The sequence below is a fragment of the Ammospiza nelsoni genome, chromosome Z (genome assembly GCF_027579445.1).
Source record: "Ammospiza nelsoni isolate bAmmNel1 chromosome Z, bAmmNel1.pri, whole genome shotgun sequence".
In the NCBI taxonomy this organism is placed as follows: Eukaryota; Metazoa; Chordata; class Aves; order Passeriformes; family Passerellidae; genus Ammospiza; species Ammospiza nelsoni.
The window spans coordinates 72,065,745-72,124,169 of NC_080669.1; the positions used below are offsets into that span (position 1 = coordinate 72,065,745).

The 58,425-nt window shown below is 39.2% G+C and overlaps 1 protein-coding gene across 1 annotated transcript; it reads left to right on the forward strand.

Moving 5' to 3' along the window:
• The first annotated feature begins 5,936 nt into the window (after window positions 1–5,936).
• Window positions 5,937–56,517, forward strand: CEMIP2 (cell migration inducing hyaluronidase 2). The gene is made up of 24 exons (XM_059492781.1): window positions 5,937–6,029; window positions 19,125–19,461; window positions 23,782–23,922; window positions 24,469–25,030; window positions 28,164–28,333; window positions 29,567–29,755; window positions 32,384–32,553; window positions 34,992–35,201; window positions 35,607–35,812; window positions 36,376–36,445; window positions 39,102–39,230; window positions 40,845–40,933; window positions 42,789–42,920; window positions 43,405–43,440; window positions 44,152–44,307; window positions 46,935–47,112; window positions 47,586–47,801; window positions 48,472–48,683; window positions 49,209–49,394; window positions 50,528–50,747; window positions 51,326–51,424; window positions 52,523–52,671; window positions 53,390–53,496; window positions 54,186–56,517. Exons 2-24 carry the CDS (start codon window positions 19,137–19,139, stop codon window positions 54,380–54,382), a joined length of 4,149 nt encoding a protein of 1,382 aa, XP_059348764.1. The 5' UTR covers window positions 5,937–6,029; window positions 19,125–19,136; the 3' UTR covers window positions 54,383–56,517.
• The last annotated feature ends 1,908 nt before the right edge of the window (window positions 56,518–58,425 follow it).

The following is a 58,425-nucleotide window of genomic DNA, read 5'->3' on the forward strand; positions in this document are numbered from 1 at the left end:
ACAGGTTTTTGGGAAATCCAAAGCGAAGTTTATGTACACAATTACAGGCTCTAAAGACTTACTGTTCAGAAATACTACCAAGGAAACATCAATGCAATATTCAATGGTGACCACAAAGCAATAAGATTTTAGATATGATTAAGGGACAAAAATACAATTAAAAGAAAGCACTTTTTTTAAATCTAAGGTACCCATATTCTGGAGGATACTGCAATTCTCCTTCTGTCTTCTTTAAATAAACGGGCAGCAAAATTGGCAAAAGAAAAATAAAGATGCTGAAATATAAAACAGTTTCCATGAAAGGGACGGAAAAAGATGTTCTGTTAATACATATATTATTATCTCAATGAGCATGAGAGAATTTGATGGCATGTGAAAAGGATGGAAAAGGTAAATAAGGAATAACTTTCTTTCAATGTAAGAACTATGGGGTATCATATAAGATAAGTGGAACCTCTGAAAGAGATATTTCTTGTTACAAGATAAACTTCTTGTAACTCATATGCCCCCTGTAGTTACTACAGAGCTCCTTGTCACAGTACATCATAGATGTTAGGACTTTATATTGTTCAGAAGGCAACAGATTCTTTAATAGAAGCAGGTAAAAAGCAGCATATCAACAGTGACACAGAGCTGCAAATCACTTGAAGAAGGGGAAGTAGTCTATCAAGTTTTACTTATCTTTTAAAAATATATTCTTGCAATGTCTTGTCAACAGCTGTTGGAAAGAAGATACTTTGCTAGATGAATGTCTGCTTTAGTGTAGAGTCCTATTCTAACATTAATTTATGGTTTTTGTAAACAAACAGACTGGCAATACCAGTCATGATCATTGTGCTTTCACCTCAGTCTCTTGTTTAAAGAATTGATTTTTAAAAGTAGCATGATTTTTAGGATTATTGAATGTCTCAACCTAAACCAAATGTTTAAGGATCATATTCTGCAGGATTGCAAATGCATCTCAGCGAATCAAAGTATTCATTTCTCTTGGGCAAAAAAATACTTATTGTTTTTACATTTGGCTGTCATTCATATTACACACTTCAGTTCCTGGAGCTATTTTGTAAAAAAAATCAAAAGGTCAGGATGATATCCTATGCACAGAATCCAATAGATAACTTTTCCTGTAACAGTGATTCACATTTGTATTTGTCCTATCAAAAAGGAAAAAGGTTCAGTCTGTCATTTGGTGACACACGGTTGGCAGAAAACTGAAAATTTACTGGAAACAATCCCCTCTGACTTTATATACGTGCATTATTACTTGTTACAAAACAAAGTAAGCATAAGTGCTTTATTCTACAATGTTACTTAAACACGTGTCAAATGTGCTCCTGATGAATTTCACAGAAGTTTTTATAAAAGAATGACATTTTGAGGACTATGGTGTAAATGTGAATAAACAAGCCCAAAGCTTTGTATGAAGATTTACATTAGCAAATCACCATGTGCAAGAAATGTATCTTGTTGTGTTTGATGGAGAGTTCTGTTTTGAAATTGGTTTTAATGCCACGGAAAACAATGTTATCTTAGGGTCCTAATGTTGTACTTTGCCTTTAATATTTTCAATTACACGTTGTTCCTACATACATATGTTTCTTCTGGGACAAAATGAGGTACCAGCGAATACAAGTTTTTAGAACTTTCCATATCTGGTTTTGGCACCAATTTAGAAGCATTACAACTTAATTATTTTCCAAATGTTTAAATGCTTTTAAAGTAAGTAATATTCCTGAGCATTTCACCTTGTGAAAATATTTATCTTTCTCCTCAATCAGATATATAATAAATAACTATAACAGCAGAACACTTAAATGCATTTCTCTACAGTGGAAGTCAGACTCTCTGTCTCCCTCAAAAATTAAAAGAACCCAATTATGTCATGTTTCTGGCTTACTAGTACATGAATGCAAATCAGAAATCTGTGCTTTAAGCTCTGCTCTTCTTGTACAATTCACAGAGTTTTAACCAACATCCTTCTCTTAAGATAAAAACAAAATAAAAAATCCAGGACTTAAATTTATCACATAGAAACATTATGTGCACAATTTAAAAGCAATTACACCAAGCATATGGGATAAAAAGCAAACGGTCACAAATATTTCAAATAGTCTCAGCCAAAGTCTAGCAGGCAATTTGTAGGAAATTATGCAGTTAACAATTTTTAGTTTGCTTTATGAATTACAGAATGCCTCATAATTAAAAATTTCTGACAGATCTTAAAAAGTCTGTAGGCTGTGGCTCGTCTCATGAGCACAGCACTCCAAACACAACTCTCATGGATCTGACTTAGCCATTGTTTATGTTTATTGACCAAAAAAGCAACTAGAACCAGCAGTCCTTATGGCTGTGTTTCTGGTCACTCATTTGCCAGTCAATTTCCATCAATATTTACCTTAAATGCAAGGCAAATTTACTGCTGCACTTAGCTTGTAAAATTGACATAAATGTCAACCCAATTCACATCAAAATAAATATTGAAGTGACTTGGAAGGTGGACACCTGCTGTGAGAAACTTTCCCAAGGAAAAATGTTTTAAATATGGAAGACAATCACAATCAAATGTTTTTAATAATGTTGGACTAAAATCTAAACACAACAAGTATCTGTGTTTCTTAGTGTGAATGAATGAATGAATGAATTGATTTGGTAGGGAATTGTGACTTTTATTCTGATGATATTTAAAATTGGTGCAATACGGCTTTGTTGCATTTTGTCTTTCATCAAACTGCACTTAGAAGTGTAAAATGCAAAATACAGCTTTCTGGTACTCATATTGGCTTTGTGATTTTGTTGTTTTCTTCTTTTCTCCTTTTGTCTCAGTTATGTGCTCCTCTTCCTGTGTTCCATCTACGTATATCTGCTTCTCCCTCCCGTTCTTATGTGTTCTTAGTACTTATTCTCAACTATTCTTTTAAAACCCTGATGTATTAATTCTCCTTTCACCCTTGAGTGCAACCTATAATACTCCATTACACAAGTTTTTAAAGTATTTTGCTGATTCACTATCAACATTTGATTACTGAGGAGGAAATCTAAATTCACTAAAAACATATCAGGTTTTGTTGTTGGTTTTCAACAGTTTTTCATCTTTATATGACCCAGAATCTTAAAATTCTGACAAGTTTCTCCACAGTAAAAATTTTGGAAACATACAAAGTGACAGATGAGAATGACAGGTAGGATCTACCAGAACTCAGCTATAGGTCACACTGTTTTGTAAACCTGCAAAAAGTAAATCAGTTTCATATGGGTTGTCTTGACATACAGAAAAAAACCCACATTGGCTCTTCAGTGAGCAGGGGAAGATGATGCACTAAATCTGCTTCTGACTAAATTTGCTTTAAAATTACCTCTACATTCCCCTAATATTCATTTTGCACTCTTGTCTTCTCCCTTAAACTGTTGTTATATTTTATTAACTACTGTTACCTTTGGTTGAAGCACAGTATTTCAAAGTAAGATCAAGTTTTTACTAAGAGCAAACCTTCCCCCAGCCCTAGGCAGTGTTTGCATTATTTTAATAACTTTTATTTTGCCACAAGTGCTAAACTCACTGAAAGTTAATTAAAAATCTGTGTAGTTTATGATAATCTAAAACATGGCTACTATATGGAAAAGGTATTACTGCAGAGTACCTGGAACATATGCCAGAAAGGCTTAGGTCAGGACAGAAATAGGTACATTTGCTCTCTTATCTAAATAGAAAACCAGCAATATTTTCTAAGGGTCTGCATGGGAATTGAGAGAATAGGACATAATTTTAACTGGTAACTGCCTATACTTACTCCTACCTGTTGCTTCCTAACTTGCTCCTTCCTCTCCCCTAGTACCTCTTTTTATTCAGAAGGACAAAAGCTGCTTGCTTCTTGCTTATTTTAAAATCATCAGACCATAGTGATGGCATCCATCATCTCTTTCAAGTCCATCTTTTGTCATTTTCAAAGTTTGGTTTGTACACTTTACCAACTATTTGTCTGCTGAAACCCAAAGCGGCATGAAGAAGCAAGTGATATGAAATGGAGATGCACTAATGCTTTAGTGCACCATTTGGGTTTGATGGAGAGATTTCAAATACTCAGGAAATTTCAAAGTCCAACATTTTACATACTTACAGGGTTTAGGGATTGTTTTATTCCAATGTATCCATCATTTAAAAGCATTATTGTTGTTTGGTGATAATTCCATTCTGTAAGAGATCTGCAGCTGCATGAAAGGAGGTCATAGTGAGATGCGTGTCAGTCTTTTCTCCTGGATAACAAGTGGCAGGATGAGAGGAAATGGTCTCAAGTTGCACCAGAGGAGGTTTAGGCTAAATTTTTGGATTTTCTTTTTCACAGAAAGGGTTGTAAAGTGTGTTGGAGGCACTATCTTTGGAAGTGTTCAAAAAACTGTGGACATGGTGCTTGAGGATATGGTTTAATGGTGAACATGCTTGTGGTGCTAGGTTGACAGTTGGACTTTATGATCTTAAAGGTCTTTTCCAGCCTTATTTTTTCTATGGTCCTATGATCTAGTGCTTTTATAGCTCAAAGGTGTTTGTGGCCTGCCTGAGACTGAAAAAGAATATATTATGTGGGTTGTCTAAAATACACATACGTGTGCACTCCTACACACACACTTAATGCAATATATCTAGTTGCAGACTATTCAAGTATGTAGAAATGTTTTACATTATGCCCCTATATAGTAGTACTGGCAAAAACATCTGTACTTGGGTATAACTAAAACAACCTTTTTTCAGGCTTCTGGCTGAGAATGTTGATCACAGTCTGTATTTCTTCTTTCTTTAGATAAATATATAAGAAAAATAAATAATTTCTGTTCCTGGACTAATATCTTTCTAGTAGATAAGCAGTGCTTACATTCAGTTTAATTTCAGCCAAAGTAATAGGTAAATGTAAGTATTCAGTTTGCATATGTTTGTTGAAAAGAGGCAAAGTTTTACAATTACACGTGTTAGAACGATTGTGCTCCTGGCCTAACAAAGGAAGAATAGAAGTAGAGACACACTGCAAAAGCCAAGATGAAATTGTCTTATTCATACACCTACAAGCTTTCCTCTCTGTGGTTTAGTGACAAAGGCAAGTTAGGAACTGTCTCAACCTGTTTTGCGTCTATACAGGCAAATCTCTGTCTTGAGTCAATTACTGCTGTAACTCCTAGGCCTGAAGCTCAAACTGTGCAGCAGAGCTGCAGTCACAGTCTCCTCCTGAGCTAGTGCAGCTGCTCCTTCCACCGTGCTCCCTGCCCAAGGACAGCTGCTATCCAGTGGTGTGATGGTTTGCACTAAAACTGCTCAGCACCCTGCAGCCCTGGGGTGAAACATTGCAAGCAATGGGTCTGACTGTCATCTCCAAGATTTCAGATTAATGAAGCTGATTTGCAGTCTGTTATTTAGGCGCTAGATGTCTCCATGTGCTATAAGTACACCACACCACGCAGGCTATGCTTACTGTGCTTTAAACAAAGAGGAAATCGCTAGAGGCAAAGTTAGCAGGGCAGTGTTCATAGACATACAAATGAGTTATCACTTTGACTTCATTTGTTTGGAATATTCCCAAGGAAATAACTATGTTGGGAAATGCTTGTGTTTCCCGAAGCATTTCATTGACCCATCTGGAATCCGATCAGGGAATGCTTTTTTCTTTTTTTTTTTTTTCTTCCACTGCCTCATCAGTAATGAGTGTGGCCCAACCTTGCAGCACGGAAATGGTGGGAGGTCCCAAACTTAAGAGAAGCCCGTTGTCAGACTTGCATCAAAGCTGACAGCCTGAGGTGCCCTGAGGCTTCACAGTCCCTCTTGAATGTCTATACCAATTGATGCTCTTTGCTGGGTAACAGCTTCAGGCAGGGGTTCCCTGAAATTCAGAACATTTTGGGCTTTAGTTTGATTTTACTTAAAAAACATTAGAACCCGAAACAAAATTAAACCAAACCAAACCAAAACAAAAAAGCAAATCAGAAAGCGGCATCAGGTTCTCCAGTCGGCTCTTTCCCCTGGTCAGACTACCCGGACTACAACGGCCGTAAGTAACTCTGTTCAGCCCGCACGTACCGACCGCCGCCGCGTGTCTCTGCTCTCTGCTACTGCCGCCTCTCATGCGCTCCGGGTGTCCCTCCATCCCTCCCCTCTGGAGACAGCACAGTGTCTCTTCCCCCGCTGTCGCCTTGCTCTCGTTCCTCGCGCACATTCCACACCGCCCAGGCAGCACCTGCGCGTTTATAACTGTGGAATTACTATTATTACAAGTATTATTATCATTATGATTAGTAGTAGTACTACTGCTGTTGTTACTATTACTTTAACACGGACATCGGCATCTAACGGTGCATCCAGTATTTGAACTGAAAATCAGCACTTTTCCACTCTGCCCAGAGGAGAGCCGTAGGTCAGGGCACGGATGCAAAGTACCCTCCTGCCCGCCAGGCCCGGGTGCTGCAGGAGGCGGCGCCTGGGTGCCCCGGCAGCAGCGAGGCCGGAGGGATGCAGTCCCGCAGGAAGGAAGCGCCAGGCCCGGGCCGGGCAGCGCGGCGCCCGCGGAGCGCAGCGCGGAGGTGCGGCCGGGCCGGGCCGGGCCGGGCCGGGCGAGGGGCGGGCGGGCGGCGGGGGCGGCCCCGCTCCTCCCCCGGCGCGGGGGCGGCGGGAGCGCGGGAGGCGGGGCAGCGGCGGCGGGGCTCGGCCGCCTCCGCTCGGGGCCCGCGATCTGGGTCGCCCCGCGGGGCTTGCGGCCGCTGCCAATTGCGTAAGGGCGGCAGCCGAGGCGGGGAGCGGCGGGGTTGGCGAGCAGCCGGCGGCCTCCCGCCGTGTCCGGGGCGGGGAGCGCTATGCCGCCGCCCTGAGCGCGCCGCCGCCGCCCCGAGCGCGCCGCCGCGCCGGGCCCAGGTGAGAGCGCGCCCGGCCCGGCCGGGGCCAGCGCGGTGCCGGGCCGTGCCGGGCCGGCTGGGGTGTGGGCCGAGCCGCCGCGCCGGAGCGGCCGGGCTCCGCCGCACTGGCCTCTTTTGTTCCCGGGGCCGGCGGGAGGGGAGGGAAGGAGGGAGCAGAGGGAGGGACGGAGGGAGCGGGGGCGGCAGCAGCAGCGGCAGCCGGCGGCGGGGCGGGGAGGGCCGGCGGCGGCGGGCGCGGCCGCCCTGAGGGGCCGCCCTGAGGGCCCGCGCGGGCCCGGCAGGTGTGCGCCCGGCGGGGCCGCGGCAGGTGCGGCGGCGGGGCCGCGCTCACGGAGCCGCGGCTTTGTTGGCGCGCCCGGTCCGGTGCTGCCGCGATCGCGGTGGAGAGCGACCGGGCTCGGGTCCGCATCGCGGCGTGACTCGCTGGGACTTGTCACAGGCATCGCCGAGAGCTTGGGCTGTCGTGGAATGCCGTCCTTGTGACTGATAACCAACAGCTGCTTCATTTGCCCAGAGGCACGGAAGAAGCAGTTGGAGCTGTACATCATCGCAGCCCCTCTGAGAAAGGAGGGTGTGCAGCGATTAATGCACTGCATTTGTGCTACATCACAACTACATGAGGGCTGTGTGCTGAAGATTATGCCCTTGCTGCTACTGAAGTGTGCATTTAGTGATATGGTTTCCTTGAATGGGAAGAGATTTTATATTTTTGAGTGGTTCTAAAAGCAGAATAGCAGACAAAGACAATGTAATATGGAGGATAAAGTAGTACTTGGTACTTTTTTGTGGCATTAGTCTGTTTTCATGAATCACAGAGAAAGATTTGCAGTGGCTTAGCTACTGATGTGAAATGGCCCATGGTAGCAGTAAGGAGAGGGAGGTTCATCTTTGTTCTTAGGAGTCTGCTGCTCTTCGAGGTGCTTTGTCTACATGAATCTTGAACACTGCCTGCACAAATGTGAAGTCTTTTGCCAGATCAAGTTTGTCGGGCCTGCTCCTCCTGCACACTCTCTACTAATAAAACATTCAGCAGATTATGTCAGGGACTTGAGCTAGGCAGGGAGGCCAGAGAAATAAGTTATATGTAAAGCATGAGAAATACCCCCAAACACAAAGGGATTCAGGAAGAAGAAAGCAAGTGTGGAGGGGAAAAGGACAAAGACAAGGGGTCTTGTGGGGTCCATGCTAAGATGAGTGTCTTCTGGAGTTCAGTGTCTGGTCTCAGCAGGAGCTGTGGTAGTGTGTGCTGTTTTGAGATGGGGATATATGTTTTCCAGTGGCACACTATGGGTTTTTTAATTACAGATATTAGAACATTTCTCCACAGTATTTTTGGGGAAAGTGGTGTTAAGGATTGGCTGAAGGCTTTTAGACAGTTTGTCTGACTTGTTGCTAGTTGATAGAAACACTAACTAGTAGAAGATGATGGCCCCTGTGTGTAAAAACCATTGATTACTGAAGGGCCTATGAAATCCTCTGAACATTTCTTAGCTTTTACAGGTCCTGTAACTGGAAGTTGCCTTTTGGTGGTACAGTTCACTTTTTTTCCAAGTTCAGAGACCAGGGGACCAAAAAAAGGTTGTTTTTACTTTAAGCATGAATATGAAATTAGATAGAACACAACTTGTGGGGCTACTTTGGTTATTTTACAGCTTTTCTTTCTTTTTTTTTTTTTTTTTTTTTTTTTAGTTTGAGTTGATAAATATTTGAATAATTTGTACTTCAGTGGAAGTTAAGTAATGACAGGGGGCAGTGGGATAGGTGCTTTTCAGTCTTATTTAAATACTTCAAAACAACATTCTTACCACCAAGGCTGTGAAGAAATGTCTGCCTGCCTTGGACAGTTGGACTAGAAATGCTATTTAGTTGTGGATAACTTTAATTACAAAGGACAGTCATTAACTTCCTTTATTATATGTCCAGTGTGTTTCAGAAGTTTCATTAAACAGTTTTAGCAGACTGTTTTTGTATATTTTGAGGTAACTCCAGTTTCTTGCTGTGGAAGTCTTGTTTGCAGAAAATGAGCAGTGACTCAGTTTTGTTTATCTTACCTGTTGAATAGGACGGAGCTGTTTGTTTCTGTACCCGTGGGACGGCTCTGGCTACTCTCTGTGCCAGGATTGGAGCTCCATCTCCTCTTGATTCTGCCTTGTACTGGAGCTGGGGGAGCCGGGGAGGAGAGGGCCCCTGGTCCGCATTGTGTGCTGGAGGCTGATGCTGTAAGGGACACCTCTGCTGCCTCTGCCCTGCAGCTGAAGGAGCTCCTTGGCTGACGGGCCACATCGTGCGTGACTTCAGGGAAAGTTGTCCCGCAGTGTTTGTGAGGAACTGTTCTTTACCTTCTGTGTGCACGCGCCAGTGATTTAAAGGCTTCAGACAGAAGTTAGTGGGAAAATTGCCACCTAGTAAATTTTGCTTTCTGTATATTAAAAAATTAAATCATAGGAATATAATCTGAAGTGTATCAGTAAGGTTCATGCTTTGCATTAGTAAGGCTGTTCCATAGAATCACCTACAGTATGCATCAAAACATGATTAAAAGTCTGTGTTGTAAATTGCAGTTTCTTGTTTGAAGTCAAATTGTGATTAGATTGATACATTCTCAGCTTATTTTTACGAAAAGGGATTTCACTGTCGATTTAATTGAGATAGTTTTGGCAAGACAAATGGGAATGAATTATTTGTAGATGTGGGTGTAGAAATCCACAGAAATATTTCGTGGAATAGTAATACTGAGAAATTGGAAAGGAGTAGAAAAATTGAGCAAAGATCTGAAGGAGAAAAGTGGTGTATTTCCCAATATGGAAAGAAAATACCGAAGGCATTAAAGAATGCATACTTTAGAACTTGTAACTGATTTTATTGCTTTGTTGTGAAGTAGGTTAATGGGAGGGATGTGCTAGTAGCTCTTCTATCTTTTTGGCACATGGGATTAAGAAGAACAAGTAAAAAGGAGTAGTGCAGTCATACAAGATGACTAGCTATACCTGGCAGGATGTTACAGTACTTGGCAGTAGGGTGTGGAGTTCTTGGAGTTTCCTAGAATGGAATTCACTGTAGGTAAGCCAAAATATGAGTGTAGCCACCAGCTCAGTAGAATGCATAACTAATGGTGGATTACTGGGCTTTGTTTTGATCTTTGAAGATTGAGATTTTGCTGTTTTGAGATATCCCAGATATGCTGTTTGTGTTTTTTACAAAAGAAGAATTATAGCATGTTTTTTCTTTTACAAAATTCTACAAAGGCATCATATTGTGTAAGTTAAGTCATTGTTCCTTTTTCACCGGGTTCTCAACTCGTGTAGTTCTGAGATTTCTGAGATACTTTAGAGCCATGGATTATTTTGCCATTCAGATACACAGTCAAGTTACTCTTCTTAGTTCATCAGTAGAAACTCTTTTCACAAGACTTTGTGCCCTCATGCCTTAGCTGGTATGTGCTGTGCCCTTCTGCTACATTGCCACAACTCCTACAGCAAAATGAAAACTGTACTGTATTTCAGCTACTGTGTATCAATCAGTGTGGCATATTGATGTAAGCGATCAGGTAAAGGTGTATTTTGTGTTGCTGATCTCAGCAGGCAGTTGCAGTGGCTGAGTTGAGGGGGATTTGGTCCTTAGAGGAGGAGAGGTGATTTTGGAAGAGTGAAGGTGAAAGACAGGTAAATGAGGTCTTAAAGTGTAGTAGAGGAATGACCACATCACATCAGGACAAGTGTCCATCCAGGCAATTACCCAGGGTCTGACAGTGGTGAGTAATAGTCATCTGGTGAAGCTCCTGCATTGTGATGCTACTGCTTCCAGCTTGTGTTTCAAGGACTTCCTAAACTCAGGGCAGTGTTATTTATGCAATACTCCTCAACTGAATTATCTTCTGCAACCTTGTTATTCCCTGAAGCTGTGTAAATGCTTGATGTCCAAAGCATATAGTACTGAGAAAGGTTCAAAGACTTCTGTGTCAGCTTTTTTTTTTCTTCCTGGGAAGAGGCATGAAAAGCTTTTTGCATTCTACCAGCTACTTCTGATTCTATGGACCTAGTGACATATAGCCTCTCTCTTAATCATCCATCACCAGTATGAAGAGTTCGTTGGGGATTCAAAGAGTTTTTACTGGATGTGGTTTGCAGCTCTTAATTATTTTTTAATGCAGACTCATTTAACTTGGCTTATACAAAGGCAAGACAAAAGAATGTGTGTGTGAGACTCCAACAATTCAGTTTTTCAAGCAGCATTTTTTTTTGTGGTTGATGTACAGTTAAAGTCTGCTGAGGCAGTCCTTCAGGTATGCAGAATGAGGGGTGACATTTCATTTACTGAAGCTTGAGTTGGGCTGAAGAAAAAATTCTAAGAACTTAACAGCTTTGCCAAAGAAAGAAATCCACATGCTGATATGGAAGAGAGTGTGTTATTATGCTGATTCTTGTTTTAAATACAACTTAAAGCTGACAACCTTTGATTAAGCGATTATGTGAGTACATGCAGGAATGCTTTGCATATGTCAGTTTACTGAAGCTAAATATCGAATCTGATTCTTTTCCCCACTGCATGTTATAGTCTGTACTTTCATATATGCTTTTAATGTATTTATAGGAGCTTTTCTAATTTACTAATAGATATCTAATCTTACTGTCCTTCTCTTTGGAGTATGGTTGTAGGCCCAGTGATTCAAGGTAGTGCCAGAAATCAACTTCACCTCTCTGAAGTGTATTACCATTACATAAAAACTTTTCTGCTTTGAAGTCCTAGGCTGCAGTTGTTAGATTGGGATTTGTGTTTTTCTAGAGACTGCAGAAATCTGTATACCACTTCTTATTGTCCGTATGAGAAGTAGTTTAAATGCTTTTCCCTGATTTTTATTTGGATTTTTCCCTACCGTCTTATTCAGGTTCCCTTAGGTGAGTGTGGCAAATCCATCACTTTCATGTGAAAGTTGTTGACTTAAATGTAGCTATTTATTTACCTAGAAGTAGACTTGTACTCAGATGCATCACTGAGCTGAGGCCAAAGCGTTCTCTAAACTAACCCTCACAATGTCCCTGTGAGGCTGGTGACCACTTTTTTGCTCATGTTACAGGCTTGGTGCCCAAGTAATCTGTGACTCATGCAGCAAGCTAATGACAGTGACTAAAATGCAAGTTTCCACTCTTGATCTCTTACACAAATTATTAAACATTTCATTTCTGAAAGTGGAGTAGTAAAAATGATTCCATTCATTTTGCCTATGTTGGCACATGCCATGTTTCCTAGTGTGCTCTTGGATGTGCTGTATTTAAGTTGTCGATAATTCATTTCTTTCTACATGGTTTCCTCCAGCAGAATACGCTATTTTTTAAACAGTGAATGAAAAACAGAATAGACTTCCACCAATTTATAATTTACAAAGATAAACTATGTCAAAAAGAAACAAAGGGCAGGAAAGTAGAACTCACTGGAAATGTCAGATACTGTTTTAGAAACGCTGACTACAGTTTTCTGTGGCTGCTGGCTTGTGTTTCTTTGTTTCAATGGGCAAAATCTGAAGCTACTACAGTTCTACTTGAGCAGACTGAAAATTGCAGTGTCTGCTGGTCAATTCAGAATTCTTGAAAGCTTACCTACATGTATGGTGTCTAGGAACTGGAAAAAACATATCCCTTCAGCTTCTATGGTAAGATGCATATCTGCAGCTTTACAAAAATCCCCAGGTTTTGTACATAAACTTTCTGCAAGATCAGATACTTCATCTGCTGCATCAAATGCTCTGTAAGTGAAGCAGCTGAGTGCTGTAGAGCCTGTTCACACAAACTGTATCTCAAGGACAAAAGCCCAGTTGTCTTTGGAGCAGGGAACCATTTGATTTTACAAATACCCTCTGGTCTTTGTCTCATCCTTAATGGTGATCTGCCAAACACCTGCACAAGAGGATAGCAATGAAATTCATGGCTCTCCTGTATGCTGTCAGCTGTGGATGTGGGAGTGGTTTTACTTAACCATAATTTCGTACTTCTTCTCACAGACAAGTTCTATTCCAGAGTGTTTATTTACTTATTTCCCTTGGAATGCAATCTTTCACCATACTCTGCCCCTCGCCTCATTATCCTTATGAATCCATAGATAATAGCTTAATTGTTTTGCCTATCACCGAAACATATGTAGTCCAACTTTCCCTACTTGTATATAAGTTTGAAATTTCTTCTGAACTGGAGAGAGGCTTGTGTTCTCCAAGATTTCATTAGACTAGCTGACAAAGGTTATTTCTATCTATAATCCTTCTCTTATACTGTAAATATAATGTGTGGTTTCACTTCTGTTTCTTGATGCGTGGTACTAAAGTGGTTCTGTGATTCTGTACTTTGAAAGAATTGGTTTAAGAAATACAGACTTTGCAATTTTACATGTTTTCTACATGCCAAGTAAATCACTAAAGATTATTAATTGCTACACAGGAAATTCAGAGCTTATCTTCTAAGTTTTGTAGCTTTTGTCATTCTTGTATTTCTATTTCTTGCTGGTTTATGCTCTAATTTACTTCTGAAAATGTGGAGCATGGGAGAAAACTTGTTGGAGGCATGCAGAAAACATGTATGTGTGTAGATGTCAGTAAAGTTTCTAAAGATTTTCTTTGTAACCCAGTTGAGATTTTTCAGACTGTTCTAAATATTGTGATTTCCAACAGTTACTTAACTTAGCAGTGCATTTTACTGTGCACATATTCTTTCCAGCTTTTGTACATGGGTGGAAAAGTAGGTTCCTTCCAATTTGCTGTCTGTTGTCTTAGTGAATAGGTGTCATTTCAGAATAAGGCAGAAGGAGAAAATGTGAAACCAGGAAAGAAGGCATGTGGGCACCCTGTCTAGAATTGTTCTTACTGGTGAGGTGGTTTGTTGACCTGAGGACCTCCAAGACACTTGAAATTTGCATTTCTCTTATGGTTGACCAGCTTGAAGGTCTACAAAGGTGTGCATGTCATGCTTTAGGAGCTTGCCTGACGTCACATTCTGTTCAGTGATTGTTTCTAATTAGGAGCTTTTAAATACTGATTTCGTGTCCCTTTTCCTTTTCATGGGTTTCTCACTGCCCTTTGGTTTTATACCAGACAAGTGCCTCTATCACGAAGCAGTAATAACTTTTGCGCGGTACAGAATCATTAGGTTGGAACAGACCTTCAAGACCATTAAGTCCAACCCATGCCCTAACACACCTCAGCTAAGCCGCGACACCAACGGCTACATCCAGTCTTTTTTTAAACACATCCAGCAATGGTGACTCCATCACCTCCATGGGCACACCATTCCAGTATTTTAACACTTTTTCTGTAAAAAGCTTTTTCTTATAACCAACTTGTATTTCCCTTGGTGCAGTTTAAGACTGTGTCCTCTTGTTCTGTCAGTTGCTGCCTGGAGAAAGAGACCGACCCCCACCTGACTGCAGCCACGTTTCAGGAAGGTGTAGAGTGTGATAAGAGTGAGTCTCCTTTATAGTAGATAGAGATATCCTTTAGATAGAGAGCCAGTCTCCTTTTCTCCAGGCTGAACACCCCCAGCTCTCTCAGTTGTTCCTCACAGGGTTTGTGTTCCAGGCCCCTCACCAGCCCCGTTTCCCTCCTCTGGACGCGCTCAAGCGTCTCAATGTCCTTCCCAAACTGAGGGCCCAGAACTGGACACAGCAGCCAAGGTGTGCCCTCACCAGTGCCAGTACAGGGGCAGAATGACCTCCCTGCTCCTGCTGGCCACACCGTTCCTGACACAGGCCAGGATGCCATGGGCCTTCTTGGCCACCTGGGCACCTGCTGGCTCATGTTCAGCCGACTGTCAACCAGCACCCCCAGGTCCCTTTCTGCCTGGCCTCTGTCCAGCCACACTGTCCCCAGACTGTAGCATTGCAAGAAATTGTGGCAGAAATGTAGGACCTGGCACTTGGACTTATTAAACTTCATTTTATTGGACTCTGCCCACCCATCCAGTCATTCCAGGTGTCTCTACAGAGCCCTCCTACCTTCCAACAGATCGACACATGCACTAAGCTTAATGTTTGCAAATTTACTACTGTGTTGCATGGGGAAATATTTTTTTGTGTATGTGTTTTCCTCCACCCTTTGCTCAGTCTTTTCCTTAGCAGTAATTGTATACTCTGAGACTAGACAGTGTGGTAATAGGTCAGCACTAGAGCTGGTGTAGTTTGATGGCCCAGATCAACAGAAGTGTGTAATTTCTTCTGTTTTTTTTTTTTTTATTTTATTTTTAAGACCTATGATCCTTAAAATGTGCTTAAAGAGAGTCATGAATTATGAGGTAAGCAACCATTCTGTACAACATTTTCAGATGGTGCAGGTGTGGGAGTTTATTAGCATGTTTGACATATTTTATTACACTTAGCATTTGACAACACAGAAGTGTAAAATATCTTGGGTTTTTCCCCACTTTTTGGGTGGTGTCATGTGACATTTTGAATTATCTGGTAAAATAAGCCAATTTCTTTCCAGGAAACCAGCCCAAAATGAGTAATGGATAAGCACGCTGCTTGCTTCTGAGCGCTCAGGCATGTCTCAGGAGGTTCATATGTTATGCCCTGGCTGTACAGTGTATATGTTTCCAGTTTCTGACTGTGTGGAACAATGTGGGCTTGTATGAGAGTGTGGTAGTGGCACAAGTTAAAAGTGGTGAAGGAATACTTGAGGAGACAGGAGATGTTGCAGATGTTCAGTGGCTCACTGCTGTCTGCAAGCTGGGGTTTGCTGTCCACATCTGTTTGCTCAGTTGCTCTGTTGACATATCCAGACTTGCAGGTAATCACTTGGAAGCTGTGCAAAATAAACCTTTTTTTATTTTTTTTTTCCTAATTTAAGGTAATTTAAGCTGGCTTGGCTGATGTGAGCAGTATGAGAAGTAATTGTTTGCTTGCTCATGCTGTAGGAAGGAGTGCATGAGCAGAAATCTGGATTGCGCGGAGTTGCACTACTCTTGCAAAAGAGCGATATGCAAATAGTGCAGTCATCCAGCAGATGGGTGGCAATGAAATATCTAAGATCCTCCAGCTGAGTCTGTGCAGGGAAGCTTCCCTCTTACTGATGGGCTTGATGCACATGCCTAAGTGTGGCTCTGACTAAAAGCTCTGTTGAATAATGGATTTAAAATCTTGCATAATACTTTGTTGAAAGCTGACGTGCAAAAAATTTGGGAGTAGTGAGAAAGCAGCATTTTTAAATGGCATGACAAATAACACATTTTTACAGATAGAGCTCTGTACAAATGTTAGCTATTTGGTTGTATGTGGTGTGAGAACTTAACTGTTATTGAAAGCACTCTGAAGCAAGCTGCAAAGTAAAATTTGTGGCACCATTCTGTGTACCACAATACAATTGCAAAAGTGAGAGATGTTTTTGTCTGGGACTGGCCATCAGGAAGAGATGCCCAGATCATGAGTTCCTTTACGAGACCATGGCATAGGCACAGGTCAAAGGGAAACATGGGAAAATTCAGGTGCATAGGAATTTTCAATGTGGTATTTAAATAGTTCAGCAGTTTGGGTATTTTGTCCTGCATTTCACTCTGTAAATGCATTTGCAGAGTAAAATTTGTGCTGTATTTGTGACACACAAACTGTATTCGTGCAGCGAAATAATTGCGTTATTCTCTGCTGCATAACTGGCCATACATACAATTACTCTACTTGCTTTTATGTAGTGCTCTCTGAAGTATTCCACAGAGTGGAAATAAACAAGCCAATATTTTGAATCAGATTATCAGTCTGTCTTTCAAAAAAGCTAGTAGCTGCTCTACAGGATAGAAGACATCCTTTTTCAGCTAGACAATTTCAAATAACGCATGAAGAGGGAAGGAAGCATTGCAATGGTTACTCCTGTTGTAATGGAAAACTGTATGGCGAGTTTAGAATGTACTGAGTATCTCCTTACTGGCTTAGTGTAATTATTTTTATTTAGTAATGGTTAAGACAGCAATTCTACCATCTCTTTCCCACCCATCCTTGGGGTGACCCATGTTTTCACTTGAGTGGGACAGTTGAAAACCTTCTACAGTTGCCAAAGTGAGGGCTGCTAACAAAGCAGAATGCTTTGTACAACACAAAATGTGTTTGAAATATGACACGAGTGTTTCCAATGGCTGCTGTTATGAATGTTTTTTGTTTGGTTTTTTTTTTTTTTTTTTTGTTATTTCTTTAGAGGTCTGGCAGTACTTTAGGAGAGCTTGGTGGGAAGAATTGTGGGAAAATTATTTTGTAAAACTGTTTCAATTCTTGCATAGCCAGTCTGGATTTGGTTGCTATAGCTGAGTAGTTTAAAAACTTTTTAACTGTTGATATTACACTATAATGAACACTGTAATAATTTTGTCAGTGTCACAGAAAAATGTTCTAACTGAAAAATTAGCCAAATTTAATAGTTGGGGTTTCAAACCTTAAAAAAAAAAAAGAAAATCTCAATGTTGGATCAGATTTCTTAAAATGCTTAATTAAGAAGCTAATCCAGCATTTGTTTATCTAGATATAAATACTGTCTTTGAACTAGCAGAAAAGCTCCATCTCTACCCAGCTTTTAATACCACATCTAAAACACAGAGATTACTTTCATTTCTGAGATGTGATAAATTGAGTAAAAGCATATGAGGGTAAAACAAACTGTTCCACAGTGCACATGGCTGGTTAGGCAGTTAAGTGTGAGAGCAGAGGATTTGGTTTGTCAAAGAACAGAAAGGAGAATGCTGAAAATCAATTTGTTATAAGGAACAGGTGCAAGAAGCACTTCTGGAGGACTTGGAATAATTTTTGCACTCTGGGATAGCTACTCCAGTTAATGTTTCTGTGCCTTCATTGTCATTGTGCATACATCTGGAGATGCATTGTCTCCCATGAAAGGGTAATCTAGCATGTTCTATAAGTAACAGCTCTTTTTCCTGGAAACAGTGAACTATCAGATTTTGCAGCATGTGGAACAAAAGGCTCCTTTGCTGCGTCTCAGCATAAGATTACAGTTGTCACATTTCTCCTTCATCAGCGTGCCTGACAATTCAGAGTATGGCTCAGACTTCCCTTTGTTAATGGAACAGAAAGAGGATCTTTATACTCTTCCATAATTAGTTTTTATTTTTCGTACACTTTGCTGTTTAATGCACATGACCTATGCCTAAATCCCCTTCAGGATTTAGTTTCAAAAGTTAGGTTTCAGTTAACTGAAACTTGAACATCCTTCTCAAAAATTTCATCTATAAGAAGTGTTAATCATAATGAAGATTAAAAAAAATTATGCCAGCTTTGTGAATACCCTGTGCAACACTGTTGACTGGAAAACCAGAGAAAACAATCAAATGCAGGTTTGTCTCTTAAACTAGAGTGGTGAGTTAGAGCTGCTGCTGAGGATGGGCCAGGCAGGGATGGCACTGATATGCTTTCTTCTTGGTATGCTTCAGAAGAAAAATGGACAATACTAGTAACTGAAATAAAAGCAGCACTCACTTCTGGGCAATAGGTACAGAGATCTGGAGCAGGCATGTTGCTTCCAGGCTTTGTGTCCAGGTATCTCAGCAGAAAAAAATCACAAGGTTTCCTGAATAAGATGTAGGTGACTTATAGAACAATTCCTGATGTACCTTTACTGTCAATTGAATCTTGCTGTGAGTAAATCAAGAGCTTTCTGGCTCTATGCACCTCAGCTTATTAAAAATGTTGACTAAGTTGTATCAGCATGACTAGAAATAAAAAAGTATTTGGTATTTTAATATAAACAGCTTTTAGAGCTTCCAGTGTAGAAGGCAGGCTTATCTTTTTAAGCTTCTTTTCTGTAAGGGAAAGTGAGGAGTTTTTTCAGCTTCTGTGTACAGAAAAAAATATATTTAGACATTCTTTGCATAACTGTGGGGAAGCAGGGGTTGCTAGCTTTCTCATTGTTCATCTGATTTCTTAATCTCATAACACAAGTTAACTGTGAAAATACACAGTGAAAAATACCCACTGGAACTATGAAGAAATGGTCTGTGTTCCCACAAATACTGGGTTCCCACACCACATGCTTTTGAATTTGTGTTGAAGACACATATGTTGTTCCATGCGCTTATACCATGGCAAGTGACCAGTAGCGACTGAGTAACAGATACTTGGTAAATATTCACAGCTTCAGTGGCTGTTCTTGACACAGGTGGCTTAAATTTGCCTTTTGCTGTTGTTTCTTTTTTTATTTCCTGCATTTTGCTCTGTATTCTGAAAGCCTGTCTCCTTATTTTTTCCCCTCTGTGTGTGTGTTCCAGTGACTTTATAACATGCAAGGCACTGATACCAGGGGGAGCTCCCCTGCATTCCTCCGTCCTCAGAACGGGAGCAGTCACAGGTCTTCAGGGTACGTCCCGGGGAGAATTGCCCCTCTCCGTCCCCCGCCGCCTTCACAGAGCCATGCTGCAGCAGAATTTACCTCGGCGAGACAGGAAGCCCAGACAAGACTCCCGTCCTTGCCAGTGGAGCAGCACCGCCGACAGGCAGAAGCCAACAGACACAAAAATACTCTTATTTGTTCTGCCGTTTCTAGCCTTTCACTTTTTGTTGCACTGGGCATTTTTTTGGGAATAGCTTCAAAGTATGCTCCAGATGGTAAGTTCATTAAGAAAATCATCCTAGAAGTTTGCTACTTGTGAACATAACCCAATAATTTAGCGTCAGGATTATTGTTGAAAGATAATAGGACACTCACTGTGATTTTTAAGATCAGAGGAGGCGGAGATTGGGGGCAAAGATCAGCTCCTTTTTTATTATCAGTGTTGTTTTTATTACATATGGTTTAATTTACTTACATGAAACAGAAAGGCATAGCAGTAAATAAAGATTAGTTGTGAGGGGAGAAAGAGGCATGAATGTTTTATAAGCATAGTTATTTTTATCTGCAGAAGCTGTCTCATCTGTTCATGAATTGTAGACAAAACTGAATCCTGTCTGTTTCAGCAGTAACTAAGGAAGATAGTAAAGAAGTGTTGAAGTCAAATAATTTAAAAGTCTTTGAGAACCTATGCTAATAGTATGTGTTTGTTTTGTTTGTGTGCAAATTGGGCAGGGAGCTTTTTTCATATATTAGCCCTGATTTTTTGTTTTCAGCTCATCTTAGAAAACTGGGCAACTCTTTTGGAATTTGGAGAATCTCTGAAATGTGTCAGTGGTTTTAAGGCATCAGCAGGTCATGTGGCCACAAAGTGTACATCCCTCTAGTCAATTACTCCTAGCAGATGGTATGAAGTGTAGTTGCTAAATATTGGTAGTACAGTTTGGAGTGTGGGTTGTTTTGGTGACTTTGTTTGGAAGTCAGAAGCTTTATAGAAGCTAAACAAGATTTTGAATTGAAATTGTTGGCTACTGTAATAACAGACTTCATAGTGGCTTTTTACATAGTAATCAAAAAGATGCTGTTTCCAAAGTCAGTGCAACACAGGCTGAACAAATCAGATAACCAACTGAAGGTTTCAGATGACAGTACAAAATAAATGCACATATCCAACTGAAATGCTCTTTTTGGTGGCTTGCTGAGATACCTCCTTGGGTGAAGTTGCTGAATTTTCCTAATAAATTATAAAGGAAAATAACAAAACCTTAGGGACTAGTAAGTGGAGGATCATTCCTCTGTTATGATACATACTGCTGGTAATGGGTACATATGCAGTAAGTACTTTCCTTGCAGACAGATTCCAGAGGAGACTGGAGAGTGACTTACTAGTTAACACTATGAAGTACTTTGGAGTGCGGCCAGGCTCTTCTCGGTGCTGTTGTGCAGTAAGACAAGAGTTAATAAGAAGCTTCACCTTAATATGAGGAGGAATTTTACTGTGTGGGTGACCGTGCGCTGGAGCACATTGCCCAGAGAGGCTGTGGAGTATCACTGGAGCTACTCCACAACTGTCTGGACACGATTCCGTGCAATGTGCTGTAGGATGACCCTGCTTAAGCTGGGAGGCTGGACCAGATGACCCACTGTGGTCCGTTCCAGCCCTATTTATTCTGTGATACTGTGAAACCCTGACATGAGAGAAACTCCTACAGGGACTAAGGAAAGCCTGGCTGATGTTTTAATCTTGCAGTATGGATGTCGCAGAAACTCCCCAGAAGTTCCCCAGCAGGTTGAAATGTTAATGTGCATAAACATAATAACTCCGACCCAAGCACGTGTGGTACTGCAGTGATCAACACCAGTTCCACTTAGGTGTGCTTTCCTCCAGGACTAGTTGGAAATCCATATTGTCAGAACTTTTAATGGCTGTTTAAAAGGCAGTGGAAGGAATGTGACACTTTGTAGTAAACGCATGTAAATTCTAAACCTCCACCGTACTTTCCCCGAAGGGAGGATGCTGCTTGTCAGCATTTCTGTTCTTGCTTATCAGCTGGTTTCTGTTTCCGCCATGCCTCTGTATTCCTGACTTATCTAAGGAGTCCTGAACACTGGAGATCAATGGAAATGCAATTTCCTTCCCCATTTCCCCAGGCATCTGATGCAAGGTTAAGCTGGGGAGACACGGAAAAGTTCTTCACTCTTCCAGCTCTCAGCTGGACCTTGCCTAGAGTAAACAGGATCCTCAGAAAACGTAGCTGCCAAAGTCTTATAAACTTCTGCTGAGCATAATGTAACACTCAAGAGGCCTTAAGAGTTCTAGACATCGTGTCTAAACAAGTAGAAAGTAACTATTTAGTTGTATCTTGAGAACTGTTCCCTGCTTGTCTTTTTCTCCTGTCAAATTTCTCTCCATGAAAGGTTCTAGCGTTGAACCTTTTTTTTGGTCAGGATGCTTTCTTGTGGGGTGGGGATGGTGTACTTTCCTCCACTACTTGCAGAAATTCTACTTTGCCCCTCAGCTCCGATAGAAGCTACTAAACCTGAAGGAATGCTGACCCATTTTTACAGAAATGTTTTGAAGCAGAGGGTTGACTTGAAAAATTTTCAACATGAGTGCCTAAATTTGGCAAGGTCATCACTACCTAACAGTTTCTGGTCTGTACTTCTGTTTTTATTTTTACTTTAAAGGCAGTTACTGTTATCTGTAAAATCTACTTCATAATTCTGGTGATAACATATGGTGAAGTTCTAAATATTTGATGTTTTCATGTGACCCACCAGAACTGCTAAGGGAGAATTTCAAAATACTTTTGCTAAACATCTGATCTGCTTGCCAAAAAGTTGACCCACTGTGCCCCAAAAGCATGTTTACTTTACAAGAGTGCCTGGTTCTGATTCTGATAGCTTTCTTGCTGGATTGTAATGTACAATAGATTTTAAAATACTTTCTTTTTTTTAGGCACTGTTTTATACATCTTCTTTCTGATTCAGCAGGAAAATATATGCTCACTAGATCTTTTCTTCTGTGAATCACACTAAGCAGAAGTCATCAGGTTGCTGACTCATGGTTTCCTCAGACTGCCCTTTGCTACCAGCCAGGAAATAAGTCTTTCTTCACAGTGCTTGTGTGTGTGTTGTCTGGGGAAAGGGGATTAGGGACTCTGCATGAGTCAGGCAATAGACTTGCCTTTATCTGGTGAATGCTCAGCAGTCTTGCTGATTGCAGCTCTCCTGGCTTTTCAGTTTTCCTTCATGTTGAATTACATTTTGTAAAAGCTGTCTTCATGGGATCCTCCCAAAAGATTTTATTTTGTTTTTATTTTCATAATACTACTTGTCTGCCTTCTGCCATTTCTGCAGTTTGCTAATTTTTCCCCCACTGGTAGTCAAATTGAGTTTTATGTGGCTTTCCTGAGTTGGGAGGGATTTGTAATGTGGACAGTTAATACCAAACGAAAAACATTTTTGTTAGCAAAACTAAGGCTGACTTGTATTAAACTTGTGGATAGGTTTTGGTTTCTTTAGTTATTGCAAGAATGGACTATTTGTGATAGCTTTTTGCCTCTGAAGTAGCACTTCAGAAGTGTGGGTGTATTTCCTCAGAAGACAGGATGTGAAAAGGCTATTTTGGCTGTTAACCTCAGTTTGCCTGCTAACATCTTTATTTTGGCAACTTTTTTATTGTCTTTTGCACAGGAAAAATATATTTAAATTTTTTAATTTTCATTTTTAATTTTGATAAGATAATCCAAGGAATCTACTTTCCAGTTTTTGTAGTGTGTCTGTGCTTCCACATTGCTCAGATGCTTAATTTGTTAAAGAGGTGCATGGTATAAATACTACATTGCTGTAACTTTGTCTGAAATCATACAAGCCTGTCACTGCTTGCTGTTGTCTCTTCTTCCCTGGCCTTGTAGCTCAGTTTATAGCCTGTGTAGTGCCACGGCTTTCAGCAAGGACTGCGTGTGTCTTTGCTCTTGTTTGTAGCCTGATATTAAAGCTGACTTCCTAAGGGGTACAGATGTGTAAGTTAGATCCAAATGTCTCATGTACCAGGAAACTGCTCTAGCTAGTTAGGTTTTATACTAAATATCTTCAGGGAGTCTTGTCCCTCCTGCAAACTTCCACTGAGAGAATGATTGGAATCCTTAAAAGTAAGAAGGGATCAGCCTTTCTGACAGGATTGAGACCTTGAGGAGGTGGGATATTTAGATGCTCTATAACCATGTTAGCCTAGTTAGCTGGCCTAAGGCTTTCAGTGCTCAGTGATTGCTCTCTGTCTGACTGCATTCTGCTTATCTCTTCTTATCTACTACAGGTGACCTAGCAAATAAGAGAAAAATCGGATGGGGTTCCAAAGTATCTGTGGTCAATGCTAGTTTAATTCAGTAGAGAATGCTTTCCTACTCCTGATACTTTGGCTGTTTTTCAGGTGTCCTTTTGGCTATTCAAATGCAATGACTGCAGTGTCAAAACCATAGAAGGATGTGGGAGTCCTTTGTGGGTGACTGACCCTTTCTTACTTCTGTTCATCCTAATGCTGCCTTGATTGATGTGATGATGATTGTTTTTTAAAATGCTTTCACATTGTATTGCAGAGAACTGTCCTGATCAGAATCCTCGCCTTAAAAACTGGAGCCCTGGAAAAGATCCTGAAAAACAAGTTATTATCAAAAAAGGGGATTTGTTTCGTCTGAACACAGATGCTACAGTACACTCTATAGTTATACAAGATGGAGGTATGAAATAGCGAGATGCACACCTTGCTTCAGTGTCCTGCATGTTTTTTACTTCTGTGATGGCACAAAAATATGTTGAAACTTTTATCTTGCAGCTTATTGACCAGCTCCCAAGCTTTTTTTACTTTTTGGCCTGCTGCCAGGTTGGGTATATCATTCAAAAGATGAATTCTCTATGATGATACTCTAGTATCTTTTCAGGGTAGCATTGATGTAGTTTTCTGTGCTATATAGGAAACCAAGGTTGTTTAGTAGCCTATGTGGTGCTCAATCTGTTTGTCCTCCAATGGTAACTATTGTATATTAGTATTCCTACCAAACAGACAGAAAAGATGAGGAATAAACCAGCAAATGCTTAGAAAGATGAATCACAATTGGTAGCAGTTACTTTCTCACATACTCTTAAATAAATGTAAGAGCATAACAGCTTAATTCATGGGTGTGAAAATAAATCTGTAATTTTTCTGTTGTTCTTTCTGCAAAATGTGGTTATTTGAGTCTCTCTGAATTTTGCTTTGATGTACAGAAATATTTTTTTTCCTTTAGGTTTACTTGTTTTTGGTGATGATAAAGAAGGTTCTAAAAATATTACCTTGAGAACTCGATTTATCCTGATAAAGGATGGTGGAATGCTTCATGTTGGAGCAGAGAAATGCCGCTATAAATCCAAAGCAACTATTATTTTGTATGGGAAGTCAAACGAAGGTGCTGATGTGCCAGAATTTGGCAAAAAGTTTATTGGCGTGGGCCCTGAGGGAACGCTGGAGTTGCACGGGCACCAGAAGGTATCATGGACTCTTCTGTCAAAGACTATATATTTCTCAGGGCTGGCCTATGGTCATTATACATTTAAAAAGAATTTTTCCCGAGGACTAAATGTTAGAGTGATCGATCAGGATACAGCGGAGGTTTTGGAAGTGCTGAAGTTTGATACTCATGAATTTGCAGAGGAAAGCTTAAAGCTCCAGAACTTGCTGAAAAATGGGCATCCTGGTCGCATTATTGCTATTGCTGTAGGAGATTCAGCTGCTAAAAATCTTTTGGAGGAAACCAGAGTGACTATTCAGAATCTTCTGGGAAGTAGGTTTGTCAGAGGATTAAGTTACAGGTAAGTAATTTATTTTCCCCTTTGTGTTGATTAAAGATGACATGCAGATTCTGCTGTGGGGGATTTGTTAAACTTTGATAGTTCATAAAGTTTTCAGAGAGTTCTTGGTGTTGTACATAGAGCTGCGGTAATAGCATTCAGTTAGCAGTACAGTGCAGAGACTGGTGTCTGTGTGACATACTTTTTTACTTACTCAAAATTACTTGCTTTCACTGTTCTTTATAGAAATTAAACTAAGACATAGGTAACAGTTGCTAGGTGAAGCTTTTAATTGTATGACATTGGAAGAGCAATGAGTGCAACTAAAGGATCTCTAAGGTTCCTTCCAATCCAAACTGTTATTTCTAAGGAATATTAATCCCAGGTGTCAACATCTTATTCATACTCCTGCACTGTTGAAATAAAAGTATGTTACCTCTCCGTAGAGTTCTCACGGGAGCTGACCTGTCAAATTATTTTATGACTGAAATGCAGTTACAAGGTATTTCTATGTCTTTTGACCATTCCTTTCAATTGGCTGGGATTTGGATGGTGAGACAGTAGAAAAAGTATAACAGGAGTTATTAAAGCAAGAAACTTACACTGCTCCTCATTGCTCTTCATTTTGTTGTTGCAAATGGCTTTTTGCAGTGCATGTTCTGAATTTGGCTTTGTGCCACAGAGGGTTGTCCACTCTGCTCTGGGCAGCACAAAGCAATGTGCCCTCATGGCCAGGAAGGTCCTGGCTAGTTTCAGCAATAGTGTGGCCAGCAGGGCCATGGCAGTGCTGTACTGGGCACTGGTGAAGCCACCCCTTGAGTCCTGTGTCCATTTCTGGGCCTCTTACTACAATAAAGACTGATGTGCTGGAGTGTGTCCAGAGAAGGGCAATGGAGCTGGGGAAGAGTCTAGAGTGTAGTAAGTCATATGAAGGGCTGCTGAGGGAGCTGAGAATGTTTAGCCTGAACTGAAGAAGGTTCAGAGGGACCTTATTGCTCTCTACAAGCCTGGTGGGAGTCAGCATCTTCTAGGCAACCAGTGACAGAACAAGAGGATGTAACCTCAAGCTACATCAGGAGAGTTTTACAGTTTAACATAGGAGGAATTTCTTAAGGGAAGGGGTTATTAAGCATTGGAACAGACTGTCCAGGGAGATGGTGGAATCATCATCCCTGGAAGTGTTCAGGAAATGACTGGATGTGGTACTTGGTACCATGGTCTAGTTGACAAGGTGGCCATCAGTGAAAGGCTAGACCTGATGATCTTAGAGGTATTTTCCAGCCTAATGAATCTGTGATTCTGAGTTAACAATACAAGTGCAAAGTATACCCAGTGTGTTGTTGTTCTATTGGGATGGTGTTGTGTAACCTCTTATTGTCCAGTGTTTTCCAGGAAATTGGTAATTTGGTTTTTCCGTTCTATTCTTATCCCTTGCTATCCCTTGACATCTGGATTCCAGTTAGTTTCCTCCCTGTGCTTTGGCAGAGGCGTGTCAGTCAGGATGGCATGTTCTGACCTCAGTTCCCATCAGGATTACATTTGTGTCACAGGCTGTGTAAGCGCAGGGGTGTGGAATGGAATGCTCTTGCCTCTGAAGCAGTTTGGCCAAAAGTGTCAGGACCTGGATGTTCTATAGTAGAATACCAGTTCCTGAAAGCAGCAAAGCCTGTGTGGCTTCACATTGCTCAGGCTATGGTGCAGCCAGCCCAGCGTGTCCTGAGAGGTGTATGTTTCTGGGATTTGTCTCTGCCCATGACCTCCACACAGTTTGTCTGAAATGAGGAACTGCGTCACGTAATTGGGAAAAAGCATCCTTTTTTGCCTTTCTGCTGAATTGATCCTTGTCTGCTTTCCTTAGTTGGTAAAAGCTCTGTAAGCACATAAAACTGTTTTGTTCTGCAGTGGAAGATAGGCAAGAAGCTGTCCCTGATGGGTTGTTCAGGAAAAGCAGGTCATTTTCTTAAACCTCTAATGGTAGTGAAAAAGATACCAGCATGGGGGTGAATACTCCTTTACAGCTGTCTCCCCTTCTACTTCTTCCTGCAACATGTAGAATGCAAAGCATGCATCAAAAAAACTTTATTTTAAATGTCGGTGTGTGAAATGTTCAGCTTGTTTGCTGCTGCTACTAAAAAGCTGGCCCAGTATGTACTTCTGTAAACATGTATGTATATGTATTTCTGTGAGCATGTTAATGCTAAAGTATTGTTTGGCTTTTTGATTCCAATCAACAAAAACATCAAGAAGGGTTAAAATAAAGGCAACTGGATTGAAGGTGGGTTTAATATCTGCCTTTTAATTAATCATTAGCAACAGACTGCAGTCCAGCTGGCTGACACTGTTTTCACTTGGGGTGAATGATTCAACTTTAATGATGCAAAATTGTCTGGCTTTTTTATAGATGATCTCTACTGCTTCCTTTGCACACATGGTTATGGCATTACAGAGCAGTAAAGGACAGCAAAATAAACTTGTTTTTTTGAACTTGGTGGCAGCTATCTGTGGTGTGTGGTTTGCTTTCAATTTCCAAACGCTCACACATGAGTGGTATATTGTATGAAAGTTGTGTAACAGCACGCACTTCCTTTTCTGGGTCTGAGCACCCTGAAAGATTCAAAAGCTGTTGCCTGTCCGGCATGGGGGTGAGCACCAGTGGCTGTGGTGGTGCTGGCTGTGTCCATCCCTTCTGGCCTGAGGAACCTGTGGTCCCCTGGAGTCCTGACTGCTCCTTTGGGGTGTTGCTGGCAGATGGCAGGAACATTGGCACAGACTCCTGCTCCTCCTGGGCTCTGCTAAAGCTGTTTGCGAGTAGGATCCTGTGTGACTTTTGTCACACATCTCTAGCAATTTGCTTTTGGAAAAATGTGTATCTTGTTGAATGTTTTACAAGAAATGTATATGAAAGCTGTCTCCAGTAAGAGCTCTTGTCTGCCAATTTGTGTGTAGGACTCCCAGTTATTTTAAACTTTTTTTTTTTCACTGCTGTTATGTCTGGCCATTTCCTTCTACATTTTGAAGTTACATTTTAAAATTAATTTGGAAGAGCGAGCAAAAGGGGTTTTTTTTATGACTTCTGTTCTCCTTGTCTTTCCTGGTTTTGTAAAGAGTTTTTAAAGGGCCATTATATTTAAACATTTACTTTTGATTTTCACAGGCAAGCCTGGGCTTTAGTTGGTGTCATAGGTGGTGGAAATTCTTCCTGTAATGAATCAGTGAGAAACTATGAAAACCACAGCACTGGTGGGAAAGCTCTTGCTCAGAGAGAGTTTTTCACAGTGGATGGTCAGAAGTTTGTTGTGAGAGCTTACAGCGAATGGAATGATGGTAGGAAAGTGTTTTGTGAAATTCTACATTTGAGGGAAAAAGAAAAAATACTTCATATGCTATTTTTTCACTGAAACTTCTGGTTGTAATTTAAATTTTTGAATGCTCCTATAAGTAGTTTTTTCTTGCTATGGATGAAATAGGAGGATACAGTTCTTCAGTACTACCTGTTTCTCACTCTGTTTGTATACAATATGTGAGCAGCATAATATCGAGTCTTAAATTCAAGTATATTTAGATGAAGATAGGAGTCTAATAAGTTTTGACACTTCTAAAATTTATTTTCCTAATCTGGCAGATCATGTAGATTTTAAGCTTCTGAGATGTTGATTATGGTACAAAAAAAGAAAAAGAAAAACACAACCCAAACTTTAGAAGCCGAAAGAAAGTCTTTATTCTTGTTACGATTTTTGGTTGCTCCTAGAGTGCTGAACTTCAGGCAGTTGTTCAGGTACAAAGTTGAATCTGTGGTATAAAAAGCTAGAAGACCTACCGCTTGCTTGCTTTTATCCTTTTTTTTTAAATTTAAAATATCTTAGATCTGAGTTTTTATGGATAATAATCCCTGTCTGTTTTCCTCAAAAAATTTTTATGGTAGTTATAAATTTATTTGTTAGGCAGTTGAGCTATTCGGTACTCCTTTAGTGTTCTTGATAGCCCCATGAAAATGTAAAGACTTACATTTAAAAAAAAAATCTACCAAAATACGTCTTTTACTTACTGGTGCTGTAGAGTTAGATTCAAGAGTTAGCAAAAGTGGCTGAATTTATGCAAATTCATCATGAGCCAGTGAAATTCTGTGTGTGCTACTTTGTCTGCCAAACTGTTCTATTAGTTGTACTTAAAAAAGAAAGTCCTGTACTTTGTTTTCCATGTCCTTGATTACATCTGTATAGTTTAAAACGGCAAAAAAATGTCACTTGAAACAAGCAGAGGTAGCTGGACCTACAAATTATTGCCATAAGATACTAGGGTTTTTTGAAGAAAATAAAAATCATAGTTTATTCCAGTCACCATTAGTTTCTGTGTTTTCCCTTTGTTTTGTTTGAGATTCAATAAGTAAGCAGGCTGTAAAGACATCTCACACTGGCATGTTTGAGGGCAGAGCAGTACTTTAGAGGGCTTTGGGGCCTGCAAAATCTCTTATATATTTTGTTAGTATCTTCTTGGGAATTGTTTAATATAAAGGTGAGTATAATCTTTGTTTCCTTTTCTTTTATTTTTTTTAACTAGGTGTCCCAATATCAGGCTTCCAGGTGGAAGCGGTGGGTGGAGTAATACTGAACCTTCTGGATGATGTTAGTAGTTGGGAGCCTGGAGACAAGATTGTGGTTGCGAGCACAGACTATTCTATGTATCAGACAGAGGAATTCACCCTCCTTCCCTGCGCGGAGTGCACCAAGCATCAGGTTAAAGTCAAAGGTATGAGAGCAGTCACCACCTGAAGGTCTGTGTGAAGTATGTATTTGCTGCTGGACAGGCTCTTGCAGTGTCAGCCGTAAAGAGCAGCCTTTTCTCGAATCGCTGTATGGCTTTGTTACCACATACACGGATGTGTAATTCTCCTTGTTATAAAATGACTCTGTATGTCAGGTCTGCCTCATAGCTCACCATGCTAACTTTTCTTTCACATTTCTTCCCAGGCTTATTGAATACCTTATTTTTTTTTCCAGTAGGGTTAGACTTGTTTTCCTTCCTTGGCTCCTTTCTGTCTTTTCACATGCTTGAATAGCTGTTGTGGTCATTTCTTGTTTCTCTTGCCTTTAGTGTCATTCTCATCTTTTGAACTGGTATCATAATTTTTTTCTGTTGTTACTAAAAAAGTAGAAATGAAAACAGGAAGGAAAAAAGAAAATTGCAACCTTTGAACCTGTACCTTTTTTTTTTTTTTCTCCTTTCCCTCAGTCTCCTTTTTACTACCTCCCCAACAAAATGGTTATAAAATAAGTGGCCCTTCCAAGATTCTGCTCTCACAGGATATCCCTGAGGAGTTGCAATCTGTTTTTCCTTTGGGTGTGATGCACAAGTAAATGGTCATGGATGTTGTTGACCATTTCCTTTTTATTATCTGAGTCATTCTGCTTGACATCACAAGAGCCTCCCATGGGACTGGCTTGCCAGCTATGCTGGTGTCTGTGTTTTCCTTCTGCTGCTCCACACCTGCTCCATGGTACCACCCTCCCCCCTGGTGTCTCCAGCTTCTGGTCTGGAGCTTCCCTTCTCACTCCTGGTGGGCTGCAGCATCAGTCCTTAGCACAAACTAACAAGTGTTGTTCTGCAGTGTTAGTTTGCAGCAGCTCATGAATGCTCTTTTCAGTCTGGTTTTGTCCCATTAATTTCTGCACAGTGCAACTTACTCTTCTTCAAAGTGCTCTTCATCATACTGGGAAGTTCTCTTTCAACACCCTCAGATTTCCCTGTACACCTCTGCCTTAAGGCACTGCCAGTCTGGCTGTCCTGCTGGCGGAGAAATTTGCTTCTCTCACATTTGTTAGCACAGGTCGTGTATGTTGTACTACACTGAGAAATCTCAAGTGTGAGGAAAGCATATCCGCGTTTACGTGATTGCACCATCAGAGAATAGCAGTTTGAGTGAAGCTGCAGAGCTAACTTAGTGCTATTGAATATGATATTTCCTGGGCTTTGTTCTTAAGTGTCATGTGGTGTGTTTTATTGGGCACAGTGTTTTAAAGAGCAAACTTAGCTGTAAGGTTGCAGTATGAAGTTTAAGAAGCTTCTTGTCACTACTGAGTAGTGTGTGTGTGGACTCTATTTCATCTTGGAAATCATGTGCTGTGAAAAAACAGCTGCTTTTAAAGGTTAAAAAAATCACATTTTCACAAGTTGCAGTGTAAAACACAAAATCTTGGCTTTTTTTTTTTTTTTTGAAAGTAAATCCTGACTAAAAGGATATTAAAGGAGTCGAACTTAAAGTCAACTTTCCCACTTGGGGTTCTTTGCCACCCTCAATTTAGTTTTCTTTGTCATAGTAATGTATACAGTTCTAAAAAATCCACATTCCACTCTACATATTTGTTCCGCAAAGAATGAATTTTCTCTGTAATGGTAAACTTGACATGCTGATGAACGCATAATCCTTTGAAATTATTTCTTGTGTTGTTTTACTAGGTTTTTTTGCTGGTTTTACTTTTCTGTATTAGGGAAACCAAAAAGTTGTAGGAGCCCTGGTTGTGCTTTCTGCACATGATTTCTTGAGTTTCTAGTCAAATATAGGGAAAAACAAAAGGCAAGCTTTTAGGGAGAGGAGCGCAGTCCCATTTAAGAGGTGTCTCTTGTCTTTTTAAATCCTCAGAAGCAGATACAGTGTTGGTGTCACTCTTAGTTCTGCTTCATGTTGTGGTAGGTTTTTTTTTAAGGAGGGATAGTGATAATATGTGTTCAGGGTATCAATAAATGCATAAATGCATTTTTTAAGGTTTACAGAACCAGATAATTTTCTCACTTTCAATGAGAAATTGATTGGGTTTTTGAAGACAGGTGTAAAACCAGACTGTCTTCTTTTCCCTAATTTCCTTTTTCTTAGGTAGCTGTTCTGAAGATACATAAAGAGGAAATTTAGTTAGGAAAGCAAGTCCTTTTTGCTTGTAGGAGGAGATCAATACAGCATTTTCAAACAGTGTTTTGGCTTCACTTTCGTTCCTAATCTGTCATTGAAAGATTAAGCAGCCAGCATATTTTTTTCTTTTAAAGCAAGTCTGCATCTGTGTTTCACTAAAAGTTTGATACATTGGATTAATAAACTCTTCTTTGTTTTTTTCCCATTCTGTTCACAAACTATTGGATCAAAACTATAAGATGCACTTGCAAATAAAATGTTGATATTTTTTGAGGATTGATTTCTTATTAAAATGAAAAGTACATCTACCATAAGAAAAGCTAAGAGACCAGCATGTTAAGGAAGAGGAATGCATAGGTTTTGTTGCTGCGGTTATCTTTCTTTTTTGTGTAAGTTGATTCTGGTTTTAATCAGTGGTGCCTTTTTTTTTTCTTTTTTTTTTCCCTCCTGCTTCGGAATTTGTTGTTGGACAGAAAACCCTCAGTTTCCTCATGTTGGAGAAGTAATTGATGGAGTGGACATGAGAGCAGAAGTTGGAGTTCTTACAAGAAACATCCTAATAAAGGGGGAGACAGAAAATACCTGCTATCTTGAAAAGGAGTGTCAGTTCTTCAGTTATGATGCATTTGGTGGACATATCAAGGTTTGAAAAACATTTTAAATTAACTTTCTGTCATAAAAAGGCATGTTAAGGACAAAAAGATTAATGTTTAACTTCAAGGGATCTAAAAACTTAAAGAACATCAATTCATTTAGTTGCTTTTTGTGGAAATTACTTCATTCTCAGCTTTACCCAGATTAGATTTAACTCCTCAAAATTAAATCTGCAAAATTAAATGAAGGGATATAACGCTCAAACTGTTATAGAAACATCCAGCAGGTACTGTAACATTGTATGTCAGGGATTGAACAAGTGACATCCATGCATGTGCATCCTATAACCTTACAGAATAAAACTTGAACTCCCTGGCATTTCCCTTCCTTCCTTTCAATGCCTTTGTACCTCCCCAGGTGATGAGTATTGAATCCTAATTCAGATTTCGCATTTGAACCTGAGCACTAGAGAGGCATGGAGGGGGAAGAAACTGACTTGTACTATGGGGTTTTATATTTAGTTTCTTAAAAGTCTGAAAGTACTAAGACTCTATAAAGGAAACTGCTTCAAATTTCTTGTATTATGAATAAACAAACCTTAGAGAAAGGAGAGTTCTAGAAACTAGTATTTAAACTGGTGTTCAATTACATTTTTAGATTAAAGATTTGAACAGCAGTGCTTCAGTGATGCTAGAGAAGTTTGAGGCCTCAAATTTTAATTGCAAATGTATTTGTGTTCATTATGTGGTCAACACAGTTTAAATCTCTTTCTAATGTATTTGGATACAGATTTTAATTTCATAGTGGTGGTCATAATAGTAGGAAAGAAAATAGGCCCCGTTCTTACTATGTGGTAGCTTTTCTTTTGTGGAAGAAGTTAGGTGGACTCCAGATGTCAAGGGTTCAAGATAATGTAATGAAAGAAGATAATGACAAGCTGTGAATCTTGCTAAGTGTGACCGAAGTGTAAATAAGCAGACATTCAGTTGTCTGGAAGGCAGAAAAGAAAACAAACATTTTGACCCATCAAACTTACTTTGTTCCCAGGAGACTGAGTAGCGAGTGTATGCTGCCAAACCTAGACTTCAGCACTGAAATTATTTTTGGCTTATGCTAATCTTATATGCTCAAGCAGTGAGATCCTAGAGGTTCAGAAATTCAATAGCTTTTGAACACCCTGAATTTCTTACTGGTCACTAGTCTGGTGGCCTAAAGGGGGCTTAGTAGCAGTGAGGAGAGGCAATGGTTTGCAGTTTTGGTGCTTCTCTGTAGTTAAGAACTAGAGATTAAGGATGCCTAAAAGGTCAGATTTTTACCATCCCTCTATACGTTAGGTATGCAAACCCTAAGGGTTCAATTAGAGGAGGAGGAAAAAACCATACTGATTTCCCTATGAAAACGGATATTTTTGATAAATACTCAGTACAGCTAAATTAATGAAATGAAGTTACAAAAAACAAAGTAGGGTTTGTTTTTGTTTTGTTTCTGTTTTTTTTTTTTTTGTTGTTTGATTTTAACTCAGGTTAGCTCCTTGCAGTTTAGCTGTTGCATTTGGTTTATGCTTTCATAGCAGGTTAGGTGGAAGAAAATACTTTCCTGCATTACTGCTACAACCCCATTATGACTTTACTTTGTACATAGTAACAATACTGTGAAGTTTTATGATTGTGAGGATTATTTCATATATTCCTTAGTAAAGACATTTCTCTGGAGTGCAGTGTCCAGTTTTGGGTTCTCATTGCAATGAAAACGTAGATGCACTGGTCTGAGTCCTGGAAAAGTGGTGTGGCAGTGTGTGATGATAGTGATGGGGAGTTGAGAGGAGAGATCTTCTTGCTGTGTTCAGGTACTGGTGAGGGTTCAGCGTGGCTGCAGCAGTTCTTGGAGGTGCACAGCAAGAGGACAAGAGGCAATGGGACCAGGCTTAAAGAAGGCAAATAATGCTCACATACTGGAAAATGAAAGGGTTTCATGAGCATCTCTGTGACTGGAGGTGTTTTCTGAGCACTGTCTTATGAAGCTGACCAAACTTTCAACTGGGCTAGGTATCTCAACAGGTTCCCTTGAATCTGCATAATTCTGTGGGTTTTATTCAGCTAAGGCTGTCCCAGATGGACCATGCTGGGCCACCTTGTTTACTGACACATCCATATATGGGTGACTTCTCTTTGGTTGGACAGTACATGGAAGAATATTTAATCTGACACCTGGTAAAGACTAAACAGTAATTTGACAATATGTCTGGTGAAAATTCCTCTGTTGTAGCCTCATGGAGATTTAAAATTTGAAATCATATATGAAGGATACAGTTTTCTAAGGCTTCTTGTAGAGCAAGACAGTAATGTTTGTTATAACTTGTATGAAGTTGCTACAGGCCAACACAATAAATCTATCTTCTGTACATCTGGGGTAGATGATGTATTAACTTAAAATTTCCATTGATTAAAAAGCAAATTGGTTTTTCCCTCTGGACTTATTTTTTTTTAGATTTTGAAGAATTTTACATCTGTTCACCTTTCCTATGTGGAATTGAAGCAAATGGGCCAGCAGCAGATTGGAAGTTATCCTGTTCACTTTCACCTTTGTGGGGATGTGGATGAAAAAGGAGGATATACTTTTAAAACTTATCTGGAAGGTCTTTCCATTCATCACTGTTTTTCTAGATGTGTGAATGTTCATGCAACTAATGGCTTGCTGGTAGGTGCACAGAGCGTAAAACCTATTAGGTTGGAATAAATATTATAAAGAGCATTTAGATGTCAAAATAATCCCATCCCTTATGCAAATACAATGCTCAGCAATGATTTTCTTATTTCAGTGGATAAATAAATTACTACAAATAGTAATTTAACTGTTCTCATCATTCTGTTTTTTTGAGATTCTTACAGCACCTAACTGTAAAACAGCTGCAAGGCAGCTAAACTCTCCAGACAGCACTGTGTTTGTAAGGGATGAATAAAGCTATGTACTTGAATCATCTGAGCTGCTGTTACTGACACTTTACTCTGCATCTGTGCCAAGACAGTAAAACTAGATGGTATTTGTCAAATAAATCTCAGTAAATGCTGTTACTACTGACATAATGAACTTGTATTTCTACAGATAAGGGACACCATTGGCTATGACACACTAGGTCACTGTTTCTTCATGGAAGATGGCATTGAGCAGAGGAATACTTTGTTCCACAACCTTGGGCTAGTCACAAAACCAGGCACTCTTCTACCTACAGACAGAAACAGTAGCATGTGTATTGGGATTAGGGATAAGGTATATGGAAGTTATGTCCCAGTGCCAGCCACGGACTGCATGTGAGTATGTTGTGATGAAAAAGTAAAACCCAGCCAGCTGTAGCAGTTAAAGTGCTGATGATCTTTTGACAAAGTACAGGTGGAAACATTTTAATCTATAATTTAATGAATGTAGTTTATATAGTACTGCTGCTTAAAAATAGCAATAAAAATAACACTTTGACTTCTATTAAAGAAAAAAAATATTTTATGAGAACATTGTTGTTTCTTATGATACTTGGGACCCTAGAAGTCTGTTGAGCATCTTCAGTACTGCGTAAATATATGCATATTCTGAAGTTGTCACCACTATTTTTTCTGAATGCTACTTGTTCCTTGTGAAAGCTTCTTAAAACAGTTTATAATTGCATGGGATAACTGTACAACATTAAAATACAATACTGTGCACTGAACTAAAAAAAGGTATTTTTGACTTTTAGATCTGGAAGGTTTTGTGATTTGTATTTTGAATGTGAAGTAGTTACTTCATTGATTTACTTTTTTCTGATAATGTTAAAAAGGGAAGATAATTCTGTTGAAGATAGAGGTTTTCTTTATTAACTCTTTTCTAAATAATATTTCAGGGCCGTTTCAACATTCTGGATTTCTCACCCCAACAATCATCTCATAAATAATGCAGCAGCAGGCTCACAGGTAAGGCATATGGGTGTAATTCATGACAAATTAGTGACGTCACTGGCGTTTGTAAAATCTGTAAAATTTACACTGCCAGATATATATATATTTTCTTTATATATATATATATATATGCATCTTTTTATGTTTGGCAGCATATTGCCATTGAAAGTGCAGGATATGTCTAGGTGTGCATTTAAATGACACCAAAAATCTGTTGTGGCTGCAGCAGAGATCTTGTCTTCTCTATTTAATAGACCTGACAGTATTGTCAATGCAGAAATGTAGTAGTGTCTGTGTAAAAATCCTTTTATTTTCACAGAACTGGTACATTTCATATTAAGTCTTCCGTATTTTCTGTAGGTTGTCATGAGTTTAGTGACAGCTCTGCAAGATCTGTAGTGACTGGAAGGAAAAATTGCTACAAAAAGGTGTTCATTGTGTAAGAAACAGCTAAAATGCTTCTTTTCTGTCTGTGGTTAGGCAATTGTTTTCAGCCAGTGACTGCTGATAGGCTTTTGCTTGTTCTGAACCGTATATTAGTGCAAATAATCTTCTCATAGCTGCCCGTGATATAAAGATCTGTACATGCTGTGGAGGATGGACCTGGAGCCTGTTCTATATTGTATGACAGGCTGAGAAATGTAAGGTTTTTAATTGGATTTTTCTGAAGAGATCAATGGGAATGGAAAACAGGAAAGGTTGTTGATTGTTGTTGCAAAGGCTCTGGTGTTGGAAGAATATGAGCCTGTGTGTTTTTAGCCACAGATAACATTTATCTATAAATGATAACATTTATATAAGTAAATGATTTATTTATTTATTAGCAGGTAACTGTTATTAGTAAATAGAATAGGATTCAAAATACTTAGCTGAATTGAAATATCTGGAGTAATAAAAAGTCAGAAAATTTTGTTCGGTTTTTTGTGTGGTCTAATTCTTGTTGCTTTTACTGCAGTGGGTTTGCTTCTGTTTGGTTTTTTGACTGTCTGTCACTAGGAGGGATCTGGACTCACCTCTCAGATTAAACCAGTTCTTTTTTGTCCAACACAATGTCTTTCTATTTTGCCTGCTTTGTGTAATATACCTGGTTTAGGCTTTGCAGGCTGAGTTAAACAGCTTTTATTTGCTTCTCTATCTGGTGCTTAAGTCCTGTAAAGTCTTTCTCTGCCTGTGTAGCTCATCCCGGTAGATATTACTTGCTTTAGTTAGCAAGATGTGCCTGACTGGAGCACACATCTGTGTCTTACAAAGTTCAGCCACTCTGATGTACATCCCTTACATGGATGTAAACACATTAGTATAAAGGGACCACAGCTTATTGTTTCAGAAATAGAATAATCCAATTGTGTTCATACAGACTCTGCAATATGGAACTTTTTCTGATATAAACTAGAGCAATTCATAGCCAAATAGTTCCATTCCTCCCCAAGATCTTTAATTATGCAGTGAAACCTATTGAAAGGCTCTACAGGCAGTAGATGTTTTGGTGTATATGAGAGAGAAGAGGAAAAACACCCAACCTTTTTCATATTTCTGAATGCCTGCAGAGGCTTAACAAGCTTTTAAGTTTATATAAGTCTATTTTCAAGCATCAGGGGGTGTTTTGGGTAGAATTTGAGCCTGCCAAACACAGAGCTGTATTTAATTATATGTGAGGTAAGATTTTGGTATTTTTATTAATGGAACATCCATATTTGCTTTGTAATGGTTAATCACCAGAAATGTCAGTGCGTCATCATTACACACTGGGATGGGAACATTTCTGTAAAGTAGAATTTCCAGCACTCATTGGAAAATTATTATATTCTTGGAGTGAAATGCATGGAATCTTTTAAGCCGGGGTGGATTGTCTTTATCCATGATTCTTGAAAAGGTTGATGACTGTTTTTCATGAGATGGAGGACCCAAAGTCTCTTTAGCTACCATTTAATTCTTTAATGTGCCTTGTGGGGTGATTCTTCTTTGTTTTTAAGGGCACATGGCCTCTGGTCAGGCCAAAGTTTTGATGTCAGTAGATGTCTCCAATGCAGGTGTTGTCCTGATGCCACCTCTTGCAAACACAGATGTAGTTGAGAGGGAAGTTTTGTGGGTTTCATTTAGCAAATAAATCCAGTTTCTTTAAGAGCAGAGATATTAAAGAAGTAGAGAAAAGGAACAGATACTAAAATTATTACTGCATGTCATTGGCACAGTGCCCCGAACTGGCCAGATTTCTTGATGTGCTTTTTTTTTTCTGTCTACTGAAAGCTCTTGAGGTGTTTTTTGGCTGTGCCATTTAAATTTTGATGGGAGCAGAGTTGAACCAACCTTAACAGACTGAAAGAGTAAAGATAGGAGGAATGATTTTGAGTATCTTACTGTGAGTAGTAATATCTACTAGTAAAAGAAAATCTAGTGTGTGGGATGACATAACTGAAATGCAGAAGTTACATTAATTTGAACTTTTCTACTTTGAAATATTAAAACATCTTAAATATGTGGTGTTGAATGGTTCACTAAGAAGCAAAACACTTTTTAGTTGATACTGTCCACTAGAATGTAGCCTTATTTGCAAAATCTCGCATTTTCACTGGTTAAATTTTTGTTTGAGTCTTTATTTTAAAATACATATCAGCACCAGTAATTATATCAGAATCACTTATAAGTAATATTATTCTCTCATTACTTGCAGGATGCAGGAATCTGGTATTTGTTCCACAGGGTTGCTACAGGAGATTCTCATAGTCTAGCCATCGAAACCAAATCAGAGCTTACACCCCTAGGAATCTTCTATAACAACAGGGTTCATTCTAATTTTAAGGTAATGTAGTATGTTATTTAAAAACAGGTGAAGTTTTTATCTCTCAGTATTTTATATTACAACCTGTCTGCATTTTAAGCTGGGTAGGAGATTGTTCTACAGTGGAGTTCAAACACAGCACAAAATCCAATGTATAATCAGCATGGGTATATTTTTTAGTTTTAGTTTAGTATTTTGGATATTCAGTGCTTCAGAGCCTAGTAAGATACAAACAACTAAAATAAATTAATCTTTCTAGTAAACTACTTTTTTCAGAAGTAGCATTTCAGATGCTACTGTTTACAGCTTTGTTTCCTACTCTGAAGAAAGCTGACCCTCAAAGAATCAAGTTTATTATAGCAGTGATTCATCTAATAGCTTGCTGGAGTTGCTACAGTTTATTTTTCTGAGTCTCAGGTGCTTGCACATGGTGACGCAATCTTGGCTAGAGATTAGGGTTTAATATTGCCTTCAGGAGATTACTTATTTGCAGCAGTTTTCTTATGAAGTTCTCAGCCTCCAGTCATTGAGGAGTGTTCTGTTAGTATGACTTTTAACCCTTTTCCACATCCAGCTAAAGTTTCACTTCAGCTGAAATCCTTAAAGTATTTTATTTGGAATCTAGTTTCTGTGTGTATGTATAAATATAATGACTTTACAAAGCCACCTAACTCTAAATAATTAATTGTGTTTGTTTGCTGCATGAGATTCTCATAGTTTAACAATTGAAACCTCATAAAATCATTATTGAATTTTTTTTTTTTTTTTTGCCAAGTGAAACTGATTTTGCCTTACAGTTGTCTGGGATACTAAGAAATGCAGTGTTTGATATATTGTGTTAATAATGTTTTTGGGAACGTAGGGCATTTTATTCAGATTGGAATTAGAACATGCTGAATACAAAAGTGCATTGTGAAGAAAAGATTTTCACCTGTATAGCTATTATTATCTTTAAACAAGGGTAGCAATTTGTGTGCTACAGTTCCATGTTAAAGGAGAGCTCCACTAGCAGGTCTGAGAATCTGCTTGTGTATAAGACTCAGTTGTAATCCTGATTTGGATCAGAGGTGAAAGTAGTCAGTCACAGGTATTTGTAAATAATTCAAGTAAAAGAGCACAAATGCTTCCTCACACTTTTATTTTCTCAAGTAATTTACTTCATACTGGATTATTCAAGCTTGTTACTGCATGGATCAAAATTATCTTTTATGGTAAAGGTAGTTTAGTTTTAAAGTGAAACACAAAGGATTTTTCACAGTGGGTTTTGGGGTTTCTTTTCTTTTCCATTTATGAGAGTAATTTGAATTCACCACAGGATTGGCTTCCAGATTTTCCAGCATCTGGTAATAAATGGAAAACCTGAAATAGATGTTGTGAAAGAAATCTGAAGTGAACTTTGATCATTTTCCGTTGTCTTTTTTAAAAATCACAGATAATTCGTATCATTTTAGCATTGACTGGTTTATTATATTAATTAGCTTGTTTTTCATTAGACAATATGCAATTTAAGCCAAATGGAAAGATCTGAGAGTTTCTAAAATGTCTATAGAATGCAATGCCTAAATTTTTAAAGTTTCAGTTCTGCTCTATCCTAAATTTTGGGTATTATGAATTTTCTTTTCTTGCTTATTTCAGGCTGGTTTGTTCATTGATAAGGGTGTTAAAACAACTAATGCTAGTGCTGATGATCCCAGGGAATATCTCTCTTTGGACAACAATGCAAGGTAAAGGATATTTTCTTTCAAGTGAGTGAAAAATGGCAAAGTTTTGAGACTGCTCTTATATCCAATGGGGAAAAATTCTTTTAAAACAATAAAATAATTTATAAATTATAACCAGGCAGTAAGTTCATATGTATTCTTTTCCTTCATTTATTAATCTGTTTTGGGAACAACAGAGATGGTATCTCTTAAAGGATTTGGGTTTCTTCTGAGCTTTTGCTCAGGATAGTTTCTGTCCTCTTAGAGGACATCATTTTAAACATGCTCTACTGCCGTGCTTAAAATGTTTTCTGGCATTGCTGCTGATAGGAAAATATTCCTTTAAAATCTAATCTTCTGAATTATAACTGAGTTTTAACTAATTGTTAGAAAAAGGACTCAGTAGTGCACTTTTCCTACTGTTGAATTTTCTGCTGTTCCTTCTAGACTTGGAAGTCATAGCTCGGTAGTACAGTTCTACTAAAGGCTCTTTGCAGAGGTGGTACAATCAACCACATTTTCTTCAGATTACAAAGTGAGAGAAGGTAATGGAGAGTCTAGGAAAGTTCCAGGTTATACTGTACCTGCTTAGTCTTGTCCTAGACTTCAAATAAAATAGCCTGGGATACTGGTTATATGAATATTGAATAGCTGTATCTGTCAACATTTTATTGTGTTAACTGAGTATTAGCATGGAAAATATGGTTCATAGAGTCTTTATTGTCAATTGACCTGTGTTTAAGACAAAGACAGTTAAATGACTGCTACAAATGCAAAGAGGAAAGTTCCAAATTTTGATGATACTTCAAAATTTGGAAATGAACCTGCTAGTTCCCCGTTTTGGCAGAAAATCCATATAGCCCTTGCGGTTTACCTCAGTCGTAACAGATAATTGAGAGGAACTTGAGAGGGGCAAGATGCCCTCTGAGAGCCTGTAGTGCGTTGAGGATGCAAGAAACTCAGTGCATGAAATGGGGTTGTGTTTCACAGCAGAAAGAAAAGGAATGAGACACTGCATAACTACGTGAGGTCCCTAATCATTGTACATGGAACCAGACTGGAGAGATTTAAATGTTATTTGAGAAGACTGAGTCTATGAATACCTAGCATTTACTTATCTTCTCATTTCTCCCTTGGATGGGGAAGGGGCAGATCCAAATCTCAACAAAAGAGTATCAGGTGTTTGGGATAGCAGACATAGGTATCTTTACCTACTCAAAATGCCTGTTTGCAGTTTTTTAAAATATATTACTTTTTGTCTGGGGTCCTGGGGGTAATCAAGTGAAAATACCACCAGTTCTTAATCAGACTGTTTCTTCCTACTACTTAAACTAGATTCCAGTCATAATTTACTGTACAAGACCATCTTGGTAGCAACACAATGAAAAAAAAAACTCAGGCATGCCCTAAGAAGCAGCACTGCTGTATGTCAGAAAAACTTGAAATATTTGAAGGATCAGTTGGACAAATGTCCAGACTGTTTTTGCATAACCAATGTCAGCCCTGTGTGTCCTTCCAAGGAGTTTATTATTCCCTTCATCAAACTTTCACATTAATGCTTCACTACAAGTAGGGAGGGCAGAAAGAAAAGGGGGATAAAGGAAGGCTAAAGACAGCTAAAGAAACTTAGAGAGACTAAGCCTGTTAGAATTACTGGAAAAGAGATGTTTCACTTTCCTGCTTCGTGGTACCCCAGATGCTTTTCTAGTACTAGTGAAGACCAGAGATGTACCTGCTTTTAGCTTCTTTCATTCCAAACATTAAGCAGAGTGAAATTTGTCCATCAGATGATTGTTTGTCTTCCAGGTTCACTCAGCACAGCATATATGGCACATGTAAAATAAAAAGTTTTCTTGTTCTAAGTGTTTATCTCTTCCAGGTTCCGACCTCATCAAGACGCAGACCCTGAAAAGCCCCGAGTTGCTGCCCTGATTGACAGATTAATCTCTTTCAAAAACAATGATCATGGAGCCTGGGTCAGGGGAGGGGATATCCTCATTCAGAACTCTGGGTAGGTATTTGGAAGCAAATAGCTGCATGCTGTTTTCTCTGAGGCTTTGTCTATGAAAGTGCATTACAACAAGGTTATAGGAGAGGATTGACGGTTAACTTAAGGTACTTCTCAGTATGACCAGCTCTCATACCATAGCACTACTTCAAATATGCAAGTTTATATGTGATTAGATGAGAACCTGCCTTAAACAGCATAAAAAACAGCTGTAGTGAAAAGAAGCCTGATAGTGGTAGAGACAGAAAATTCAGACTGGGATTTCTGTTGTCTTCCTGAAGCTCTCAAATCCGGTTTAAAATGTGTAGAAAATTATTTTACTACTTTTTAACAAGAATGCTTTTAGAAAAGTTAACTGTGCGGTGGTTATATGTTTCATTAATAGAAAAATTCAAGCTTTTTTCAATGCATAGCAGGATGTGCTCTTATATTAACCAATTGTAGGATAATTCAGAAAAAACAACTGATGTTTTGGACTTTCTTGTAGGTTTGCAGACAATGGAATAGGTTTGACATTTGCGAGGTGAGTACTTTTTTAATAATTTCTGTGTTTACTTGCATAGAAGCTTAGAAAAGCTACATGTATGTATTAAGATTAATAGGTATGCTTTCATAAGGCTGCAGTTTTTGTCTGGGGCCTGGTTATATTTCCAGTCATGCAGATGATGTTATAGAGGCTGTAAACTGGCACAGCTGCCAAAGTTTCTGCTTTAGTTCAGCCTGTGCTTGGTTTACACCACAGCTTGTTGCCCCTTTACCAGAAAGCTATATTTATCAAGATATTCTTGGTAGTATATGATTCCTTAGGTGGTATTTTTTTCCTCCTGAACAGCTGAAAGTGTGTAATGGAAAAGAAAGGGGAGTGAGCATTTACAGGGGTCGAGTATCTTTCTAATGATGAAAATCAAGAAACTTAGGTAGTGAACTGAAATTACTGCTGTTGATATTATGAAAAACTAGTTCTAGGACTGGAAAAGTGAGCTGTAAATAAAAAGATGCTCCACTACAAAGGGAGTTAGAAATTTTAATGTTTGGATCTGCTGAACATTTCAGTGAGTTAGCCTCTATTAATGTTAATGATTAAATCTATTGTTTTGTGTATTGTCCATGAAGTCTATACTGCTTTGCTTGAGGAGGGCTGTTACAGAAGTAAACAGTGGTGTTATGGCTTGGTATATATTATACCAAGCTGGAGAGTCTTGGCTAAAAATTTGTTTTTGATGTGCTTTGATAGTGATGGGAGCTTCCCAAATGATGAAGGTGCCAGCCAGGAGGTATCAGAGTCGCTGTTCATAGGTGAGAGCAAGAATTATGGGTTTCAAGGTGGACAAAATAAATATGTGGGAACTGGAGGAATAGACAACAAGACACGGACGCTGCCTAGAAATCGGTAAGTATGTCAAGAATGAAGGAAGTAGAAATACAAGAAAAATTTGCTGTATCAGGTGTAAAGACCCTTCTTGGTTGAGCTGTCAGAGATTAAGACTCCATTGAAAGTGATGCTCTCTTTTTCTTTTTAATGCTATGTATGCAGCACAGTCACTTTCACCCTTTTACTGAAGCAGATTCATCTGATCTTTCCACAGGTTACTATTCTGTAGAAATTTAAGTTATCCTACTCAAATTGAACCTTAGACTTAAATAGTATTTGAGTCTAGAAGAGAGCTTTCAGATAAGAGAATTTTAAAGGTCAGCTTGGGACTAGAGACTGCAGTTTGTCTGTGACAAATCACTGTTTGTGACCATGATCCTTCTCTTTTCTCTTTGACTTGCACTGGTGCTTGCTTAACATAATACCAAGTCCTACCCTTGCCACAGAATTAGAAAGAAGATTGTTTTGGTTTTAGCCCAGCTGGAAATTGAGCCCCATGTAGCCACTCCCTTTGCCCAGCTCCTCAGGTGAGAAAGACAAAAGACAGAGATCTCAAGCTGATGCAAGAACAGTGTACTGGAAACAATGAGATTAATTAATTAATTAATATTAACAGTAATAGCAACAATATTAATAACAAAAGTATACAAAACAAAGGTGATTTATGTGAAAAAAAAGCAAAAATGCTCACCACTCAACCTGGCACTGGGTAGCCCTCAAGATGAAGAACAAGATGGCCAAGAGACCATCAGCACCCCAAATGTTCTCCTGGTGGACAAATCCTCTGGCCAGGACTGGTGTTACCCCACTTCTTCCCCAGAAAAAGGAATGCTCTCCCTTCAGAAAATGAGAGACAGTCCCTTTCCCCCACTTCACAGCTGTGATGTCAGATGGTATCAAGTAGCACAATGTATTGGCTGTGCCCACATGGCTCCAGGTTCTGTCCCCACATATCCTTGGCCAAGTAGGACAAAGGGTGACATGGCCCTCAGCCACCCTAGTTTTTTTGCTGTTCAGCCATTTAAAGAGGGGAAGTTAATGTGGTGGTGATATGAGGTATTCAGTCTTGTTCAGTGGAATCACCTAACAATTGAGGCTGGATGGGGCCTCTGGAGGTCATCTTGTCCAACTCCCCTGCTCAAGAACTGTCACCTAGGGCTCAGGTTCCAGGACAACGTTCAGGTGTCTTTACTATATTTCCAAGGGTGGATTCTTCATAAATTTCTTGGGCAACCTGTGCCAGTGATCAGTCACTCAGTGAAAGGTTTCTCCTGTTGTTTAGTAGGGACATCTTATTTTTCATCTTGTGCACATTGCTTCTGGTCTTGTCGCTGGGAATACCCTGACTCCATCTTCTTTGCACCCTCCCTTCAGAAGATTGAGATTACTACCTGAGGCTTTTCTGCTCCAGGCTGAGCATGTCTCCTAGTGTTTCTTCCCATGAGAGATGCTCCAGGGACTTAATCATCTTTGTGCCCTTTGCTGCACTTTTCAGTATCTCCCTTATACTGGGGACAAGCACTCTACATTGTTGTTTTACCAGTCCTGAAAAAATGGGAAGCATCACTTCCCTCAGTGTGCTGATAACACTTCTCACGGTGCAGCCCTGGATACTTTTTGCCTCTTGGTGGCAAGGGCATATTGTTTGGCTTATGGTTAGTTTTGCTTCCTCTAGGACCCATAGGTCCTTTTCACTGGCACAAGGAGTTGTTGCTCTCAATGTGCAAGACCTTGCATTTTCCCATGTTAAACTTCATGAGGTTCCCATCCGCCCATTTGTCCAGCCTGTCAGGGTCTGTCTGGGTGGTAGCACAACGCTCTGCTGCATCAGCTGCTTCCCTCTGTGTTGTGCCCTCTGCAAGCTTGGCCCATAGATTGTACTTGGCCTAATCATCCAGATGACTAATGAAAATAATGAGCAAGGCTGGACTCAATATTGACCCCTGGGGTACATCACCCATTATTGGTCACCAAGCAGACTTTATGCCATCACTTTCTGGGCCCAGCCATTTGTCCTCTCATCCTGCCCATACTCATGAGGATCGTATGGGACACAGTGTCAAAAGTATTACTGCAGTTTTGGTAGACCCTCTCCTCTGCTCTCCCACTGCTCTACCAGGCCAGTCATTTCATCACAAAAGTTTATCAGCTTCTCCTTGGTGAATTCGTGCTGATTATTCCTGACGACTTTCCAGTCCTCCAGGCATGTGGAAGTGGTTTCTAGGATTAGCTGCTCCACCATCTTCCTGGGGGTCAAGTTAAGCCTTACCAGCCTACCATTCTCTGTGTGCTCCTTTCTCAAGTTAGAAATGACATTTGCTTTCTTCCAGTCTGCAGTCACTTCCAGTTATCATGATCAATCAAAGAGCAGGAGGTATTATTTTTCTACTGTATTTCTCATGTTGAAAAAGGGGTACATTTGCACATGGAGCGTGATAGCTCCGCTAACGGGAAAATTTAGGAGTAGGGGATTTTTTGACTCATTAGAAAAGTGCAGAAACCATATTCCTTTGCTAAATTCTATCTTGCGAGTTGTTCTGTAATTGTTACTTTATTGATTTCTGAGAAGAGATGTATTTGACACAGATTCAAGCGTACCATGAATTTTGTTACAGGATGGTATAAATATTTGCTTGCATCAACAGGACATTTCCAATCAGAGGCTTTCAAATTTATGATGGACCTATTCACCTTACTAAGTGCACATTTAAAAACTTCGTGCCAACTCCAGACAGATTTACCAGTGCAGTTGGATTCCTGATGAAAAATCCATGGCAGATGACTCCAAAAAATAACATTTCTCTTGTGAAGTTTGGTCCAAATGTAAGTTTACTACAAGTTTTCCTGAAGTCTTGCAAATGGTTTTCTTTTCTTGTACTTAACATACGCAAACAAGAGTTGTATGTCATCCTTTCTACGCATTACCTACTTCAGAGTTTATCTCCTGGCTGGAGGTCACACCTCCTTTGTCTCCTGACCAAAAAATCCAATACCAACAGAGATGTAGGATACCTTGCACTAAATGATTCATGGCTTGTGGTAAAGTTGAAAAGAAATTTTTATAAGATTTTTAAGGTTTGGTATATATCCTTAGTAGTTTATTTTCTGCAGCAAATATTAACACTGTTCAGAAGCAAGAGCTGGCTTGAGCCCATTAGTAAAACCAAGCACGTCTGCTTTGCAAGATTCTGCTATCCTTGCTGTAAAGTTTTTAATCAGCTTTGTCAAATTCCCATGTGCAAATGTAAGTCTGTGTTTCAGCCTCTGGAAAAACAAAAACTTCTGGTTGTTGTCAGGTTTCTTTGAAAGCCTTCTTTGGGAAGCCTGGTCCCTGGTTTGAAGAAGGAGATCTGGATGGTGACAAGAACTCAATATTTCATGATCTAGATGGCTCAGTGACTGACTACAGGGATACCTATGTGGGCCGAATGGATAATTACTTGATTCAACACCCCAAATGCGTTAACATGACAGAATGGAGTGGAGTGGTTTGCAGTGGGAACTATGCACAGGCTAGTACTTTTGGCTTTCTGTTTGGGGCAAATGTATAGTATTAACTACTTGTGGAGTCAGGTAGTGTAACAAATAAAAAAATTACCTGTCTTTGCATTTCAAAATTTTTTGACTTTTAAAGATACTTCTATACATATCACTTTTTTGAGCCAGTTGTGTATACATCATGCTTCCTCTCAGCAGACTGAGGGTACAGTATCAGAAGCTGCAAGATAAAACTAAATGAGTTTGCCAAGAATTCTGTGTTGCAGCTGTATCTGCTAAAACATCTTTGTTGAAGATGTCTTCTTCCACACAAGTGCTGTCTGCTTTTTTTCCCAGAGTAGATTTTAAGGGGTTGTTTTGTTGGTTTGTTTTCTAGAGATGTTAAATAACACCTTCTGAATATGAGTCTTACAGGTTCCCATTCTGGTTCCTGCTCTGTGTGGCCAGATGTTATAGCTGATTATTTTTTTCTCATTCATACCCTTTTTTGTCTGTAAGGTGGGAAAAATCTATGATAGTTTTTTAAATAAGACTTTTATTAAGGACGGATTTGTGCATTATATAAGTCAGAACATCAGATTGCAGCATTTTGGTTAATAATGTCCTGATTGTGCTTCACGATTTCGTTTCCTTTTGCAAAAGAGATCAAATATTCCTATTTTCACCCTCTTAAATATCATGTAGGTTTATGTCCAAACCTGGAATGGACAGAATCTATCCATGACTATTGTCCGAGATGAGTATCCAGCCAATCCCATGGTTCTTCGAGGTATTAATCAGAGAGCAGCTGCCTTTCAGCAGTACCAGCCAGTGGTGATGCTCCAAAAGGGCTATACAATACATTGGAATGGAAAAGCTCCAAATGTCACCTATCTGTATCTCATTAATTTCAACAAGTATGTTTATTTTCTTTTGTGGCTTTGATCCATAAGGCAATACTGAAGTGATGTCCTGCAAAATTATTTTGTATGAGTTTGCAATCATCTGGAAGACCAGAGCTTGGGTTTGGTTTCTTTTTTATTTTTTTTCATAGTTACAAATACAAAAGTATGGGATTAAACTACAGATCTGCATCTGAAGTTAAACACTTGTCCAGTACAGTGTCTTTAAGGAAAAGCCTTTGGAGAGGATGATGTACCAATAGTGAAGTCGAGCAGAATTGCACTTGAATAGCTTATCATACTTGATTTTGTTGGCAGATGAACTTATTAAATATCTCTGAAGTATATAATCAAATATATCCTGAGACAATCAGTTACTAAAATGTTTAATGAAAGGCTGTGCAAATTTGGTCATCTGGTTGAGGGTTTAAGAGCTTTTTCTGTTCCTGTTTCTTTTTTTTTTTTTGGAATGATCTCTTTGCTCTGTATTGACACCTAAACTGTTCCTGTGAGCACTCATACATTTTATATTGGTTTTAGGAACGACTGGATACGTGTTGGTCTTTGTTACCAACCAAAGACAGATTTTCTTATAGTGTTGGAAACCTTTCAAAGGCGATCATCTGCTCTGTCAAGCAAGGTGGAGCGCTACACGCCTGTATCTTCAATGATGGAGCTTGAAAAGAATCAATCAGACAAGAGGTTTTACTTTGACAACAGTACTGGGTAACTCTTGTCATTTGACTCTGCTAGAAGATGTTGTTTAACTTTGAAATGTCCAGTTTGAAAGTGTCAAAAGCAAGTGGTTGAGGCACCTGCCTAAGAGGAAAGCTGTTGAGGAGGACTCCAAAACTCTTTGGAAGAATGTTCATATGTCTTTAAATCTCCAAACCACCATGGTTGTCATTGAAATACTTTCCACGAGCACCACAGTGGCCAAAGATATTTCCTACTCCATGTCTGGGGAAAATATTACTATATTTTCAGTATTTCTGGTGTGCTGCGCAGCAGTGCCTTTTAGGATTTAATTTCTTAGTCTTCAGAGAAATTATCTGTTTTCTTGTTAAGCGGAAAATTCTATAAATTTCCAAGAAACTTTTTCTTCCAATATTTAAAAATTATATTTTTGAAAATCCTAATGTTTTCAGCTGTCTCAAAAGAACTTAAAAGTCATAGTCTCTCTTTCAAAAGTACTTCTCACAGATGCCACTATGATTGTTCTGAGACATTTTAGATATGATCAGCTTCCAGTAAATTAAGTCGTGTGTACATTAGTTGCGAGTTTTGCAAACATTGAGTCTGAATTTATAATTTGTTCTCTTATTTATTTTGTTCTGTTACCTGCTACTGTGCTTGTCTATAATAAATACACAAATGAATTGTGAAAATTCACAAATGAATTTTGAACAGACATTTTATGTTGCTTTGTGTAAGAGCTTTTCACCCTAAAATGTCTTTCCAGGCATTTGAAGTAGCACAACCATATTGTTCAGTGTTGATGGGTGAAACTGAATATTTCTGCTGCATATCTGCAAAGATCTATGAGGAAGGAAAAAACTCATGCTCTGCAATATGGTTTTTGTTTCCTGTAAGCCACTGATATGAGGAAGGATTGTTATTTCTTTGCAAAGCATCTACATTTATATTAATATCTCTTTTGTGGGGAATTTTAGATAAGTTGCTAGGTATTTCCTACACTATAGTGAACTGTAAGTACTTTCAAACCTTTGAATAGTGGTGCAGAAGTGAATACTGTAGTTCGTCTGCTTCTGAAAATCATGAAATATAGCTGCTAAGATTGAATATAAATACCTATATTTCATCAGTTAATTTAGATTATTTTTCCCCTTTTTGTATAGATTACTGTTTTTATTTCTTCAAGCCAAATATAATAGGGATGGTCACAGTTATTGCTCATCTCAGGGATGTGAAAGGATCAAGATTGTGACCAAAGATTCATCAAAAGGGATAAGTAATTGCATGGCAAAAGCTTACCCAAAGTACTACCAAGTACCAACCGTCATAAAGCAGATGCCAGAAAAAACTACTGTACCATGTTCAAAATGTGGCACAACTCAGGTAAAATAAAATAAGCTAAAACTTTCATGAACTGTAGGATTGGTGATGCTGTCTACTCAATTTAAGTTCAAATTTCAGTCTTTCAGCACAGAATACTGTACTTATCAAATTGCAGTGGTCAGCTTGTTAATCTTCTTGGACTCCTTGAAGGTTTGGAGTCCTTTCTGTAGCATGGTTTCAAGGTTTTTTTTTTCTTCTTTTGTGCAACTCTTGCTCCAAGTACTACAGAAAAGGGACATAGGTGGATTGATGTCTTGCACTGCAGTATTGTCTGTGATACATGGAGAGCTTTGCTGCAGAGATCCACATGGCAAACCTTCTCTCTGTTTGGATCTTTGCTAATTAACATGAACTTGAAATTGTCTCACCTATACAAGCTGAGTAAAATATTGAAATTAGAAGATAAAATAGGTTCCACTATGTATCATTATATTTATTAGTATTAGTAGTACCATAAATAATGCCATTGACAAATGGATATATTTGCTTTGGAGCATTGGCTGTCTGTTGTAAACTGGCATGAGAAAGTGCTGAAGAAACATTAATATGTGTACTTGACTGTTTTGTTTGATATCCAGATGGTGTTCACCACTGACCCTCACAGAAACTACCTCCTTGTGCAGATTAATTCATCTGATGAAAAAGAGTCAAGCAGAGGCCAGCAAGCATTTATATATGTAAGTATTCTTTACGGCTTTCTTCTTAAATATCACTATAGCAGTATGTATTGTAGCAGTGGTACAGCTCTTCATAATGCACATCTCAGTTTTCTTCACTTGAATGAAAAGATTGGTTTTTGTTTAAAAAGTAAAGTCAAAAAGCTTATGTTTAAACATTAGAAAGTGAGGCTTCAAAGCCCCATTTTATGTTTGAGTCCTATTTGCTGAAGAGAGAAATGTTCCCATTAGAGTTTAAAATGTTCAGTTTAGGTTTAAATCTGTGTGGGCATACATTTATGGCTGGTTTTGGAAATAAACAGAAGACATAAATTAAAATTTTGTTAGTTAAATCCATTTTGTTGAAATTGTCCTTGTGCGAGCAGATTAGTAAATTAGCGGGATGGGTCACATGAGCCCTTAAGCTTTGCTGAAGTCCTCTAAGTGGCAATTGCTAAAGAATCAGTAGATTTCTGTATTTGTTCTGGTGTGACCCAAATGAGCCCAGTGATGTGATACTGTATAACAAGTAGTTTAGTTTGACTTTTCCATTCAGATGCTGAAGTAGAGTTGCACGTGAAGGTGACGTACCACTTAATGGTACTTCCTTACGTTCTGCAGTGTCATTGTTGGCCTGGCTGAACTTTCAGTTATTCAGGTAGACAAATGGAACTTGAGCAGCTTAACCTTTGCAGCTGCAAACTTCTCCAGGAATGTGTGTGCCATATCCAAAGCAGCAGGAAGAAACTGGGCTGGAACTAACCTGCTGCAGGGATCAATTAACTGTATTACTGTAAAGAAGTCAAGGGGATTCAGTGTCTGAATTTTAGCTTCCCAAAGCTGGAGCAATGACTGAGGCAAGTACTATGTCACCTGGAATGTGCAATATTCCTTGCACATTCCTGTAGAAGCTACAGGCTTAAGACTCCCATGCAATTTCAGAAATCCCATTAAGCAGTGTCCTTTCAAAGGAAAAACTGAAGAGTTGCTAGGGAGAAGCAAGTATTTGTAAGGAAATTACTGTGTCTAAATTGGAGTAAGATTGATTACCACTGAGTGCAGTAGAATTGCTGTTTGATTCATATTAACTTCTTTTTCTCTCTTTTTCTTCCCTTTGAGGTCAATGACACCATGTTTTCCTTCAAGGGTAATGGAATACTTATTGTTGTAGTAGATGCCTGCACTGGCACAGTGTTGGGAAACAAATTATTTTCTGGAGTAGACATTAGGCATGTAGATGGATATTTAAAATCTGGAATTCCACAAAGGTATGTGCAATGACCAGCCATTTTGAGTATGTCCTGCAAGCTGTAGCTCTGTTCTCTGACAAGGATTTAAATAATGACAAATAGATAATGATACCTGAGTGCTGAAAGTGAACAAAACATATGTCTAAATTCAGGCAAAAGGAGAAACAGAGGAGCAATTTATTGGACAGTGTATCCTTATTTAAGAAAACTAAGCAGATTTTGAGCACTTAAAATTTTTCTGGTGTTGCTTTTTTCCTCAAAAATAATTTTCTTTAATAAAGCATCATGTAATAACACTGCTTTGCTTAAAACAAGAATAACTTGTTGTTTAATAAGGACAGTGGCAAGGACTATGTGAAAGATGTCATATTGTTTTCTCCCTGTAGGGAGAGAATTATTTATTACTAAATAAAGATAGTTAGTGTGTAACTAACAGTTATTATATACTAATAAACAGTATTTTAATTTTCTAAATTTGGATCAATATCCAAACTTGACTTTTTTGATACAAAATACTAAGCTGTATCTAAATAACACTTTCCAATGATTTTGAAGTTAAAGTCAGTTTAAAACCAAGAAATTCTAAGTACCACTTTCATAAAGGGCTGATTATTTCCATGTCATAAGCATCCATAAGGGATTGGACACTGAGGGCAGTTAGCTGGAAAGGTGTGTAGCCAGAATATGAAAAAAATGTGTTTATAATAGCTGCTGTGTCATGCTGTTCCTGTTGCAGGTCTATCATTCTGCTGAGCACAAGAGGTGATGTAGCAATTCCTAATAATTTAGGTGAAGCCTTAATGTCCCTGGGGACAGCGAAACCACCTTATCTACAGAGCAATGGTTGGTGGAAATGTTGCGCATTTCTTTGACACCACCTTGGTCTTTGTGTTCATGTTGGTGTGGTGGGTTTCTTATGGGGTGTGTGAGAAGGTGTGTGTGTGGCTACTGTGTGTCAGCTCTTGTTGAGCAGTCCTTTAGCAGATGGGGCAGAAAACCCCTTTATCCCATTGTGTGAAGCTTGTTGCAAACAGAGAAGTAACTAGCAGTTCTTTGTGCCTGTGGATCACACAAGAGTCCCAGGCTTTTTTCCTAAAGCCTGTATTTTGTGCCTCACCCAGCAATTGTATCTTTAAGCAATCTCCTGTGCCTGTCTAGCGTCCTGTTCTAAAATAACTTGAAGCTAGAAATGAGAAGCTATTGGTATTTTGAGGCATGATGAGTTTATAGGCCACATAGCAGTAGCTCTCATCTGTTCAGAGTGATGCCACAAGTTGTGGTTGAAAAAGCAGGTTTTATACCTGTCCAATTAGCTGTGTTTTCAAATTAAGATTTCAGGGTATTTAATACTAAATATTGAGACAGGAAAAGGCAAATCATTATTTCTTTGTAAGGTGCATGTAAAGCTGAGAGAGGATAAATGTCCTGAATAATGTGGGGAAAAGAATTTTGCCTTTGCCTACCTAACCAGTCCTGTATGATGCTGCAGTGAGCTTGGCTGGTTTGGTAATGCTTAGCTTTTTCTTTCACAGGAAGCTTGGCCTTTCTGGGCTTCAGAGGAAACATTAAGCCATCCTGGATTAAGCTGTTTACCAGTCCTGCTGGGCATGGGCTCGTTCAGATAGAAAAGTATATCCCTCTGCAACTGGAAGAGTATGGCTGTGCCAGAGCAACTAAAAGCCGTCAGAAAGACCTCGAGCTTCTGAAGAAGGCTGCACGATCTCATTAAAGACTAAGATGTACATAAAATCTGGGGGAAAAATGTGAACTAACTTATTTTTTAATTTATGGCATTTTAAACTATATTGTTATCCAAGTAAATCATGTTATTGTCTGAGAGATGTTTGCCAGCATTGACTGCTTGAATGCCAATCTGTGCACCTTCTAGTTGTACAAAATATTAAAGAATTTATTAGTATTTGTATAAACAGGTTTCAGAGATTTTTCAGATGTTTGTATTTACTGTAAACAAGTTCCTTCTGTTTAATATTCCTTTTGTATGTAAGAGGGTATTCATAAAAGCCTTAAGTTTTTAGTAACAGGTGTTGGAGTGCATTTTGGGTTACTTGAAAGATTAGCATCAATGCCTTCATAAACAGCTTGAATTGGTCATTATACCTTAAGCATTTTTCCCTCAGCTGTTTTGGTGTTTCCATGGGTGTTTTTCTGTCAGCTCAGTTACATTCTCAGTCTGCTTTCTAACGTCTTAAAGCCCAGTTTCCCCTGTGCATGAGGCTGACTCAAGGGATTTTTAACTGCAGTAAAAATTTTTGCTTTCCTGTGTGAAAGATAGAGGAAGGAATTCAAAGACCCAGCCTGGGGCTGGGTGAGGATTGTGTACTATTCAGCAGAGCTTTACAAGGCTTTGTGTACAAGTGTGGCACGCAGAGCAGGAAATTACTCCTGTTCTTTAGGATCACTGTTTATTCTCTCTAAATACACAGGTGTGTCTGTAAGAGCTACTTTGATAAACAGTCTAGAAGTTAAGGCTGCAGTCTTTAGTACAGCTTGACTTCAGCTTAGTCTTTTAAAGCTTTTAGCCAGAAGGGCAAAGCTAAGATACTGTTACTCTCAATTTGTTGGGAAAGGAGGCTTCTACTCTTGCAGTGGTGGGTTTTTTGTTTTGTTTTGATTTTTTAAATTTTTTTGTTGTTGTTTTGTTGGTTGTTTGGTTGATTGGTTTTTGGGTTGTTCTTTTTGTTTGTTTTTTAGTGTTGATTTTTCTTTAATTATTTTAAGGCTATCTCAGCTTTAACTTGTGAGTGAATGGAAAGTGCTTTCAGTTCATTAAATCATACCTTCTGCCTTAACTTTGATTCTCTTAGAATACTCATGTTGTTAATTCCTGTTGACTTTATATTAGGTCCATTGATTTAATCTGGTTTTGTTGCAATTAATTGCCTCTGCCAATAGTGTGAAAATCACTTAGAACAGCGGCACAGCTGCCCTTTTTCAGGATCTTTGTCTTTGAAATTAAATTTCAAGGACAGTAAAGATGCATTTCATAATAGGGAACAATAGGTGCCATAGGGCTAAAATGTAACCCTAGTTTTAATAAAACTGACATATTTCCTTCTTCTTGTATATGTTCTCATTCATTCGAGCTGGTATAATGTATTTACCATTCATAGATGCTTTGTGCTTTGAATTCAAAATAGAGTGGCTGTTGTAAATAAACTATATGCTTGTCTTCTCCAAAGATGTTGAAAAACTGTGGGGATGTTTTTTGTGCTTTAAAGGAGAGGAGGCACAATATCAAACATATTACTCTGTTCAATTAAAATATGCTACCTCAGTGCTACAATTAAACTGCCTGGTCTAAGTGAGAAAGGAGGGGGTAAGGAGTATGACACAAGAGTTGAAGTTAACAGATAGATGACCGATACTATTTTTATTGTAAAACCAAGCCAAATGGATGATTGTGTATTTTGCAGTTGTTTTGATGCACAGTTCTCTTGTTATGTTTAAAAGAAAAGTAATTTTGTTAGGGGAAGCTGTGATAAATCTTTATGACTAACTGTAATGTTTGGTGTTATTAATGCAGGGCAGTGATGTAAATGCTCTGAGTGCAGTAGTGATAGTGTTTGGGGATTAAAATGGCTTTAAGGCTTCCTCTATTCTCATGCTTGGCAGAGAAATAGTGATGAGGTGGTGATCCTCAGGCTTGTGAAGTTGGCCATTATTTATGATATTCTGCTGTTCTAAGCGTCTTGTAAAAGTTGTCCTTGGAAGCGTCAGGGGTATTCTGATGTAGGGCTTACTGATGAACAGTTGGACCTGAAGTTAAAGTGTTTGTCTTTTGTGTAAATTTAAACACTTGACAAATAGCATAAATAAATTTTTACGTCTGACAAGGCAATAAAATTATGGGTGTCTTCTGTTCTTGTATCAAGTAATTCTGTAGTGTGTGCTGTGTCAATAATACAAACTGTCTTATTTTAACACTGGTTTACTTGTGAAGTTTGTGGAGCATATCCTACTCTTCGTTCAGAAACAAGCTAGCAACACTGGAAAGGAGACACTAATGGTGACTGAAGTTATGGGTCTGTCTTGGAAGCCACATATCTCAAAGCTGTCCTCAGCTGCTGAGTCTACAATCATTTCAGCTCTGGGGAGCAAGGAGCAGCGGTGTTACTGACTCAGGGGCATCTTATCCGTATCTTTACCTCGTGGGGAGTGAAGAAGCTGAAAAAGGTGAGCACTGTTCTCAGTGGGGCCCAGTGGCAGAGAAAAAGAGTCTGTGGGGACACATTAAAATGCAGGCAGTTCCACAAAAACAGAAGGAATGTTTTTATTAAGTGGTCAGGCACTGGAATTGATTGGCAGTGCACCTTTGGAGTGTTTTTCTATGGAGGAGCAGCTTTAACTGACCCTGCTTTGGGACAGCAAGTGTCCTGGGCCCTCTCCAGTGGTGATTGCCAGCCAGGTGATGTTGTAATTGTGGGAAGTTAAGGCCACTGACGTACCTAAGCCTCTCTCTTCAAGTTCACCAGCTGTTGCAGCCTGCAAGGACTGAGCAAGACACTTCTCATGTCTGAAACATGGTGAGTCCCCAAACCCATTCCAAAAGGCATTGTAATTTCTTCTTCATGCTCAGGCTTTGTATACAAGTAGATGGATTTCCATTCCTGGCTCAAATTATGCAGTGAAGAGATTTAAAAAAAACCCAAGAACTAAGGAAGAAATTTCTTGGAGCCAGTAGCAGATTAAGTGTGCTATCAATAAGGCCCTGTCTCTGGCCAAAGGCACCACTGGAAATCCAGTGTATGAGGAACAAGAGACCCATCCTCAAAGAGCCAGGATGATGGCAAGGACATGCGTGGGAGAACAGAGACTTAATTTTGTGTATTGTGGGACAGCAGTGACAGCTGAGGCCCCAGATATCTTCTGACCCAGGCCATGAGTTTCCTGATCAGGGCAAATCACATGATTTCCTCTGCTTCCCCTCAATTCCTTTTCACCTTATGTAGGAAGGATGTAGAGCTAGGGATAGTCATCCAGCTCTGACTGAAAAGCTGTCAGCTGGGTTTGATGCTATCTGGATCTGTAGCTGCGCTGATCAGTGAAGGTCTGTGTTTGTCATGGTTGTATTTGTTTCATTCTGATGTCACCTTAGTGCCAGAATATCTGTGAAAAGCAGTAACCTTTCCTACTTCAAAATGTGAGCTTTAGCCAGTCATTATTTTTCTGTGTTCTGGTCATACTTGTTCTAGCACTTGTGGGAAGGTTTTGACCCTTCCTAGAGTTCACAAATACATTTTTCTTTCCTAGTGCCTGTTCTTTTTCCCTGTGTCTTTAGCTAGTTGAAGTTCTAAAATAGTAATCAGTATTGAAGTACAAAAGGCCACCTCTGGCTTGAGAAAATTTATGAGATTTTTAATTGTATGGCTGGGGACTACTGCAATTTTGCAGATTAAATTTGTACTACCAATTGTAACTTGCTAAATAAAAAAAAAGGCTTGTCTGGCCACTTACTTGCATGACAGGGAATGATGGGAGAAGCAAGTAATAGAGTTCCCCTTCTTTTTTTTTTTCCCATTATGGAATCCTGGTGTGGGGAGGGGGAAGTAGTTGTTGTATATAATAGAAACAATTTTAGACAGAGATGATACTACCACTACCGCCTAGTACCTGGAGGTACAGGATTGCTGGAGAGGGTCTTCTTATAAGGGCATATGGTGATAGAACAAGGAGGAGTGGCTTCAAACTGAGTGTGGCTTTAGGTCAGATAGGAGAAAGAAACTCTTTGCTGTGAAGATGGTGAGGCACAGG

What these genes read in the sequence shown, in the direction of transcription:
- CEMIP2 (XM_059492781.1), top strand. Translation starts at nt 19,137, where the DNA reads ATGCAAGGCACTGATACCAGGGGGAGCTCCCCTGCATTCCTCCGTCCT. An exon ending in ATGCAGCAGCAGGCTCACAG is followed by an intron (nt 36,446 to 39,101) that starts GTAAGGCATATG and finishes CATTACTTGCAG; the next exon opens with GATGCAGGAATCTGGTATTT. An exon ending in GGGTTCATTCTAATTTTAAG is followed by an intron (nt 39,231 to 40,844) that starts GTAATGTAGTAT and finishes TGCTTATTTCAG; the next exon opens with GCTGGTTTGTTCATTGATAA.